The sequence below is a fragment of the Poecilia reticulata genome, chromosome 22 (assembly GCF_904066995.2).
Source record: "Poecilia reticulata chromosome 22, P_reticulata-male-v2, whole genome shotgun sequence".
NCBI classification, from domain to species: domain Eukaryota; kingdom Metazoa; phylum Chordata; class Actinopteri; order Cyprinodontiformes; family Poeciliidae; genus Poecilia; species Poecilia reticulata.
Genome location: NC_088851.1, coordinates 23,529,004 through 23,601,092, shown reverse-complemented (window position 1 = coordinate 23,601,092; position 72,089 = coordinate 23,529,004). Strand labels below are relative to the sequence as shown.

The following is a 72,089-nucleotide window of genomic DNA, read 5'->3' as shown; positions in this document are numbered from 1 at the left end:
CTGTATGAAATCTAATTTCTTCCTTTTCCTTTTGTTTTTATCTCTTGCTGGTTTCTTTTATTAACCCAGATGTGATCTTTCACAGCTCATACTTGAATTACTAGAGCTTCACCACCCTTCCCTCTCCCTGGGCTGTGCCAGAGCTTTGAATTTCACATTTTAGTCACATTTAGACATAATTTACAGTCTGACAGTCAATATTACTGAGACCTATATTTTTGACGCCTGATTGAGAAACAAGCTGTTCTTTTGAGCATAGGTGCAGAGCGCTTGTGAGCATAGTTACCTTGATTAGATTCGATTGCAGGACAGCTGCAGTGTAAACAACACTGATTGCGCATTGTCTGCAGGAACTCTTACTTAGTGTCCAAGATTAGGGTCTGTCTCTGTCCGAGAACTGTAAACAAGGATAATCAAGAAATGGAATAAATAAACCAAACAGCTGCAAAGTTTTTCTGAGATGATTACAGACCCTGACTTTAATAGAGTGTCAGGCCACCTTTGATTACAGCACACGCTTCAGTAGTTCAAGAAAACAACATTTATATTTCTAAATGGATGCTTTGTAGATGTTTGAGTTTGAACTGATCCAAAATCTGAACCTCTTTATAAGGTTTTATGCAGGTCAACCATATAATGAGTTTATGCTCTGCGGTGTCCACTCTTTCTCTAAGAATGACGTTAAATGCATTTTCAACTGTACTTTTTCTAGCTGAAAGCAATTAGTTGTAGCTTAAATTAGCTTTACATTTATTTAAACCACACCATTCCAACTCTGGTGGTGACAGCTAAACTGAGCAAAGTCTCTCTTTGGGTGCGTTCACACTGCAGCCTGAAGTGACCCAATTCCAATTTTTTTGCCGGGGCCGTTCTCACTGCCAGTAAATGCAACCTGTATGCGTTCTGCAGTGTAAACGGGCAAACGACCTGAAAGTGTCCCGCATGCACAGTAGAGGGCGCTATAGCGTCAGCGTTCTCAGTGTTCTGCTAACAGCCAGAAGAAGAAGAAGAGCTCAGTGTTTGCGGAAGTAAACATGGAGGCTAACGGTGGAGCTTAGCTTACATATTTGAAGTTGTTGTCCGGCCGGAGCAGCATATTAACAACTTAATTATCATTATAGTCCGTCATGGTTGTTGTTTTTCTTCCCACTTGCGCGTATCAGGACACAGAATAGTGAGATTTGTTGAGAATCAGTGACTTTCAGTTCGGATGAATGCGAATCGGATGCGTATCGGACATGGGTCACATTCGAAAAAGAATCAGACCTGTGCTGCCCACACTGCCATGAAAAGATCGGATACAGGTCGCATTACGTCAAAAAAATCACAATTGGGTCACTTCAGGCTGCAGTGTGAACACACCCTTTGTGAACTCTTGCACATTTCTTCATACTTCCATAAAGTAACCAACCACAGGTTGCTCAGGTTTACCATGAGTGTCAGTCTTCACAGATTGACCTGCAGCCATCAACAATGAGTATCTTTTACCACCACACACTCATATGTCCACTTCCCTCATTCCCAGCTTGGAGCCATATCCAATATCTGGCCTGACTGGGTTGTCCTGAATCATCCCCTCAGGTATGTAAGCTCTTCATTAAAGCCGTGGCAATCAGAGAGGCAGAAAGTACAGCTCGTCGTAAAGAGAATGGATCACTTCCCCATCTTCCGCAGTAAGCTGTTTGCAAGAGTAGACACCCTCCTCCATTTTCATTAGCGACCTGACTACTATATATTCTCCATATAATTGAGGTTGAAACCTTCTGCTCTGTAATGGGTCTTTCCATAACAATCTTTTAAAAGTGAAAGCCTGCCATCCTCGGGTGATGTGAGATATGAGTTTGGGTTGTGTGTGTGCGTGTGTGTGTGTGTGTGTTGTTATCAGGAAAATCACTTGTAGTCATTTTCTTTTTAAGCCACTTTTCAAAGGCAGCTTGATGTAAACAAAGTTTTTTCCACAGAGTCTGAGACACAATGTGTGAAAAATAAAAGACAGAAATGAATAATCACATCTCAGTACCTCCAACTCAAGTCCTGGACTTTTAATGGAGGTTTGATCTTTTTCGTGTGCAGCTGATGAATTTTGATTAGTGCAATTTGACAAATTGAGCCTTTTCTTGTGAAATCTGTTTTCATGCAGACAAGTTGAAACATTTTCCAGACTCTGCTTAATTTGCTGCTTTTATGTTGCTTTTAATGTTTCACCCTTTAAAGATATTTTATGCCTGCTGTTGTTTTATGATAAGACGTTTGTGCAAGAAGGAGATTACAGTGTTTACGATTATTTTATGAACAACAAGCCACTTTATAAACCTAAATGAAAGCAATAATAACCAGGTTTCAGCATGTGGGCAGGTGTTGATGCATTAATGCACAGTCTCACAAAAGTATTCATCCTGTTTTGTTGCATTTCAGCCACAACTTTCACTGAATTTTATTTAGTATGAGAGACTAATAGCTACAAGCTGGGATGGAAAATGGATGGATGGAGGGATGATAGACTGACAAAAAGTCATGCATATTTATTAAGTGAAAGGAAATATGGATGCATTTATGTTTTGTTTATTACAAATACATAAAAAATCTGAAAATGTGGCTTCGAATTGCAATTAACCTCCATTTCTTTGCTTCCCCTTAAAGCAAATTTAATGCAACCACTTGCATTCAGAGGTCACCGATGCAGCAGAGCACTCTTCAGTCCATTATCCTGAAGGGGACTTATTGTGCTTACCTGAACAGGTTAGGATAGGTCTATGGGCAAAACAAAACAAGTTCATTCATTTTTCTGTGCGTAATTTCCATCTGGTCAGTTCTGCATATCTTCAGAATGAGCTGGTTTAGATTCTCTCGTCACTTTAAATCCAAATAAGCTGCTGCTTGACCTTGCAAGTCATTTTTCCCAAAAAATATTTTATACATAATGACGTAGGGGAACTGAAAAGAAATGCACACCACACTTTTCAGAGTTTTTTCTGTGAAACATTTTCATAAACCAATGCCCAGTTATGAATTACTTTGTGTTGCGCTATCGCATAAAATACATCGAAGTTTTCAGTTGCAGTTTCACACAGAGTGAAAAGGTTTAAACCATAGTAAAGTCATATTTTATTTCACGTTTAATTATATATATTTTAAAAAAGCAGCAAGTTTAATCTGCAGGTCTTAAATGCATGCGTCACGTTTTCCCATCGACTTCAGTCAGATCTCGTAACATCTGAGGAAAACTCTGATGAAAGGGAGCTCCAGTTATAAAGAGAAGTCAAGACGGTCAATGTTAAAATGAGCTCAAAGTTAAGAAAATCAAGATATGTCTGTACTGAAAAAAATACATAAAAATTGCACCTTGCTGCCTATTAGCCTATCAGCTCGCACCTTCAAACCCACTTCCAGCCAGGAGAGGAGTGGGGCTACCCGTTAGTCTGGGTGATTTGTGGTCATGTATAAATTGGAAGCTGCAGTCTGAGTCAAAGCAGAGCCATAAATAGAGGAAGGAGACGACGACAGCGCCGAGACAGATTCCAACAGAACTGATGGAAAGCAGTCTGATGCAGATGAGGAACACTTTCTTGATAACTGTGGTGAAAACACATCTTTCTGCTGCCTCCTGGAGCCAAAGAGGAAAAGGCCAACGCAATGCATCTGCAGAAAGACGGAGATGCTCGAGATTTTCACAGAAGATGGTTTACTTCATTTGCTGCTTCATGAGGTGTTGGATTTATAAATAAGTCATTAGAAAAACTCAAAAAGGTGTTTCTAAAAAGAGTCCTCAGCTGTTTTTTCAATGGTCAATTTATTTAAATTGTGACCCTCTTTTATGGTCATGACAACACAGAGACACACACACACACACAATCGTATCTAAGGACAATTTAGAGTAACAAATTAACCAATCAGACTAAGAGTACTGATTTTGGACCAGGTGTGAAGAAGCTTGAGTATAGATGGGTTCAAGCTATACTCAAGCTTGAGCCCAGCTTGAGCCCCCATATAAATGATACGGTGATACGGTGATAAACGTCACTGTATCATTTATCATCATGATTAATCATTATCATGATGAATTTATGGTAAATAAAAAAACAAAACTCAATAAATATTTTAGTCCATGTTGACCACCATCCACAGTAGCGGTTCTCAACGTGGGCGGTACCGCCCCCCAGGGGGCGTTCAGAGGACGGCAGGGGGCGCTGGCGGACATTTTTACAAAAGGGGGGCGCTGGGATGCCTTTGGGGGGCGTTTGGTCGAAGGTAAACTTTACACCTTAAATGCACAACAATACCAGCTTAGACTTTGAGCAACTTGCTAAAACTGTATTGTGTAACATTAAATCATGCTTGGCTGCAACGTTATCGATGGCAGCTCTTCTTCTACTCAGTGTTTGTTAGCTTCTGTTAGCTTCTTGGTGCAGCTCCGTTCTCCTGCTACTGGTAGCTAAAATCACGATATCCTCACTGTGTATCCCTCTGAAAAATGAACCCATTTAAATAAAGAAATAAAGAAATCCCTCCATGGGTGATACCACGATAGAGAGCGTTCATTTTATAGCGTTAACACGGTGCTGTAAGTGGTCCGGTATGAAACGGGGGTGATAGAACAACACAGCACTTTTAAATTTCAATAATCAGAATGCAGAAATTGTTTCCGTTGTTTTAAAAGGTTTATGTCAGTCTGCCTTTTCCCCATCAATACGCTTCCCGACCGCCCTGCACCTTAAGGGGGTAAAAAAAAGACGCGCACATTGCGCAAAACTCTGAAACAGGAGAAGCGGGACATAAAACGGAGCGACGAACTAGATGTGAATTATGGCACAAAAACAGAGAATCCAACGCTGAACAGTGAAAAATCAACACGATGTGAAACACATGACGATTAGGCGGCGCAGCAGGTGATGAGTGAAGATTACTGATGGTCAATAAACGATAAAATCAATCTAGCAACAGGAAAGAAACTAAAGTGGACATAGCAATAAACCAAGAGAGGATAATACTAATCAAATGAAACTAAATGGAAATAAATGAAGAACAAAATGTAAGAATAAACTAAGAAACTAAATACAGAGGAATAAACTGGTATGGCAAGACCTTTCGAGCAATAATTAATACAGAATACAAGAATAAACAGACACTATTTCCAGATAAAAGGTAAAATAATATTGTTGAAAAGTCATGGGTTTGTTGAGACCATATCTAGTACTGATAATAAATATCTTACAGACCATAACAGTAAAGAACTGATCACTTATTTATGTTTTTAATTAGATTTGATATATTTATTTCTTCAGTATTATTTTTCATGTCAGTGTTAATGTCATGAGGCTGATGACTCCATGACACTTTCAATTTGACTCATTAGGATTTTATTAAGAACCAGATTTGTTCTTTGCCATTTCTGTCCAGTAAAACTATTAATCTATAATCAATAGACAGGTCTATATAAAGATATAATCCATGTTTCTGTCTCATATTTGTATGGCATTAAAAGGACCTGGAACTTTTGTTTTTCCACTGAAAGCTCTGGTTTGCACAATAAATGCCATGTGGGTGAAAATTTATGGATGATACTCTGATGTCCCATTTTCCTGAAGGCAGCACAGAGCTGCACCACCAGAAACCGACAGAAACACTGAAGAGAAGAAGAGCTATGATTAATGTAGTTACAGTTCTATCCATGTTTTAATGTTGCAGAGCTCAGTCGTTTTGCAAATAGATCAAAGTTTAAACTGGTATGTTGAACATCTTTTATCTGCTCATTTTGTGGAATATTTAACAACTAGAAAATGGCAAAGAATAAGAATATTTTTCCACTCTGATTGGCTGCTGTTAGGCTTACCGATTTTAACTTGAATGTTCATTAAATTTTTCATAGATGCCTGTGAAAATAATTTCTATTCACATGGCTTTTTTGTTCTCTGGGAAATTATTTTTATGATAAATACAGAAACAAGCATAAAAATCAAAACATCTACAATAGTGATAGTTAATATTAATGATAAAATCAGTCAGTCAGTGCAAAGTAGCCTACAAATTCTTTGGTGGGGGGCGGTGAGGCACCTGGATAAAGGCTGGGGGGGCGCTGGCCCAAAAAAGGTTGAGAAACACTGATCCACAGCCTGAGTACCAGTGTGCACACAAGCATGATTGACAGCACTAAGACCCGCCTCCTGGCTCCGATTGGTTGAGAGAAGAGCTCAAGTTTTTCACAGATTACCTGTTTCATACTATATTGTCACGACATAGCAACATTTTCAACAAATATGTAAAGCTACATACTGCAGTTGTAAGAATAGGAACACGTAGGTTATGCAGCTTGTTCGGTGGCCTAGTCAAAGTGTGGACCTAACTACAGCAAATTCTGCCCCAGCAGTGTAAAACAGTCATGCCTTTTCTTTTGGTATTGCTGCTGGCACACAGATCTTTACTTTTCTTTGCAGCTGTTGTTTTGTGTTTTTATGTGAATGCTGTAGCAGCTTTAATATCCCTTCTGGAATCAATAATGTTTTATTCTAATTGAATCATGTTGTTTACCGCAATTACTTTGGGGGCAATATATCTGAGAAAAGATCTGCCCCGAATTGTTATTTATGAGTTTTTGGTCAACTGCATCATTCATAGTCCCTGCAGCCGAAACGCAGATGGTCAGGATGTGAATCCTTAGAAAGCTGCTGGGAAACTCCAGAGATTTTAGTCAGCTCCACTTAGATCTGCATATTTGATATGTCTCAGGTTGTTGAGTCGGGGTTTGAAAGAAATACTGTTTGACAGAGCTAAAAATGAAAAGAAAATGTAATGAAATTTTGTTTAACCCTCCTATTATGTTTGTTTCTTAGGTGCAGCAATAATGTTCGTGGGTCAATTTGACCCGGGGAGTGTTTAGTCATGCCATAGTGTCAGAAACCAAAAAGTTCCTCCAAAACTTTTTTGCATCTGATTATTAACTCCAATACTAATCATTTCAATCAATATTTGTGCAATGATGTTTTTTTATTTCTCACAAATAAAGGATTAATGATGACAATTTACTCATTTGGACATAAAAAATGTGATTTTCAATTTTTTATGCCCACTGAAAAACCTAAACACAAAATTACACTAACTATCCTTGAAAGTGATTTTTTGTAAAAATTGTTATATTACATTTAGATGATTTTTTTTTGAAGGGGTGATCTTTATAATTGAACTTGAGACACTATTCTGCTCTGTGTCAAATTGACCAGCTGATTAAGCGTGAGCAGCAACAAGTTGGGAGTATTTCAAAGCCATCTTAACTTTCATTGCTGCAGATGAAAATCTCAAGTGTTTTTCTAAGCAAATGAATGAATGAATTCATAAAAGTTCAGTTGGGTGTTGCTCCTTCTGGTGTTTTACCTGGGTCTGTTCACACAGAGGCTAAAAATGTAAAATGGATGTCACCCAGGAAAAAGTTGAACATGTGAAATGCTGACTCAGTCCCAGGTTCGTCAGGTCATTCTCACTTCTGTGCAACATACTGTCTGTGCCTGCCTTAATTTAATGCGCACATGTGAATACATTACTCTCCCATGTGTGCATCTAAAATGTATGAATTCATAGCGTGCATAATACTGTGTGTGTAAGGTCCCTGGGTTGAGTGTGCATGTACTGTGATGTGATAATGCATCAACATCTGACATCTGTGTCAGCTTGGTGTGTGTGTGTGTGTGTGTGTGTGTGTGTGTGTGTGTGTGTGTGTGTGTGTGTGTGTGTGGGTGTGTGTGCGTGTGTGTGTGTGTGTGTGTGTGTGTACAAGAGGAGCTGCACAACCCAGCCCACCAGAGGACCATTAGAGTGAGAGTGTTTGAGAGAATAATAAATTTGAGCTGGGCGGAGAGAAGAGAGGCTGCGACCACCAATCGATCCCTCTGCTGTTTCTCAAATGAAGAGGGAGGGATGAGCATGAGAGACGGAGAGAAAGGCAGACGGAGTCGGAGATTCTGGGGTTGCTGAAGCAGGCGGTGGAAAGTTTCGGTTATGAAAGAACTGACAGTGGAGAACAAGGATGGTGTGATTTGCAGAGTGAGACAGGAGGAGACAGGAAGACGGTGCAGCAGGGTAGAGGGGAAGTGAGTGGAGTGAAAGACGGCCAAACGATCAGTCCAATTAAGAGACGTCCCTGTGGAGGCAACTGTCCCTGTTCTCTGCTGCCAACACAGCTTCAGCTTCCAAGGACATCGTTTTCGACATGCGTCTCAAATCACACAAACCTCATTGCAAATTTGTTCCATTTTTTTTATTTTACATTAGTGCACATGAAATCATCACCGCTAAGGTAACACCTTACGAGGCTCGCCCAGGAAACAGCCGCTTTTTCATGTACACCTATGATCGCACATTCCTCATGAGGCGCGCAGCCTTGGGGGCTTGGGGACAAAGTGGTGCCAAAGATGGCTGGCGCCACCAGCTACTGGTCCCAGGGTGCTGATGTGTGCCAGAGGCTAATACACTCATCTCTGCTCTGCCCACCCACCAGCTGCAGCTGAGGGGAGGCATAAACACTTGCCTGCAGTAAACTACACACACATGCACACACACGCACGCACACACACACACACACAGACACACACACACGCACACAGGGAATGCACTGATGTTACATACCCATGCTTATTTACCTCAGCTTTTGGTGATGCTAAACCACTCTAACATTTTTTAAAATTTGTTTTCTCAATAAAACCAGATATTTACACACACTGTTCTAAAACTGTCTAAAAAAAGACACAACCTTTTTTCTCTTGCTATCTTATGTTAGAGTAAACTGAAATTTTCCAACTTTGGATCTTTCATGATGAGTCAAACTTTTTCCTGTTTACAATTTGATTTAATAAATCCAGAAGTTTGCAGACATGTCCTGATAGATTAAACATCCTTCAACAAGCTTCTCACAACCGTTTGCTCCAATTTTGGCTCAATCCTGGAGGAACGGCACCAGATTTTCTCCTAAACACATTTTTAAGTTATGAAGCTTGTTAAATAATTTGGTGTCTATTTAAAAGACCCATTTGCATCCAAACTTTAAAGTCAATTTTACATAACACTGTCCCTTTAAAATCATTCCAGATGTTTTGAGATGTTGCTTTATTAGATCCACAAAATATCCTGACAATGCCATCTTGGCCCTGAATTTGTTTGCAAACCGCAATCAGACTTTTTCTGCTGATTTTAGGATGGTTTCTTCCTCTCTTGTCCTTTCTGAACTGAACTGTGGATAATGACGCTGTCTTACCCCTGCCACCAACTTTAAAAGGTTTTTGCTTTGCTTCTAGAGTTGACTCTCACACTTTGCACCAAAACATATTCATCTATAACACAGAAGTCGTTCCTGGATGGCCAGATGGTCAGACATTTCTCATGATGTCGCACATGGAAGCAACGTTTTTGAGGTGATGGATGAACATTTGTGAGTTCAGGGTAAATTATCTAAAATGTTTTCTCTCTCATTTTTCTGGTACTTTGCAAACACTAACATTAGCATTCATCCAAGCTGATCTAAAACAGGAGAATTTAGCTTGATTTAATGTCAGACATTAGAAAATAAAAAGTTCTGCGTCTGTTTATGCCATATTTGTTCTTTCGACTTTAAATGGCAAGCAAATCTAGCATGTTACTGAAGTGAAAAAAGGCATTACCTGGGCGGAATAAATTAGGCTTCGGAGCTGCTGGAAAACAGCAGAATTACAAACAAAGGAAGAGGAAATGAGGTTGCCAATTCTGAACACAATCACAAAGAAGCCATGAACAAAATGAGTCGACAAACTCAGAAACAGAATCACTGAAGGAGCATAATTGGTTGGAGAAACGTCTGTGAATAGTTTTTTTATTATTATTATTCAGCCGCAAAAACAATTCTGCCAGCATTTGCAGTTTTTTTTTCATATGTGACATGAAAGTCAGCCTTTTCTACTGCAAGAATATATATATATTTTTAAATAACTTTCTCCAAAGGCTCATAACTTTTGAGTAAAACCATTTTTTAAAAACTTAGCCAGAATTAATCCTACACATTTTACAACTGTTGATTTTTAGTTATTTTATTTTCTAATCAATTATTTGCAAAGAAAATCTAAAATCGAGGCAAATTATTTGTCATCGCAGCTGCTTCTAATCTTCGTCTCTTCAAACAAATTTGTCAGTAAAACATTCACTTACTCTAAATGTAAAACTAACTTAAAATACAAGTTAGAGATTTTAGTAAATCATTTTTACTTCAGAGTTTTTCAAGTCCAGCAATTAGTGGCAAACAAATTCACTCCATGATCAGACCTTGTTCTGCTCAGAGAAATAACGAAAACCCAAGAGGTTTAGTTTAAATATCTAAAGTTAAACTTTATATATTTTCTTACCAGCGAGGCTGAACTGGCTCCTTTGTTTGGTATTTTTCTTTTTGTTGCTAGAAAAAGAAAAACTATTTTTAAATAAGGTATTACAGGATGACTTATGTTTACATATTTAAATGTAAATTAACTTAGTTTATTTCTATATAGCATCAATTCATAACAATTGTCATTTAAAGGTGCTAATGTTTCACAGTATCTATTCACCTGTTGTCTTTATTTCCTTATGTGGAGGGAAAACTACTCAGCATGAGGCAATAGTGGAAAATGACAAACCTCCAGAAAAACAACAATAAAACAAAACCAAAAACAAATAGAGCAGGACGTTCTGAACAATTAGTGATAAGCCAAGTGATAATGAAACTCTTCTGTTTGTTAAATTACAGTCATGTGACGCTTCATGAATGGCTCTATCAGCATTGTTGCTCAAAACACTTCCAAGATATTTGTTTACATTTATTTTCAGGTGTTGCTATCTTTTCTGGAAAACAGCAAGGGGGGAAAACAGGAGGCTTCACTGGGAGGATGACCACTGGAGTGGGAACAGGTAAGCAAGACAGACTGAATGTGGAAAAGCTGAGGGGAAGTTTAAACTGAGGGAGCGGAGAGGCCAAAACAGGAACACAAAGATTAGATCAACAAGAATTAGGCTGCTGAACATGACCTGAAACAAAAGTAACAAGAAATACAAAGGAATAATAAAAGCAAAAATAATTAAGAAACTGGTGCTACAGGAAAAACAAGAATTAAACGGAACCGTGCACAAGAACAACCAGATTCAGAAAATAAAAGAGGAACTACAACTCAATCATAAAATCTGATGTCACAAAACCAAAAAGTACAGAATAAAACCACAAAATCACCACAAAGTCCCTCAACTCATGACAAACAATCCCACTGGAAATCAGACAGCTGTTAACTCTCCTACATTTGTCATAGGAAGGCATCTCTTCTGTTTTCTTAAATTTGAATAATGAGAGAGAAGCAAAACTGAACGTAAGTGTCAGGTGCGCTGAGGGATGAAGTCAGTGTTTTACCTCAGTTAGGGAAACAATAACACATATTCATTTAACTGCTTCCTTTAACAGTGTTAACATTAATGTTTGGTGAACTGGTCACTGAATGACTAAACATCTGCATATTTTTTGTTTGCATCGGTATCAGTATCATCGATACCACTTGAACAAAATTTTGTTACATTTTCTTTTCATTTTTCTCTCTGTATTTCTTTCAAACTCAACAACCTGAGACACATCAAATATGCAGATCTAAGTGGAGCTGACTAACATATCTGGAGTTTCCCAGCAGCTTTCTAAGGATTCACATCCTGACCATCTGCGTTTCGGCTGCAGAGACTATGGCACTGCTATTAGTGAAATATGATATATCATCAAACACCTGACCTTTAGACATTCTTGTGGTTTTTCCTTTGAATTATTCTGTTAAAGCCTTAGAACAGAAACAGTATAAAAACTAAACCTATTTCTGTGCATTGTTTTCTAAATAAAGTGCAAAAAATATTGTTTGAGAGCAAAACAAGAGGGAATCTGAAACTAAATCCTTTTACTGTAGCGTTTGAGGTAAACTACAAATGTTAGAAGACGATTAAACAGAGCTATAATGTTACACCAGGCATACTATCACCTGCAGATCATATAAATCAGATGAATATTCAGTGACCTTCACAATGACACTTCAACAGTTCCTCCAAAGCAAGCAGGTTTCAGAAGTGTCTGAGCATCTCTTAAAGCAGCTTTGTAAATGACAAGGCCTCTGGCTCTGGAGGCATCGGACTGCATCAGACTGAGCCACTATAACACTACAGTGGAATTAGAGGGATGCAACATGTTGACATAAGGGAAAAATCTGACATCCTCCAATAATTTGCTTTCTCATTCCACAGAAAAGCGAGAGGAAGAAGCAAATAGACGAGCATAATAGAGGTCAAGGCAGATGTTCCCCTACGACAGTTTTTACCCCCAGACGGCACATCCGCCTCTCAGACAAACACATTAATGCACACGCTTGCATTGCAAACACGCGAGAGAACACACACACACACACACACACACACACACACACACACACACACACGCATGCAGGCAGAAGTGAGGCGGACACACACGCTGAGTAAGAGCAACCGATCGGAGCCGGAGAAAAACACAGCGAGGAATAAGACGGGCACACAAAGCGCTGAATGAGCCTGAAAAGACACGAGTGGGGATTAAGGGAAATGGAGAATGAAAGTGAAAGACTTAGAAAGTGAGAGGCTGAAAAGAGAAGCAGTCGGGTTTTTAGCATGTGACAAAGGCAGAGAGACCCTGCTATAAATTTTCAGGGCTGCTTTAGATGTAATCTGGGCTTGAATGCAAACACACCACCCGACTCCGAGCAGGGGTGTTGTGAGTGTGTGTGTGTGAGAGCGGGAGGGCGACTGAAGGATTGGTTACCAGGGAGACTCTGACATATCAGGCCCCACTCCCTGCTGCCCTCACTTTAGCCTCGAAAACGCTCAGTGGTGGCTCCGCTAATTTACAATCGCTCTCTCGTGTTCTCCCCCACCTCTCTCTCCTTCCGTCTCCTGTCGTAATCTACGTTCAAGAATCTTTTGTTGCCGTTCACACAGCAGGCAAACGCAGCACAAACCTGCTTTATTTGTCCATATTCGACCTATGTCCAACTCTGGAGCTAATTCAGATTCGCATCAGACTGTTTTCTGCATTCTAAATGATCATGTCACATTTTATTGGACTTTTATATCAGGCATGAGACACGAGTCATAATTCTGCACCAGAAGAAGCCAGATGTGGTAAATCAGAACATAAACAATGGCTAAGAATTATGATTATGACCTTATGAGAGAAGTTTGTGTCACTGAAGCTCATCACATTACATCAGACCACAGCTGGTTCTGACTACACACCGCGACAGGCTAAAAAAGGATATTAGCTACGCAATATTTTTATTAGCTTCCTTCGTCTTGTTTTGATCTTCTGCTGCCACTGCAAAGAAGTAGTTTGGTGCAAATATCTTAGTGCACTTGAAATAAGACAAACTATCTCACAGGTAACTTTTCAGCAAGATATAGATCTTATTTGATTAATAAGTGTTAGATTCACATGCAGATTATTTCACTTATAACATTTTTCCCATATTATGAGTAAAATAATCTGCCAGTGGAACTAGTACTTCTTCACCAGTATTGAGGAATTATTTTCTTGAAACAGGCTCTTACATCTTGCTGAAAGGTTACCTGTAAGTTAGTTTTATTTAGTTTTAACTTAGACTAAGAATATTAAGATCTTATGTTTTACGTCGAATCCCATTACCGAATAAACTTTTAAACAGATCGATAAAGGTTATTACTGCTGTAACCAGTGTGACATCAACGTTCTTCTTCTGTGCATGTGGGTTTCTTTGGAGACATAAACTGTTCACAAGGAAGTTTGATTGGGTTTAATTAGTAATATGAAGAAAAAATAATCAGATTTCAGCAAAAAAAATCTGAATTGAGCATCAGGACCTGCTGTGTGAATGTCGACGAACTACTCCAAATATTATATTTTTGCTAAATTCCCTAACTTTCCCTTAACTCTCTCATCAGCAGTTATGGTGGGGACTTGTTGTTCACATCTGGTGACAACCAAACAGGGCCCAGTTGTAATTAGTGGGGAATTCTAATGAGCTTATCAGGTCAAAAGCAGCTTAGTCCTCCAGGACCCTAGCAGGGTGGAAATTAGCCCGGCTGCAGCTCAGACAAAACATACACATGCCGCTTGCACATTACACAAGGACGCATTGTGCATACTGATACCAGCTCCATTCATTAGCAAACACTCACAGAAAACTTCAGCCTCACACTCTCCTCTCATAAAGGGATTAGCTCGCTTTACATCCCTCAGTTAACAAAAAAAGTTAATTATTAATCTGAGTCATAAAGAAGGATTCAGAAAAGGCAGCGGTTTGGATGTGAAAGGCTGTCATTGAGGCTGAAAAAGTCATTTCACAACTAAACAGACGGAGGCACCAAGAAAAAACTAGAACTAAGAAGGGAGCTTTGAAAAGCATTAAAACCCTGTTAGACGTTTCACTTTTTGCCATGTAAAAACCACAAACTTCATTGTATTTTATTGGGATTTTATGTGACAGACCAACACAAAGTAGCTTTCACATCTCTGAGACCCTTTAGTTTTCGTCAGAGTTCACTTGTCTAGCATTTGATTGCAAGTTGATTCGACTATAAAAACATGGCCGACCACCAAAACCAACTGGCCAGGCAAAGAGAGAGCTGAAAAGAAACCACAAGAAGAACGTGAAGAACAAACATGAAGCAAACATGAAGAAAGTAATTTCACCAGATGAGACGAAAACTGAACTTTTTAGCCCATCTGGAGACAAATTAAGCCTGACATCACAGTAAATAAGCACCATCCCTACCTTAAACATTATTGTGACATCATGCTGAGCTTTTCTTATGGTAAACTGGTTAGAGATGAAAAGGCAGATGGAGCTAAGTTCAGGGTTATCCTGAAAAAGAAAGCTGCTCAGCAGAGGTTCACGTTTCAGCAGAAGAATGACTCTAAACACAGCCAGAGCTTCAAGGGAGAGGTCCAAGTGTTGGCCCTGAAAATGCCCAGTCAAAACCCAGATCTAAATTAAAGCTAAAGGAAACTTGAAAGTTGGCGTTTTCAGAAATCTTACTTCTGTTGAACTGTTTTCCAAAAAAGAAAGAACAAAAATCTCTTAGAATGCACAAAGCTGAAGGAAACTCCAAAAAATAAAAATAAATTAAAAGGTATTGCTTCAGCTGGTTGAATGGAAATGCTTATCACTATCAATTTGCAAACCATTTTAATTTCTGCTCTACTTTATTATTTTTTACCACTTTGTGTTAGTTTATCTCATAAAATTTCAATATACTAATGTACGTTGCCAGCTTGGCGGAAATGTTCAAGAGGTATGGACGCTTTGGGAAAGCGCTGTAGTTTGGCTGTTTCCGAGTTACTAAAACCCTCTTATTTCCCTCTCACCTCCTCATACTTTGCATTTTTCTGCACTTATCATAAGTAGTTATCTCCACACTTCGTTCTGGGACATTTGTTGTGTATTACGCAAAGACCAGAAAGACGAGAAACGGTGTGTTCCTTTAAGAAGCACAGCAGCAGCAGCTGTACAAATAGGATTTTATTAAAGAATAATAACCACACTTGTCATTTTGAATAAAGAATGTAGTGCCCCGTTAGCAGAAATGAAATGGTTAAGTGTGTATGCAGTGTATATCATCGAGTGTCAGGACGTAATGGTGGCAGAACTGGAGACAGTGAAGGATTATGGGAAACAGAAAGGGGGTGGGTGGGATAAATCCATTTCCTGCGTTTGGTGCAGTAGTGCAGGCTTCCATCTGTTTTATTCCAGACTGGTTAACATCCAATCACTTACTCCGATACTTCTATGTGAGTGTGCGCGCACGTGTGTGTGTGTGTGTGTGTGTGTGCGTGTGTGTGTGTGTGTGTGTGTGTGTGTCCCAGGCTGGAGAAAAATGGAATGCAGAAACTCCTACACTCAAAATGTTAAGATCTTGAAAGCAGAGCGGTGATGCAATGTGTTTGAGGCAGTAACTAATACTGCTTCCTGGCCTTTGTTCCACCTGAAATGTAGCACGACTCGCTGAAACAAGGAGGCGGATAACCAGACCTGCAACGCAGGAAACGATCAAAATGAAATCACGCAACCATGGGATGTATTAAAGAGTGTGGGGGTGAAAACATTAACCTACCTCTGTGGAAGCAATATTCACACCAAGTCCGGGTTTTTCTTTTTGAGCAGCGGCACAGATACGCTTTCTGAGTGTCTCACTTTGAAGGACATTACTGTCACTGCAGAGCATAACAGACATCCTTATGTTTAACGTTTTACCCACAATGACTGCTTTTATCCAAGCCTCATAAAAATGTCCTTGCCAAGCAACAAATCTAGTCTAATTAACCTACTGCTGCTGCAGATGGCTCCCCGAAGTCTCAAAGTATGACAAATACACGACCTTATCCATTGTTTACGCTCAAAACGTTTATCTGCCTGGCAATAGATCTTATAGTTTTGATCTTATTTTATACATTCAGTCAGGAAGCATTAAAAAAATATGTTTGAATACTTTTAGTTTAGCATTTTTAGTTAAATGTTGAAAGTTTTATTTGATCTTAATGCAGAACATAAACAGACATCTTGACCTAATGTGATCCTAGAGAATGTGAGATTCAGATTTTATTCATAAGGTAGCTACATTACAAGTCAAATAACTTTATTCTACAAAACCGATCCTAAAAATGTACTTGTATCTCATTTTGTTTAAGTCAGAAGAGATGTATTTTGAGCAGGAGGTTTTGTTTCGTTTTCCTTTTATTGGATGATTATAATATTAATCCACTACACAAATTCAATAGATTTCTATGAATAAAGGGAAATCATTGGCCTAGCCGGCTACAAGGTGAGCAATAATGCCAAAATACCAAATATAGCTGAGCGCCAGAGACAAACAAAACATAAATAATAAGAAAAAACGAACAGCAGCCCCTCAAGGTGAGTGACACAGATGGACCCCCAGTCATGGACCTTGAGAAGTAATGAACCATCCCTCCATATTATCTCCACACGCATCCAGAAAAGCACAAAGGACATGTAGATAATCCCCCCTTTCGCCTCCTATTCTCTCTTCTGGAAACTAATGCTGCACACAACTCATCCCTCACAACACACACTGTAAACCAGACCTGCCAGGCTGCTAGACAGAGGCATATATCTGCTCTTGTTTCCAGGTAATAAAGAACTTCTGATATAGCCAGAGAGGAGCTGAGAGAAAGAGAGGGTGTGAGTGTGAAAGGTGGGGAGTGGGGGGTGGGATGGGATGAACTACTGTGGCAAAGAAACCCATTTATTAAGAGACTGAAAAGACATCCTGAGTACTAAAGGGAAAATAGGATTCATGGTGCCGTTGCCCAACAATAAAATGATCATGATGAGTGAATTACAAACAGGAAGTCGAAGAGACGCAAGATACAGGATGAAAAATACTCGCTGTGCTGGAAGAATTAATTAAGCATGCTTTTATCGCACCTACACCAAATCAGAAGTTTAGTTGTGTTCATCAGATCTGAAGCTGGATGAATAAGAATCAAACATTTCAATGTGTTTCTTTCTAATTGTGCTGTTTGGATGAAATTCACAAATGATAACAGACAAATAAATCAAAGCAGAAAATGACTAAAGTTACGTGTAGTAAAGTGGGAGGAATAAGTATTCAACATGTTTATTGAAATTAAATTAACAGATACACTGCAAAAATACAAAATCCTACCAAGTATTTTGGTCTAGTTTCCAGTTCAAACATCTTCATTCATTTGAAATAAGACAAAACTAATGTACAAGTAACTTTTCAGCAAGATATGGCAGCTTTTTAAAAATATATTGATGAAAAATGATCAGATCTACTGAGAGAGATTACGTCAGTTATAATAAGATACTTTTCCCATGTTATAAGTGAAATAATATGCCAGCAAAACTTACTTGGTAAGATTTTGTGTTTTTGCAGCGCTGGTATATTTCTCCATTCGTTCTGGCTTCAGTTTTATAAAATCCACCTGTAAAAAACGCAGAAAATCAACCTTTTTCCTCCTAACTTTACTTTTGGTCTTGCTTATACCCAAGCTGAGATGCTGGGCAATTAAAACCATTTAATAATCCATAAATTAGGACTAAACCAGCTGATTAATTGCTACTAATAAGGATTACTCTCTCAATACCGACAGATTCCAGCTGGAGTGAACGTCTCTTGAGTAGACCCATTAGAAATATACTAAGTGAAAAAAACATTACTGATGTCTGTATACTTTAGGGGAAAAAGGCATCTATTATATATATCAATAAGTGGATGTGTGAATAAAGACGAGCTGTAACGCTAAACCGGCCGGCTGGTGATTTTGGATGCTGTCCAGAACTGTTCATGTTGTGGGTTTGTGCAGAAGGATATCGGTTTACTGCTGCTCCTCCCTCGGGAGGTCTGGGTTTCTGCAGCCGTCTTTGATAACACCTCCACTAATATCACTGCTGATGTGTGTTTTGAAAGAATCGCAGTTGTCATTCTTCTTCTCGTCCACAAAAACACCTTATTTATTGAATGTTGTTGTAAAATGCTTTGTCATTTATTCTGCAAAGAAACGTCTGTAGATTTTAACAAGCAATAAATTCATAAAACGATTTAATCTGAAGGGTTGCACAGTGGCGCAGCAACTGCACAGTGGCGCAGTTGCTGCAAGAGCTGTTGCCTTGCAGCAAGAAGGTTCTGGGTTCGATTCCCGGCCCCGGTCTTTCTGCATGGAGTTTGCATGTTCTCCCTGTGCATGGTGGGTTTTCTCCGGGTACTCCGGTTTCCTCCCACAGTCCAAAAACATGACTGTCAGGTTAATTGGCCTCTCCACATTGCCCCTAGGTGTGAGTGTGTGTGTGCATGGTTGTGTGTCCTGTGTGTCTCTGTGTTGCCCTGCGACAGACTGGCAACTTGTCTGGGGTGTACCCCGCCTCTCGCCCGAAACGTTAGCTGGAGATAGGCACCAGCAGCCCTCCCGACCTCATTAAGGGATAAGGGTGAAAGAAAATGGATGGATGGATGGATGGATTTAATCTGAAGACTGAATGTCAAATGGGTGCTTTCTCATGATGATCAGATGATTTACCCAACTTTACATTGTATGGTTGTTTGGTTTGGAGTCATTCTTTTTAATAATGTTGGAGTTTTTGGTTGTCCAGATTTAATAAAGTTCTCTGTGTTTGCTTGTATTTCACGCCTGTTTGTGATACTTTTGGGGCTCTTCTATGAAACGAGTTTATCAAGTTACCTTTAGGTTATTGTTGAGCAAATTCCTCCTTCACAAGACCTAATTGAATTCACAGGAACTCACATTGGTTTATTCAGAGTTCAAAACGTAAATGCTCCAGGTTAAATTTACATAACCCAACAGGAATTAATCTGTGTTTTGCAGGACAAAGCCTCCTAAGAATCTGTTTTCTATGCTGACATAAATTGTATGTTCAACTATCAATACATCGGTGACGTGCGGTGAGGTTTGTTGCTGGTGAGGCACTGACTTACGACTATATAGACACCATGCATGTTATTGCACGTATGGAAATTTTGCGCAGACATACAACGCTGAGGGGCAAAAAGACTCTTACATTAATCCATAGCCGCGTTAACTCAGTGAAATTTAGAAATGTAGGTATTAATTTCGTGCTATGATCCACAGCAAAGGGAAAGAGAAGAGCGAGAAAGCACTTTCTCTCTCTGTGCACTCATCAAACTACACGCAGACTCGTTGCCATAGCAACTGACAACAATGCCACTTCATGTTTTAGGATTTAACACCAAAAAAAAAAAAAACATTCAAGAATTTTGCACACAGAACAGAACATTTAGTCTGTTGTTGCAGTATCTTTTAGGCTTAATGTTTTATTAATAAATAATTGCTGTGGTAGATTAGCTACCGCTTCTACTTTACTGAATTATTTAGACATACAAACTGTAGCGCACAAAATGCACATTTCATTAAAAAAAATAATAAACAAAAACATCGTATTGCTGTCTTACCTTTACGTATCAATGAAATCCATGCACCGCTAATTCTGCACAAAAATATCCGTTCATCCAAAGCCAAGTCTATCCTCGGCATGTCTTTTCTACTCCGTTTGAGAATCATCAAACTGTCTCGAAGCAAAACTTTCAGCTCCGGTGTTGGTCTTCCTTTAGTTATTATCTCCTGCTTCAATTGAAAATCCACTTTAGAAAACTGTTTAAGTGTAGAAATGTAGTCTTTCATGTTGGCGTCGAAAGAGAAGAGAAAACACATATATCACTGTACTTTACTTATTTACTGTATGCTAGCTCCATGGCTAGCTCACTGTGTCTTACTCTGCAGCTGTGGTCACAATATCTGGGCTAATGAGCGCCCCCAGCGGCGAGTCTGTTCTCTGCCGTTTCTGATCGCTCCTCCGCACACTAAACACGATACACACACAGTTAATGACAAAAAAACACTGTACATTAAATACATAAGCTAAATTATGGAAAATCAGTCCATATATTAAATGTTTTTTAGCCATTTTATTGCCGGTGTACAGACAGGAGGAACATGCTCTCATAGAAAGGCAGCCAGTCAGCGAGAAGTTGCTCAATCCCAGGTGAGGCTCAGCTCACTGCTGGCTTCGCTTCTGAGCATTTGAAAGGGAAATTGCGAAAATCCAGCTATTTTTAAGAAAAAAATCATCAGAATTAGTTAAGCTAAGTAAAAAAATAGGTACTTCATAGTACAAACCGCAGGGTGAAAATAGCAATATAAATGATTTTATTATTATTTTTCCATGACCGCACGTCACTGCAATACATTCATAAAAAAATCTAACTACACCCCCCTTTATACAGTAATAGAGTTTATCAGACCATTGTGAGAAACTTTTTTCTTTCCAGTGTTCCTTCAGTTCATTAAGTTTTGCAGACATTAGTTTCTGCACAGCTCTGTTGAGGCCCTGTGTTGTTGTCCACTTCCTGCTTTTTGTGCATACTCTGGTTTGCTTGCATTCACAAATGCATTAAAAGTGTACCACAGTTAATTTCAACCGAACTGAGACCCAGATTTTTAACCAGGAGTTTGCATTTTTGGTTTGATTGCTCACTCACACCTCCACAAACGAACTGGACTTTTCATGTAAACCTACTAGAGTTTGATTAAAGTGGACTAAACAGAGCTATTTTCTCCTTGAAACCTGATACATAGTAAATCATCACGTAACAGATGTTAAGAATAAAAATAATTTTAAGTGGATACTGTGTTTCTATGCCTGGCTGTTGTTTCCACGTCATACTTAGAATATAAGAGAGATCCCAGTCTTTAATGCTGCAAGTCTCATAAAGAGATGGAGAGAGAGAAAAAGAGAGAGATGACATGAGAGGAAGACAAAGCCAAGAGAAATCAACAGTGATATTCTTGGACTGGATGTGAGGCAGTAAGTATGAGAGGCTGGGGGGAGGAGGGAAATGTCACAGCCAATTTCTAATGAAGGGCCTTCCGGGAACTATAGTTAGATAAATTATTTAAAGGCTTTCATTTAAAAATGTCCAAAAAACTGTGCTGCGATGATTTGCGCGCCGGCTGGGGAAAGGTCAGTTGTGTGTTGGGAGTGCTTCATTAACCTCCCACCACCTCCCTACCTCAATTATTTCAGTCAAAGAGCACCTGGAGGGGAGGAGGAGGCGGAGAGATAGGGGGGCTGCTGCTGCTGTCGAACAGATACAGCTCCACTGATGGTGTGGCTGCTGATCAGACGTCAAGAGCTAAGGGGCTTCAACTGCGCTTGGCTTATCTCAAAACCTGGTGGCGGTCCATTCGGTGGGATCTTCGGGTGACTTCAGTCTTGTAAAATCCCCAGAGATGTGCAAAGTAAAGGCCGTGTGCACCAAAGGAAAAAAAAACATTTGAAAAGCTGGTGCCCTGGCCTCAGGAATGTTAAATGTTGTGATCATTTAAAATACTTTCTTCAACCGCAGACACTTAGAAAGCTGCAGAAAGTTTGCAAACTTTATAACAAAGTTTCTTTAATATGCAGGTGCAGCAGCTTGGTGAAAGTTTGAGCTTTTTGTATAGCAGTGACACTGATCTTTTAGTAAAATATATTGTGGAAAATCCTTTCAGTGCTTTACATAACAGACAAAATAGACAAAATTTTATTTTCTTGTTGTGGCATTAACATCAGACATCAGACACATTTATATCTCTGAGACCCAGGATTTCTTGGTATTTAAAAATGCACATTACGTTGAATAGTTTCCATAACAAATTTCATTTCTATCAAGTTCGTATGTTTAGTTTCAGGACTAATAAGGTAACAAGTGATGTCATGTTGGGTACAATTTAGCAAATCTATAAGACAAATCTGTTCAGCTACCTCTTACCTTTAATCATAGGAAGGAACATCATAACTGACACAAACTGGTGTAATGATGAAAATGCTTATTTCCAACAGTGAATCAGTTAAATGTTACAGAAAAAGAAAACTCACAATCCTGGATAAAATGTATAACATAAAACATAACAATGCTAACTCTGAATGAACAGAACGGTGCACAAAGCTTTAGATAGATAGTTTCATTGTTGATTTGAATATAACTAAATGTAGAAACCATTTGGATAAAAATAATGTACAGAAAAAAATGAAAAACCAGCAACTTCGCATGTTAACATGTTTGTAACATATACTTCAGTCTCATAGTCTCATAGCATCATTTAGTTTAACCATGCATTCCCTAAAATGAGCGAAACACAAATCATATTTTCTAAAATTTTCACAGAATATCTAGAATATATCTCCCTTATTCTTTTCTACTCTTTGTTCTACAGGTCTTTCCCATCCTGTTGGGGCAATAATACACTAATAAAGCAGTTCCTCTGACGGCAGATTTGAGGTAGGGAGGCGTCTGTCAACTCACCTGAGGTTGTAAAAAATATATAAAATAGAACTTCACACCGAGGAAATGCAATATTGCTAATGTTCCCTGAACTTTGACTAAATTCAAACGCTCACCTGACTACACTTGATGTTGCTCTTTGGAGTACTGACAGGTGCTCACAGACAGTCAAACACATCTGCAGCACATCCGAATCCAATTGAAGACAGTGTTTTTGTACATCATTCAAATGACGGGAGAATTTGCATTCGTCTTATTCAGCCCTGTTAAGCTGGCAAGAGTCAGTTAAGTGCCTTAATATGCACTGCTGCATCAAAGAGGTGACTAATCAGGCTGTCGGAGAGACGTGTCACAGAGTGTCAATCCTTCAGGGCTGCTGCTTGTCTCTGAGGAAGACCACTCCATCAGTTCTGACCTCAAATAACCCGCTCCGTATACACTCACTCCCCAACCCACACCATGCTGACGAGCCGCAGCTCCATGAACACTGTGTGCTCTCCTATATTTAGAGGGTCTTCGCACCCGATCATCTGGTAGACTCGGTTTGATTGTGGACCAAAATTGCAACGTCTGTTAAGTTTTCAGATGGTGCAGTTATCTTTCACACTGAACTGGGTCAAACAATCCAAACCCTTTCAGAAACCTGTTCCCCTCCTCACCTGTGGGGGCGCTGCGACAAGAATTTCCGAAGGAAACAACACAACAATCTCCTAAGAAGTTCTAGCACAGTATGTGGCACATCCATAGCATGCTTTTAATAATACATTTCTGATAATTGTTGAGTTTGTAAGTAATACATTTCATTAAAATGAGATAAGGGGTAAGATAAAATACTTGTTCACTTCTTCCTACTCTTTTTCAGACAGAAAAATAGTAGTAGGCTAATTATTTGTGTTCTTGGTTATGTTTTCGCATGTTTTCTCTTGTCCCACTGACACTGATTATTTTCTTGTCTTTAAAAACTTGCTTGAAATAAATAAATAAAAGTAGCATGAGGCTTTTGCTGTTGTAGGATTTCTCTTTTGTCTTTCTTAAAGGCCCACAAGCAGTTTCTCCCACTAGTGTGAGACTCACACTTTTGCTTTGGTTGTATTTACCCAGAATGCCTTGTGCTTTAATCCGCTTCCTGCTTTTGGAGCAGACTCCGATCCCATTGCATCCACATATGCATTCAAACCTCACCATAATTCACTTTAATGAAACTGAGACCTACTTCCTGAGGCTTCACTTTTTTGGGCCGCATCAGATTTCGGTTGAGCATTCACACCTCTCCAAACGACCTTCTAAGCAAACGAACTAAACTTCAATTAAAGTGAACTAAACAGGGCTTGATGTGAATGCTCCCTCCAAAACTTCTGTTTTCATATTAACCGAGCGATCCACATCTCTCTGGGAATAAGTGTGAAAGATGACATGATGGTTCACTGATGGGCCTCTGTTGATAAAAGATGATTAAAGAGGTAAAAAATGGAAACTCATCTTGATGTATTTGGGTCAATTTCACATCCATGGCCGTTGCTGGCCAGGCCTATTTCCAGAAGCATAAGCTTTAATTAATGGGTGATAACGGACTCATTAAATTGGGTGCAATCTATGAAGTGAAGAGCTTCCTTTCTTTCAGGGCTCAAAAGAATAAAGCTTCATTGTTAAGGCTATGGGAAAGAATGGATCTGACATCAGGATAAGCAAATAAATGCTCTTTGAAAGGAAACAATCAAACATGCATGGTGCTGTTTCTATAAAATACTTACACCTCTCACAATGAACAAAGCCTAAATGTAACAAAACTCTTTTGCACAGGTTGCAAAATAAAGCAAACCTCTGCACGTTGTTGCAGCTCCCTGTTTCTGCCTGAAAAGCTCAAATTAAAATCCAGATCTTCCACATCATGTAGAGAAAATGCAATCTGGCAGGAACTCCTCTGAGAAGAAGGGCAGAGACTTATTTGCATTGAAATGAACCTTGAACTGCATGTGCATGCAGTCATGTGTGTGGCAGTTGTAATATGTGTTTCATAAAGGCTTTTCAGCCTTTCTTTCACTGTGCTCAGGTCACCAGTGATGGGGTGACTCCGCCTTCTTGCCTTCTCGCCTTCTCGCCAGTGAAATCAGGTTTACTTTGGTTGTCATTCAGGGTTCGACTCTAGTGACGCCTGTTTGAAACTACAGCAGCACTGGCCTTCCTTTTAAATTGTCCAAAATTAGCTATTTGATTAACAAAACTTGTTTTACAATTTGATTTGACCGTATAAATAAATTCAAAATGAAGCAATATTGTGTTTGTTGATTGTTTTTATTTTCATACATGTTATTTCCATTGTAATTTTAAAAGTTTGTTTCCAGCATTACCAGGAATCTATCAAAAGGATGTTACTGATGTAAAACTCAAGGCCCACAGGCCAATTCCAGCCCACCATATTTATTTATGTGGTCCTTTGTGTGCTTTAATATTTGTTCAAGATCTCCGTTTTTTGGATATACAGCTCTGGAAACAAAAAATTAAGAGCTCACTGCACTGAACCCTATTGAAACCCTGATTGTTATTCCACCAAATATTGATTTCTGAACTCGTCCTGGGTTAAAACATTAGTTTTGTTGTTTCTAAATGAATATGAACTTGTTTTCTTTCATTATTTGAGGTCATAAAGCACTTCATCTTTTTTGCCAATTTGAACATTTTTCATTTTCTGCAAATAAGTACTTTGTCAGTAGTTCACAGAGTAAAACATTTTACTCAAATATACCAATAAACATTAAAATCAGATAAGCTGATCATTTTAAATGGGCTCTTATTTTTTTACAGAGCTGCATTTCGATATTTAACAAGAAATATTTATATTTCTGGTTTATCATTCTACACTGTACTGTTTTTTTAATTCTGCTATTTTTAAATTTTCACTCTTATTTTCTTCTGTCCACTTTTTGCTATGACCATTTATTATTTATTAATCCAACTTTATCTTATTTCAAGATAAAATATTATTTAATCTCACCTTATTTTATCTTATCTTACCAATCAAATCAAGTTTGTTTTTATTTGTATATTGCGAAATGACATCAGTTTGAAAAGATTTTCGATACTATTTAAGGTTTTCTTTCATAGCAGACATTTGTTAATATTCTAACAGTTTGTTGGTGGGTAATTTTATCAATATATTCTTCCACAAGGTGTCCTTTGAGGTCATTTATTAACTTGATATGATCCAAAATTAAAAAGAGCTCGACAACCCTATCCTACATGTTCAATAATCTCCTGCAGACATTTAATCGGAATTAAATATACAGATAATTCCCATGTGTATGTTTAATTTAAAGTTATACAAATCATTTATATTTTAATTTTTGTTTGATTATATTTTTTGCAGAGTGAAAAAGTCTGTCATTCGCATAAGTTGTGCTGCTGATCTGGAAAATCTTAAAAGCTGAAAACAAAATGCTTCCACATTTTACAGGATAATCAGACCTCCATCTGTGTGGGTGTGTCTTTATTAGTACAAATACATTTATGGATGTAAAAGCCACTGGAGTGGTGGGCAAGAGTAGAAAAGTTCAACCTTTTTCAGTTTGTTAAAACAATTAAATTGGCTGTAGAAATGAGTGAAAGCTCCGATTTTTTCCATTTCCTCATGTCAGGCTGTGACAAAGAAAACAGCAGAGAAAGACTAATAGAACCAAACAGGTTTTTTTTATTTCATTTTTATAGGTGGATAATCAATCACATGAAATATCAAGTGAAATATTTTGCAGTAATCATCCATGCTGACATGTTTAGCAGGTTTTAATAACATATCAAATAATACATGTAGATAAAAGTGTGTTTGGTGAAATAAAAATAAAGGTGGATATATAGGTTTTAATATCTTCTGAAATCGGATCATATAATCAGATATTTATACATTTAATGCTGTAACAAAAAGCAGCAAATAAAAAAGCAGCACGTTAAACAGTTGCTTATGTAGTGAAATCATAAAATAGGTGCAAAAAGACATAAAGATATAAAGAAAATGTAATAAATCATCACAAAATGAGTCTCCAATCTTGAGTCACATGAAATAAAAAGCTGTATTGTGTAAAGTGCTTTGAACTTGAATAATTGCCCTCGTAGGGATAAACAGGACGGTGCATCTCTGATCGTCCTCAGCGGCTCGTATTCCTCTTTGGTCTTTGTTGCATCTCATCCAGATGCAGAGTTAAAAGCACTCTGTACAAACAGCACAGTTCAATATCTCGAACCCAGAAAAACAAATCATTTGTGTGTTAGAGTCAGGCCTCTGATCAGCATATAAATACAAGCCTTTTATAATGGCTTTATTCTGTCTGATGTTCTAGCACCACAGCCTCTGTGTCATATTTCTGAGTCTAAGGCTGCGGTCCTAATGGTGGAGTCGCCCCGTCCAGCCTAATTTTCAGATTGAAAGCCCATTTTGTTACCACTCCATTATTCTGTCTGATTGCCTTCTTGTTAGCTGCTTTCTGGGGGAGGGTTTGATTTTGCCCTGAAGAAACTCTGCTGTAAGTCGTCTGGCTGTTTTGACGTGGTGAATCATTGCTTTGTGGACGGGTTCCCTGTTCGACGTCTGCCAAAAGTATTCATACACAGCGAACATTTTCCCGTTTTGACATGTGACGCACACAAACTTCAATGTGTTTCACTGAAATTTAATGTGGCAGGCAAACTTTTCATTTTTAGAAACAAGTTTGGAAACCGGGCTGCACAGTGGAGCAGTTGGTAGAGCTGTTGCCTTGCAGCAAGAAGGTTCTGGGTTCGATTCCCGGCCCCGGTCTTTCTGCATGGAGTTTGCATGTTCTCCCTGTGCATGGTGGGTTTTCTCCGGGTACTCCGGTTTCCTCCCACAGTCCAAAAACATGACTGTCAGGTTAATTGGTCTCTCTAAATTGTCCCTAGGTGTGAGTGTGTGTGTGCATGGTTGTTTGTCCTGTGTGTCTCTGTGTTGCCCTGCGACAGACTGGCGACCTGTCCAGGGTGAAACCCGCCTCTTGCCCGGATCATTAGCTGGAGAGGCACCAGCAGCTCCTGACCCACTAAGGGACAAGGGTGTACAAAAAATGGATGAATGAAGTTTGGAAACCACATTATTTTTCTCTACTTCTCAATGATGCGCTACATTGTTGTCTTATCTAACTAAACTAAACTAAAATTCATTGAGGTCTGTGGCTGTAATGCAGCTTAGTTTAATTCTAGTTTGTTTTAAAGAGAAGGTCACACAATTTGCCTACTTGGAGACATATAAAAAACTTGAAACATGTCCTACCCAAAGAGAAACTCATGTTTTACGACTCTAAAGTTGCAAAAATAAAGACTTTAGGCTCAACTTATACTTGTGCCCTAAAAATGTTTAGATTTCACCTGGACTTGTGGTTTGAATCTCAAGTCTTAGTACCGATAGTCGGTATGTAAGCTTCAGACTGCAGCTGCTATGGATGTTTTTTATTGTAAAAGTGAGGAGCTTGATTATTAGCCACTATTAGTCTTCAAATAAAGTTAATTAAATGACTTTGCATCACTTCAGAGCAAACTGAGCTTAATTTACTTCCATTATTCTCTTGCTGATAAGCTATACTTCCTGCTTGAAGTACCAAAATAAAAGCTCTTCCTGTTCCTTTCATTGAGAAGTTCAGCACTCATTCACTGACTTAATCCACATTGCCCTGTTCAATGTTTTGTAGTTAATAGCTTATATTTGAGCATCTTTATTTTATTTGGAATTCAGAACTAAAACTTTCAATGTTGATTTAGAAAATAATATTAAAAACTATCCAGTTCAGTTTATTTCAGTTGATAAGGAATTGATACTTGAGATTTGAGCATCTCTGTTAAATCAGAAATAAATCACGAAACAAACTGATTCATTTTCAACATTTGCAGATAAAGAGGTAGTTATGCTCAAACTCTTGTAAGTTAGTCTTACAGAGCTGAAATGTCATCTACAGAGAAATAAATTAACTTGCATTCAGATGTATGTGACATAAAAGCTTGTGTCTAATTTTTTAATTTATGAAAAGAGTGTAAAAAGTGAGTTCTTACAGTGTTTTCCTTTTCACTGTTTCGATGCATCACTTTTTCTTTTACGTTTAAATTTAAATGCTGGGTTTCAGAGACTGTACGTTCATTACTGTGTAATCTATAGTTTGGATCTGGATGTCAGCTACTTTTGGCTTTTATTGACGTAAGTGTCAGGTACCGAGGCCACGCGATACAGCTGTGGGTTGGAATTGTGCTTCGTCCCTCCATCATCTGACTGGGACGTTAATATGTTTTATCCTGCTGCAGGAGAGGCATATCTAATGTCTTTTGAACTTTCTCAAATTATGTCTTGCTACAACCACAAATATTGATTCATTTTACAGTCATTTTATGTGATTTACTCCAACATACTTTTCACTTTTGTCTGTAATATTATTTTCAGGTAATGGTGCTCTGGCTTAAGAACAATTTCTTGGTACTTTTCTAGATACTCAGTGATGAAAAAGCTTTTTTTTAACCAAAAACACCAGATGCTCAGTTGTATAAAAGTAATACTTCTTGTCAGAGCATAAGTTTTACGATCTATTGTAATTTTACATCTATTTAGTTTTTTTGTGCCGTTTGGACGTCAAACATGTTGTTGAATATAAAATTAAGCAGAATAAAACCAGTTTTAATATTGTTTTTTAAATTTTGTTCTAATGAGGATACTATAAGTTTGTGGCTTTTTTTTTTCTTGTTTTTAAAATTTTAAAGTATGCTATATTTATATTTATTGTGTGTTTATGTTGAGTTTCCTTGAATCTGATTACATTTTTTGAAAGTTCTCCTAAACTGCAACGACAGTCTGTTAGGTTTTAGACTTTAATCTGTGATCTGAATTGCTAAACCAATCTGGGATGTTGGTGCAGCCTGGATCTCTCTAAGCAGAGCAAGTTGAGCCTCCCTTTGCAAAACCTTATCTGAGGATCAAAGCGCGTCGCCTCGGAGAACTCTTCATCGCTAATCAATAATCGAGCTGGCTTATGATGGCTTTCACTCATTACAACTCTTTAATAAAAGCCCACCCTGTGTTGACTGGTGCCTTGAGTGGAATAAACACACAGAACCATATGGTGACCCAAATGTCTGTTTACTCACACAGGAGCAAGTCAAAGTCACAAAGAGGGAACAGCAGTCTTTACTAGCAGGCAGCTCCATCTAAATCAACCAAAACTGCTGCAGCAACATCACTTTAATGTTTCCCCAAACTGCCTGATATGTCCTGTTCCTTTGGAGCTGTTAAGCATCTCCAACCTAATCAAAATGCACATCAGATTTTTAAAACATCCAGAAAAATTTGGGGGAAAAAATGCTGTAATCAATGCACAGCAGCTGGTAGTTATCAGCTGCAAACCCCACATTTATTTTCAAGCTTGATTATCTTTCCCAGAGTCAAGAGTTTTGAACTCCAAATTGTGTGGTCTCACACAACCTTCAGCAACATATGGTTTGCTCTTTTATTCACTCCGTTAGCTGCAGGTGCACAACCTCGTAGCAGTTTCCGAGTCACGACGATGCAGCTGTTTCGTCTCTCTGCACATATGGAGTCAGGTGACAAAAGGGTTTTTTGTTTCCCTCTGAATTTTCCACAAGAGGGGAGGCTTGCTGTAGGAATACAGGGTGAATCTGTAATATGTAGCGCATGAGGGAAGAGGCAGGGATGTCATGGGTCAGTTTTCCCTGAGAAGACCACCGGCTTGGCTGCATACGTCAGTGGAGCACAGCGAGACATAAATAGAGAGGAGGGCAGGTGACACTTCTTCAGCTGTCACCGTCTCCAGTATTCAAAAGCCCCATATGCTCCCATCCACCTTAAATTACACTATAGCATCTGCTTCAGCTTGGCACACACCAGCACTAATGGAAATACAGAAAATAACATTTGGATTGTTTCTGAGTGAGACTAGAGCAAGGTTTATATTTAGACCATGTAGTGAAAAGAAGACGTTAAATCTCACCTTTAAGTAGCTTTAAAATGTTCTTAACGAACCTCTTGGATTTGTCAAAACAGACCATTTTTTCCAGAAACATCTTTATATGAACCTGGAATGTCATGTTTAGTAGAAGTCTTGTCTGAATGCTGGTGGTCATTTTATATCTTAAAAAAACCCTGCAGGGTTTTGCGATTGATTTTGTGATCTTTTGCAATCAAAATAACAGATTTTGTGGTGCTACGTTTAGAAATATTTGGAAGGAATTTCGCAAAATTTGCACTTATTGATGTCAGTAAATGTGACTTTGTTTCTCACCAAATCGAGTCCAGGAATCTGTGGAGGGAAATAAAGATTAGGAGTTATGGCCAGGAGGCCATCTAAAATGTTGATTTGCAAAAAAGAAATATGGAGGTCAACAGAACAGAATCTTAAAAATGCCGACAAAGACTTTTCCACTGATTACTAGGAAGGGCATAAATAATGTTTAACATGCAATACTTAAATATACGTACACATACACATGGTGCCTAATTTTTTAAAAAAGGAAGTTATTTTAAATATTACCTTTTGAATGATACCTGTCTCGCTTTCTGTCGAGGAAGACAGGCAGTTAATCTTTAAAATGTCAGAATGTTTAAACCAAAAACTAGAAAAAAAAGTAATTACCATGATATTTATTTGAAGCAGCATCAGTTTATAGATTGGTAAATAACAGATTTTGATTTAAAACTATCCATCCATCCATTTTCTATACACCCTTGTCCCTTAGTGGGGTCGGGAGGATTTAAAACTGTATATATTTATGTACATATATAGAACTAAATAAGAATAAAAGCATTGGCAGACAATGCTGTAACATGGTAGATGCTGGTAAGTAATATAGAGAGGGATATGAAGAGTTATATGTGCTGCCATCATATCAAGCCTCCCATCTCACCCTGAATGACAGCCATATTGATCAGCACTGAATCTGACACAGAGGAAACTCTGACCCAGAGTTTCTCATATTGCAACCTTAGTCTGATATTATGTATGATACACACACACACACACACACACACACACACACACACACACACACACACACACACACACACACACACACACACACACACACACATATAGACTTATGTATTTAGAGCCATACTGGTGCGGTTTGTGCTGCACAGTTACTGATTAATCTATTCATTGTTCTAGAGCAGTGGTTCTTAACCTTTTTTGAGGTACCGAACCCACCAGTTTCATATGCGCATTCACTGAACCCTTCTGTAGTGATAAATAAAATATTTTTTTTGGGTCACCCTAAGATCACTAAGTCTTCTTAAAAGGTAGAGTCTCTGAGAACAGTTCTTCAAAATATAGTTAATGTTTTCAGCAAAGTTGATCTGACTGTCCAGGAACGACCCAAGGTATTTAAAATCTGCCACAGTTTCAACAGGTTGGCCATCGAGAGAAACTGGAACCACTTTAAGGTCTTGTTTAGATCATTTAATTAGCTCTACATTCTTAAGAGAAGGAAAAATTAATAATAAACAATAAAGACTTTGCGGTATTCTGATTTAGTAATGTAATTATATTAGTTGTGTTACCACCCCCACGCCACTAGAGGCAGCAGCAACCCCGAAAAGATGCGACTAAGGAGCAGATTTAGAAGAACACCGAAAGCTACAGAATTTGGTAAAAACTGAGCTTTGCTGAAGTAAATAAAGACACAAGTTTAAATCCATGCTGAGAGTGGAGCTCCTTCAATCAGGGCTCCTCCGCAGCTCTGATTGGCCAAGCAATGTAACGTGATCCTCTGATTGGCTAAGCAATGTAACGTGATCCTCTGATTGGCTAAGCTATGTAACGTGATCCTCTGCAGCAAGTGATGGCAAAGCGGGGCGTCATCACGACTTTACACAAGTGTGTCTTTACCTCCGCGGCAGAGGCTCCACCGAACCCCTGAGACCGAGTCACCGAACCCCTGGGGTTCGATCGAGCCCAGGTTAAGAACCACTGATCTAGCGATTAATCAGTCAGGTAAAAAAAAATTGGCACATTCTACAGATTTTCCATTGAAGCCATTTTTATGTGGCTTAGAACATTTTTACAGCCTTTTTTAACTTTACATGCAAAATGTAACTATTTTTGTATAGTTAAGGCTTAATTGCTGCTCTGAGTAGTATTTTTTTTCAGCGATTGGCCTTTTTTTTGTCTCTGCACCCCATCTAACGATTAATTGATCACTAAATTAGCTGACAGTTATTTTAGTAACTGATTTATCATGATTAAACCGTTGAATCATTACAGCCCAGAAAAATTAAGAAACCACTTAAAATGATCAGTTTCTCTGATTTTACTCTGTAAAGGTTTATGTTTGAGTAAAATGAACTTTGTTCTTTTATTCTAGGAACTACTGACAACATGTCTCTGAAATTTCAAGCAAAAATTTAGTATTTATTTGCAGAAATTGAGAAATGATCAAAATAATGAAAAATATGCTGTGCTTTCAGAGCTCAATGCAAAGAAAACAAGTTCATATTCATTTAGACACAACAATATTAATGTTTTAACGGGGGGAGGGTTCAGAAATCAATATTTGGTGGAATAATCAGGAGGTTTTCAATGAGGTTCAGTGCAATGGGCTCTTAATTTTTTCCAGAGCTGCATAGAAGTTTATATACATGCACACAAACAACATACAGAAGCAGTTTTAAAGCGTCATAATCCATCCAGTGACATTCCAGACAAGGTTTTTATAACAAAAAGCCTTCAGTGTAGTTGCTTCCCAGCAGAAAGCTTATATCTCAACATGTTTGACAAGACACTCATTCCCTTGTCCTATCTGCCTGTTTCCTCTGTGTGTATGGAGAACACTGAGAGGAACAGCAGGACCCACAGTGTATGAGGGCAAGAGATGAGTTGAGACAGTGAGTTAAAGCCACAGGGGTGCCAGGGATTCGCTTTTCCCTCCACACTGACTAAATATTTGATGGGAGGAGGTGGTAGAGAACAGAGGAGCTGAGGCTGGGAGGGTGGATCTCCTTTGGGAATGTGCAAAATGTCCCAAACATGCATGGGGCTGAGTGGGGGGTCAGGGTGCTACATGAGTTGCCCCGGTCCTGAAGGTGAATTATTCATCCAGATTAGGTCAACACCAGAACTGCATTATGTGCTTTGTGCAGTGGAAAACATAAAGGCTTTTAGCACTCAGACAATACAGAGAAAAAGCTGAAAGCCATGTTGTGTGGGAGATAAAAAAAGAAAAAGAAAGTATACATGAAACAAGCAGGAGGAGTGGAAACAGACGCAGCATGACAAGATATAACAGGAAAGGCCTGGCTCGTAATGAGAGGGGAGATAGAGTTAATTAGGTGGCCCCGTGTTGCAGGATGCGGTTTAGCAGTCACAACTCTGCTTTTAACAATAAAGTAACGAGGAGAACTCTGGATGCCTGATGTGGGTTAAACACCACAACAGACATTGACTTCTTTTAGATGTCACAGCTTTTATTTGTTTGTTTTCTGCATGCTTGAAATGTAAAACAAGAACATTTTTACGCAGACAGGCATAAAAATTCTTCAAAGGTCACACAGTCCTGCTTTCATATAGTAAAACGCTGAATTGAATTCTGCTGACACTGACACCGTTTAGCTTTTGTTTGTCATTAGATATGCTCTTTCAAATATGTTATATAAATTATTTCCAAAATTAGTCATAGCTGTCATTGCTTGGTTCCCCCACTGAGCTGACTTTATGCACCACAGTGAGGTTAGAGGGAAACCAAGATGCAGACTTTAAAATGTGATCCAGAGTAGATCTCAACATTCATACTCCACATTCCTGGACGTGGTGTGAAGTGGATGCTGACGTTAAAATCCCCTCCGCTGACTCTGAAGTGGACGGGAAATATTTGTGCATGTGTGTGTGTGTGTGCGTGTGCGTGTGTGTGTGTGTGTGTGTGTGTGATTATGTGTGTCTGCGTGCCAGAAAAGATGCAGAAGCTAAATAAGTCTGCAACGTGGGAACTTTCTGCACAGGCGATCTCCACATGCACAAACATACAAATCCTGATAATGGCAGCCAGTTTCTGTGCAAATGTATTTACAGATGAAGCTGCAATGTATTAATTATGCCAACATTGTGCTTTCACACTTTGCCGGGAGCCTGGTTAAATATTAATGTTTTCTTTCTTAAATGAAAATGAACCATCAGCAACGCTGCAGTAGAGTAAATGGTTGAGGTCCGTCGTGTGTAAATAGGAGAATAAATCTGCTCCGTTCATTTCTCTGCACACGGTAGAAACACATTTGCAGGCAGAAACGTTTTTTCCTCTGGCTTTATAGTCGAGTTCAGTGTAATCAAATGCTGTATTGTTCACATAAAATGGACTGGTCTCTTTAATAAAACATAATGGAGCTGAAAGATGTCGCTTGGGTCCAGTTAAGCTTTGCTTATGAAAATGAATATTTACAAATTTACATAATAACATATTGCACTCACAGGAATTTAAAACAGTTTTGTCAGGTGAGTCTTTTTCTGTTTTATTTTGTTAAAGAAGATCGCATGAAATTACCACCTCAACGTGAAGAGGGGTTAGGATGTTAATCAGCATAAATTTAAAACGTGCAAAAAAAAAATTACAACTAAAAACTTGAACTTTTGTTGGGAATAAAACCAGAAACTCTGTGATTATAAAACGTAATAATAATCGTTTGTAGGGAAATGATTCCAAGTGCAAAGAATTTAAACTACTAAGGTATTATTTTTTTCTTGACTTTTTCTTGACTTCCTCCAGGAAAAATTAGATTTGCAAAGACTGTTCAAAGTGAAAGTAAATCGTCACTCATCTCAAAAACAATAAACTTTTATAATTCAAGTAAAATGTGATGAGGAAAAAGTACAAAAGCTTTTCTAGCACAATTCACACCCAGGATAATCAACAAAATACAAGAAATTAAGTAAAAAAGAAAAAAGCTGTTGTAAACTGAGATGTTTAAAAACTATCTCTGCACAACTCAGATTTTCAGAAAAAGGGGGAAAATATGAATACAAGTGGCCTAAGAATGGAGCCCTGAGGTACCCCACGTTATCTTTGTTTACTCAGATTTAAAGTTGTCTTACGCTCCAGGTGAGACAACTTTAACCACCCAGCTATGAACTCATAAAAAGTGTTTCTCTTTCTACTCCTCCTCAGGAGGGACACATCAAAAATCCTGAATCAGGCTCAATTACCTCCATTAGAGATAGTGAGGACTGTACATGCTGACGTGCCTGTTTGAAAGGTGGAGATAAGGTTTCCTCTGTCAGGGAAACATGCTGAGAAGGGTCAGTGATAGGATGTGAGTCTCCAAAGACACAAACAACCGAGACAGACAGGAGACAGACTACAAAGATGACAGGTGTACAGGCTTTGTTACTGCCATGCCGAAGGATCTTGACAATCTTAAACAATTCCCAACCAGAGATCCAGGGATGTTTATGCATCCAGACACAGGTAATGAAAATCTATTTCATTTCTTTTGTTTACCCCGCGTGTCCTTGCCAGGGACGACAAGTTCAGGAGATTGTAGAAATGCCATTTGCAATTTATTTGGGGAAACAGTACCTTTTTCCCCCCATTTAAGCGGAGGGCCTGTGAGTGACGGTGTGTCTGTTTATGAAAGCAGACAGGCAGCCTGGCGCAGGGTGTGAATTCTGATCCAAAGCTTGCCGGACAAAAACTCTGCACACACCAGAGCTCTGTCTGTCGCCGGCTGCCTGCAGAGACGTCAAACACGATGATACGGAGCTCTCAGATCGCCAGGGACTCAAAATACACATGAAGGTGCGTTCAAGACGCGTAATCACACTGACAAACACACACGACTCCACACATACTCAATCGGAGAGGAACATCAGCAAAGTAACTCTCATAAGCCCATCAGGAGCAATCACCTGAGCGTTACAAAAACAGCTAATGCTGGCACTATTCGCCTAACTCTATTGTCTAATTTCGACTGCTCGATAATTGTGTTACACGTGTCAGGTCCCTGGAGCCGGGACGGTCCTGCGGATCATTTCGAAGTGCCCCAAATTCATTAATTAAAGTGTGTTAATCTCATTGAGATGGGAGGGGATGGGGAGAGAAAAGGGGCCCTTATAACTCATCCAATTAGGTAATTGAGTGCTTACTTGGATTAGAGGGAATGAAAGGAGGAGCCCTAGAGAGACTGAGAAATTATGGTTCCATTATGCAGTATATATGCTATATGTTCAGTTATTAACATAAGAAATTGCTAGTGGTGTGCATGGTAGGTGAGAACCTCAATCTGCAACCTGGACATGCAGCACAAAAAGACAGGAAACTGGTAACGTTTTGCTGATGAGATCACCACCAGAGATGTATTTACTTTTTAAAAACCGTATAATTATCATGTATAAAAACAAAATAGTGTGCTTTGCATACAAATAACCCAATGCATCAGAGTATTGAGCCAAAAATATCCAACTCGGCCCGGCCCGAACACAAACATTGTCCTGGAGCCCGAGTCCGAAGTAAGCTCGATTATCATTTTAATCAATTTTACTGCTTTCAATGTTAGACCCTTTTTGATTAAGTGGTGTAATTTCTTCCACATCCATTTTGTCGCTTGTTGTAACCGCAGGGTGAGTCAAGTGCAGATCATTTGGGATGTGTGACTGATAGGAGCAGAGCAGGGCAGAGGTGCGTGCACATTTATTGTGCAGTGCACTGCCCTTGTTACAGAAAAACTATTTTTAAAACCTGTATGGTTCTATATTTAGTCTTTATTTTATTGTTATATATTCTGTCTTAGAATATGCATGCTTCCACTTATCTTTAACTTCCTGCCGGTTCACTAAAACTTCCCACATTAAAGAATATTCTACTCTATTTTATTCAGAATGGCACACTAAGAGCACATACCTAAATCTGATTGGAAATCAACAGAGGGCTATGACCAGGGGATACAGGAGCAATCAGACAGATTTGCATTTTTGTAAAGAAAGAAAAGAAAAATTCAAGCTAAATCCAGATGTGCCACACCAGTATCTGCTGGCCAAAAAGATGAAACGTCAAACAGAGCTTCAACAAGACAATGAAGGATGTTAACACATGTGCAACTTCAACTTTAACTGTTTTGGACTGAAAAACTAAAGGTTGAAAAAGCTTTGCTCATCCTGGCATTTTAACTCTGGTTAGTAGATTTTGTGTTTCCAATGTACTTAACAACTGGCAGCACTGTGAGGCAAATATAACCACATGCCATAAAAACTACAACATTAAAGTACAATAAGTTAACCTAAAACAAAACACGGCCCAACAGCTGCAGTGAGACCAAGGACAATGTAAGTAAAGTTATAAAAGTTGAGCTGGCCAGTCTCTGGACGCTGCAGCAATCAAAGATGTGCTTGTTAAAGTGGCAGACTGCCTCAGTAAAGATGCCAAACTCTATTTCATTTAAAGCAAACTGCCAGCCTCAGGACTTTCTGCCACTTAAAGAGAGCATCCACTAATTCTCCTAAGTGCTTCACGTTGCAAAAGTCACTCTGTACAAATTAATGAACAAATCAACAAAAGCATTGCCAAGCTCTTATTGAGGCACTTTTCTCAAGCAATTAGCAATTAGTGAAAGTACATTATCAGACCTGATGGAACAATAATGGCAAAAGCAGCATCTTTCAGGTAGAAAAGACACAATAAATGCAAAAGTTTGAGAGGGTTTTTTCCCGCTGAGTAACCTGCCTGTCTGCCTACAGAGCAGCCCAGATTATGCATGAATCTGGCCGCTTATCAGCTGACCTTTAAATTGGAGCCGCAGAGTGTCTGCAAGCCCAGGGGCTGACGCTCGCACCTGATTGGCTGCTTCTCCACAGACCTGCTGACAATAGAAATTAACAGAGCCAGGAAGGCATGTCCGCAGGCGGAGGGAGTATACAGGAGTGGAGTCAGATAGAGAGAGTTGGAGGAAAGAGAGAAGGGCTGAGGGTGTGGGGGTTTGGTTGCATCAATATAACAACACATTTGCTCTTTTTCCTCCAACTTTCTGTCTTTTCTTAAGCTTCAGGGGAGAAGGGAGATGTCATTATGTGCTGTGAAGCATGCTAAAATCGGAGGGAGAAGGGATGGACAAATGCTTGGTATCACCTGGATTTCTTCTCACTCTGTCACTCCTTCTGTCTAGAGTTTGTTTCTGTGTTCCCAGTATTTTTAAACATCAGAGGTGGAATGATCTGGACTACGGAAAAGAATTAGGGCCACGAATAAAAGCAAAAATAAAAAATAAAAATCTAACATTATTTTACATTACAGTTAGAATTCTGAGACTAAAGTTAGAATTTTGACATTTTTCTCAGAGTTTAATTTTAACCTTAGAATTGTGACTTTTGAATTCAGAAAATTAAAGTCAGAATTCTGAGATTAAAGTCAGAATTCTGAGATTAAAATCAAGATTCAGATTTTTTTCTGAGAATTCTGACTTTTGATCTCAGAAGATTAAAGTCAGAATTTTGAGATTAAAGTTATAATTTTGACTTTTTTTTTCTAAGAATTTAACTTTAACCTTAGAATTGTGATTTTATCCTCCAAATTTTGATGTTTGATCTCAGAAGTTAAAAATCCAAATTCTGAGAAAAAAAAAAAAAAAGTGAATGATTTTCTCTTCAGTGGCCCTGATCCTCTCCTGTTTTGGACAAACTGGGATTGTTTGGTAGATAAACGTGTTATGTAAGTGAGGGGAAGACGGTGGAGGAGATGGAGGCTGAAGATGAGGTCTGTGTTCTGTCATCCACAGAGAAAAATGGGGCTGTGTGTGAGAGTGTGTGTGTGTGTGTGTGTGTGTGTGTGAAGGATGATGGATTACACGGGGCCGGGGGCTCTGTGTGTATGTGTGTCTCCCACCCACTTTGGGGCTGTGTACACAGGTAAAGCATGGCTGGGAATTAATATTTCCACAGACGGCTGCAAAATAAGGTAATTAAATAAGGCTAATATTTGTAAGTGTGGATCCCAGGGAGTTCTCTTCAGCACTGTACAAAGCTGGAGTGTCCTGATTTATAATCAGGCTGTCATTAACAGGAGCTCAGCTGGTTGAGTAAATAGTGTTTTTTCTGCTTATAAGTACATCTGAATCAGAAGGACCAAGAGATTTTTGTGTATTTATCACAAATAAAATTTATTTACTCCATATCTGGGATATTTACACTTTAATAAAATATTGTAGGAATATTATTTACTGATTTATTAAACGTTTGTTGCTCAGTAAGGAGTTAAAAATGTGCGTAATTTGCGCTCAGAGGAGAATTAAGGAATAACTGGATTGATTCGAACACCAGAACAGAAGAGTAAGGTGGTCCGGACTCAGTATTGGAACCAATCGGACCGCTCCATGTGTCCTTTCACAAACAGCCGTTTCCTGGTGACTCAGACTACAACGCTTTCTGAATGTTTAAATCAGGAACGAGCTTGGAAGCTTTTTTCCAGAACATCAGTAGATTTGGAGGAAAAACAACAAAAATATTTCATTAAATTAACATGAAGTATCATAGCATAAAAGGAAAACAAAAATGTATTTCATTCATTCTCAAAAAGTCAAATCTAGTGTGATCTTAGTATGGAGAGAGACTGATGGTAGAGGTTTTTATAAATATCTGTTTACTTCCGTTTGATTGCAGGCCTTGAGACAAAACATATATTCAACCTGAGCTGTGGGTGTGTGTACGGTGTGATATGTTCAACAAGCAGAGAGAGAGAGTGACCAGATGTAGCTCTGTGTCCGTCAGCAGCACAAAAATCCCACAGAGATGCTTCCACAATCCTTATGTCTGCGTGTGTGTGTGTGTGTGCGTGTGCGTGTGTGTGTGTGTGTGCGGGTGTGTGCGTGTGTGTGTGCATACTTCAACATACTCGGGTTAGACTTTATCACAACCTGCCACATTTCTTGCAGGAAGATAAAAGGGGCCAAATGAGCATGACTGTGGCTTTGTGTGAGACCAGTGTGCTGCATTTATCTGTGTGTGTGTGCGTGTGTGTGTGTGTGTGTGCGTGCGTGCGTGCGCGCGTGCGTGCGTGCGTGTGTGTGTGTGTGTGTGTGCGTGTGTGTGTGAGTGTGGGTGAGAGCGCAAGAGAGAGAGTGTGTTTGTCATTGATGGATCTGTGTTCAATGACCTACACTTTACAGATAAGGAGGGGAAATTATCAGGGTAACAACAAGAATGCTCCAGTGCAGGTTAAATAAATATTCAGCCATGCAAAAGCTGGAGATGTGGAGAAAAACATTCCCACATGAAGTCTGGCGTTGTCGAAGGTGTGACCTGAAGGACATCCCCGGCCATTTCAACTGGTTTATATGGTGATACAGATGAACACTATTAAAGTTTCCGTGGATCAGACTTTCACTGACAAAGAATGACAAATAATTGGAATTAGAGGGAGTATTGGTGTTTATTTTCCACATCATGAGCAGGATCCACTGACTTTTACAGAAAATCGACGTTTGAAGGCTATTAAGCTTGACTAAATACAATGAATGCTTTGGAAGAAATAGTTACTCAAATCTTGTCCTTGTTATGCAGTAAAGAGAAAAAAACATCTTGACCAAAACAGTCAAACTTCTAAATAACATGAAACCATGTATGTTTCTTTTCACTAATGTTATATTTTGGATCTACAATAATTGGTCTACAAAAATCAGACAACTTTCTCTGTTTTATTAAAACACTGAATGTTAAATTTATTGTTGAGCAGCTGAAAGGTGGGGAGAAAAAAAATCACAATTAGATTTTTTGTAATCTAGACAAAAGGGTTTAATGCATGCAGGTGGATTCAGAGATGTTGCTACAGACAAAAACTAAAAGCAGCTTCTAGATTGTAGTTCTGTAGTTTAGTTTGTAAATAACCTATTTTGTTATTCAGGAGGAAAAAAAACTGGAAAGAGAAAGAGCTCCAGATGATTCCCACTGCTCAACATGGCGGCCACCATCCTGCATGCACCACAGAGGCCATCCTCATTTCTCAAAAAAAAAAAAAGAATTATAGCACAAGGAGCTAAGAAACATTTTCCTGGATAATAAGAGGCTGATGCAAACATAAACTCACCCAGCATATTGTTTCTCAAGCATAAAACTAAATGAAACAGAGTAGAAATATTTAATTGCTTAACTCTACTACACTAAAAAGAGTTGGGAGTTAGAAAGGACAGATTTTCAGTATAGTTTTTAACCTGCTGGTGTAGAAAAAAAAACATCTCAGACTCCAATAGTCTCCTCTTGGAATGAGGTATGGATGTGTTTGCTCCTTGGAGCTCAGATGAGGAATTTGCCGCATGACGGAGCACATCTCTCCCTCTTAAGGAGCGTTGTTGTATTTCATTAGGGATGAGATTCATCACTGTAGGTAAACAAAAGAGCCGTGGAAATCAGAGTTGGAGGATTTCCTGCTCTGTCCTCGGCTCTGTCTCCTGCACACATTTAAAAACAAACAGATCGCTTGACAGAAATCAGGCAAAGGACAAACCAAGCAAAACAACCACACACGTCCATTCTCATCTGGATTTTATACAGCAGAACATCATAAAGCAACAGAGAGACTGGCAGAAGTTATGCATATGTGTTAACAAATGAAAACCTGAAAATGTGTGAACTTTTATATTCACAGATGGTGAAGTTTTAAATGTATGGATTTATTCGGTGGGCCATTTATTATTGCATTATTTTCAGTCTTAAAATGAAATAAAATGTTCTTTCCACTGATCTATCATGCAAAATCTGGATGCATATGACAACAAAATGCTGCAGCAGAGTGCCGTGTGATCGGTTTGTGATGGTTCATTATTCTGAACCTTAAAATGACACATTACTTCCAGGCAGCCCAGGGAGTTAAACAGCCATGATTTTTTTCCCCTCCTCTTTGAAAAATGGAGCCAGTCCTTCAGAGGCCTGAACATGCGGGTCGTGACTCCGTTGTTCTGGTCAGAGGTCCACGGCGTTGTTTGAGTGAAAGGACGCCCCGGCGGTCCATGTGGGACCCGTTTCAGCTCCAACCTTGAAGAAATGGCTCAGATAAGGACAGCAGAGAGACCAATTTAGCAGGTCACAACCCTGTCTCAGAGCGGGAAAGACACAGCGGGAGCGTGTGAGCGCTGCCGGGGGGTTCTGTCCCATGATGAGATGCTGGAGATATCCAACTGTAGCCCTGACCCTGGAGCCCAGGCTGTCAGCCTATTGATTCACGGCTCCAACAGTTGGGGAGACAGGGACACGTTGGGCTTGTCCAGCCTCCACACTGCTGTGTTCATCTACATGCTGCAGACATTTTGTAAAGAAAGACGTGCTGACCAGCAATATAAAGGCTGAGACAAACAGCTGAGGCTTTCATATATGACGACGTCAACAGCTGCATGTGAGAAACAACACATCTATTCATGAAAGATGTGAAAAACACACGCACACACACACACACACCGGACACTGGCCCCATTGTAACCGGGCCGATAAGAGGGACGACATGTAGGCTGTACGAGTCACAGCGTGGGAGAGTCAGAGGGAGATGTTACCACACGCTACCAGACAGTCCTGTGTGTCTTCTGCTGTATTTAACACAATGACGGTGCCTGTCTGCTGCAGGCAGCGTGCTGGCTCCGGCTGAGACAGCCGACGGAGCGTGGGATGGACCTGGAGGTGCATGTAAGAAATATTGAATAATAGGTGGACTTCAATGAAAGCTTTGACGTTGACATAAACAAAACATAAAAGAGGCAGCAGAACAAGAAAAGAAAGAGAAATGGAATAAAAGTGTTACACACGACAATGCAGAAAAAGTCAGCATCAGAGAGAACTGAGGCTATGTTCACACAGCAGGCGAATGCAAAACAAATCCAACTTTTTTATGTCAGACTGAACGGCCCAATTCAAATATTTAAAAAAATGGATTTGTGTCACTTCCATATGCGGTACTAATTTGGAAACGTATCAGATCGTTTTCAAATTGTCTTAAAGGCCATGTGAGACATGCATAATCAGTACCAGAAGAAGGCAGACACGGTAAATCAGGATGTAAAATTATAATTTTGAAATTATGAAAGAAGTCTGTCAGTAGCTGCTTTTCCACTGATCAAAAAATTGTGCAAATTGGAATTACAAAAATAAATTTGCTTAATGGAAGCACAGCATTTTCAAGTTTTTGCTCTGGGATGAGGTGACTTCTGGGCTGCATCAAAATTAGTGTAATTTGTTGCAACAGGAACACGAGTCATGAAATCAACAACCGGATGCTACTGCTGGTGGAAAAGACAAAGAAGACGACAGGAAGTGGAAGGAGGATGATGGCCCAGTGTATTTTTTAACGACTTATTGCGTGAAGTCACTTATTCACCTGTGATTTTAAATACATTTCCTATTTAACAACTGCTGCAATTGTGAAATTGTGTATTTTCGATATTTGCAGAATATTAGCAAGTTTTGTACATGTTTTTAATGGAAACGCATCTGGTGAAGGACATCACATCACAATCCCACCACTCTTCGCTCCGACTACACATCCAAACAAACTTCCCTACAATATTTCCAGTCGGTACACAAAAAGCAGTTGCTATTAGTTGTGGTTTCTTTTTATAAGCTTCCTACATCTTGTGACAATTGCTGAATAAACTTTTAAGTTGATCCATCCATTTTTACTTCTGTAAGCAACACAATGCTGTGTCGACGTTCTTCTTCTGTCACTTTGGGGAAACCATTTACCAGTCAAAAAGATTTCAGCAAAATAAATGGGATTAAGCATAAAGCCCTGCTGTGTGAACGTAACCAAAGAACTCATTCATTCTTTACATTTGAAGTTGCATCTTCTTATAACAACAAGGATAATATCGACAGCGTCTGTGCAGATGCAGCTCACATCAAACTTCATAAACTTTCCTGCCTGACCCGGTGTGAAACTGCTGACCAGAAGATACCCTCCTTGTTTAGCAGATTGAGTTTTGTGCTTTGGCAGCTGTAGGAACCCGTTTGTGGGCCGCACCGGGCTCTCTGGGAGAGGTCAATGTCGGGGATGTCTGCCAGGTGAGAAAGGTTGGCTCAGGTTTAATCAATGGCCGCCAAAGGTGGGGTGGGGGTGCATGCAGGCGGGTAGACAGGCTGGCACTGAATCCTACCAGCAGGAGATAAAACTATTCCTGCTGGGGTTCGCCGGCCAAATCCTGAGCTTCCGCTGCGGTGGAGAAACTTGCGCTTCAAGACGGTTTAGGGGATTGATTTGACAGCTAATTTACAGGGAAGATTTGCATAAGACTATGTTCTAATGAAGCAGGCTTTTCCTCGCTCCCCTTTGTCTTTCTCCACTCTCTCTTTTAGCTCGATCCTTCCTTTTTTTAGACCACAGCAAATAGTAACAGATAATGTAAGCAAATTAAAGGGACAAGAGATTCAAATTGGATATTGATCAGGAGACGAAAGCCTTGTGTTTTCTCCTGTTAAAGCTCGTGTTTAAATGATTGATTCACAATGTAGCTTTCCACATCCCACTGACGTGGAGTTTCTCTGGGAATGGTAGTGCCTCTTTACCATCAATAGCCCCACAACATGTCACGCCATGCTAAGTGCTTTGACACAGCCACACAAAGAGCCCCAACTATCTGATGCCAATCTCCCAAGGTCCGGGTGTCACCCAGGTGTAGGCTTTCAGAGAGAGCAAGGACAAAGTCTCCACTTCAACAGCTCCACACAAAGCAGCCCGACTGACAGCAGAAAGGGCAAAATTCAACTTCTGTGTCATGTGAATGGTAAAGGAGGGAGGAGAAAATATGAGAGAGCAGTTATTGAACTCACAGAGAAGAAAAGAAAGCTTCTCTTTCATCTGGAAACCTCAAACTGTAAGAAAAAGTTAACTTTACAACTGCAAAGAACGTGGAATTACACAGTTTTACTGCAAACTCCATAATGCACATAAATAAATAGTAGTCACCACCTTTCTTCCTCTTTTTATTTCTAAAAGGGGCAATGCAGAATAACTGATATTTTTCTAGCTTTCACCAGCTACACAGTAAGATAACAACGCTCCAATGAACAGATTTGTTTTTCTTTTTGCTGATTTATTAAAGAATGGGCTCTGACCTTTGCCTTCTTTGACCACTGTAAGACTGAACTATATAAAGCATGGCATTAGCTAACTAGCATCGCAAACTAACCTGTTTCTTGTTTACCACAAGCTAAAATAAAAATGTTTTCATAGAGTGTGCATATCTTATGATCACAAAAAACAAACATACAACTAAAAGTTTTGCATTATTCCATACTAAAATCTTACCTAAAGTAACAACATATTCAGGTTGATATCAGAACACTTTGGCATTACATTCGGCCATCTTGGATTTGTCCCAGTAACCAAAACAATGTGACAAAACAACCACCAGAGGGAGTTCTGGGGAGTTTTACAAAAACGTACTTAACTTACGAAAGCCATAAAAAGTATGGTTATAGTTGTTAAATGTACCTAATTTATTATTGATTAAGAACTGAAAAGATTCTCTGTTATTCATCACATATACAACTCAAGCTTATCTGTGTGCTTTCTACCAGGTACACAGACATAAATGTGTGGGAAACAAACCGGTCGGAGAATAGAGCCTGAAAGGACCCAGCATGACGCTAACAGTCTGGTTGATGGCTCTCTGACTCAACTTGGTTGTGATGGATTTCCAAGATGTTGATGTAAAATATGTATCTCGTAATAAACCTGTCTAGAGCCGTTCCTTTAAAAGTGATGTAAAATTGTCTGGAGTTTATTTTAAGTGTTTCACCAGAGACTTTCCATGTTTTTTTCCCCACTGAATAATGTAGGATTTTATGGGCCTTCATCTTTTTCATCATTCTGCCATCGGTAATGGAAAATAAAAGGTGAAAGTCAGAAAGATTATGAATTAAAAAGCTTTCAAGCTGAATGGCAGGTTGTTTGAAAGGGAAGGTGAGCATGAAGCACACATATAAATCCATATGTGAAGAATTCAAATCTCCACGCGCTTTTTTTTTTTACAGTTTGGATTTGATTTAGAAAAGGTTGCCTGCAATCAGTGATTTCCAAGCACTCGGGAGACAGGAGTAAGTGAGAGCCAATCACTGAGCTTTTTGACCTACAGGCTGCACTTAACTTCCTCTTTCTGATAGCGAGAACAAAAGGGAGTAATGGTGGGAAAGACGGAGGCTTCAAAAGATCAAGAGAGACAAAGCTGGTGCTTTATATAGGGAAAGAAGAATAGAACTGAAAAATACAGAAATAAAACATCGTAAACGATGTAAAGAGATGTGACAGGGGGAGCAAGAAGGGTTAGAGAATCATTTGTGATTAACAGACAGCCTGCAAAAACAGAGTTGCCAACTGTCTTTGTAAATCTTACACTGACTCCCCAATACAAGCCGTTACTGTGAACCTCTTGACAATAAAAGCTAAAGATGCAAAATATACCTGCATTAACATCAGTCGATGTTAGTTAATTTCACAGTAATCCTCACAGCACAAACGTGGAAGACAATGACATGTTTGCTTTTCTCCTGTACTCATGGTGACAGACTGAAGGTGTCGTAGTCTCTGTTCTCATAAAAAGCTACAACAAGTCACTGGTAGCAATTTGCTTAAGCACTTGTGAGTTGACAGAAATTCACAAAAGAACTCAATCATCAGCTGCTGCCCTAGTTCCCCTTCAAGGATACCTACAGGCACACAATTTACTGTTTTCATAAACTGCTGCTGTTGCAGCTAAAGAGATTATTTTTGTTATAGAGAATAAAAGCGCTGTTTTAATGACTGGTTCTTAATTTGTTCAGCCTGGCAGAGCTTTATAGTGAGTTTCAGTCATCTGTTCAGCTGAAAAATCTCCCTTTGTTGTTAGCTAGCAGGTCTGCGCCGTTCCCCGCAGAGCTGATGGAGACCAGAAGCACAAAATAAAAGAGTTAATATCCAGAAACAAAACTGCCATATGAAGGCTCATAAAGGATGAGAAAAAGGAAACACAGAGCAATTTTTGCAGACGCTATGTTTCTGCTTCACCTTCAATGGTAGTAAAGTCAACATTTCTTTCTACTGATTTCTACTCTCACTGTGAAATCAGTTCAGGTGTAAGACGTGGGACTCAGAAAAAGCCAATATTGATTCCTTAATCAATGACATCTGTTCATTTATCCAGCCACAGGTTGACTAGTAAGGTTTTCTTCTTTATGTAGGAAAGATTGTTTCAAAATCTGGAAAATGGAGAGAGAACACTATTTCAAATTCACACGCACAATACATTTTTCAAACATGTCGCACCATGGGCATGAATGGAGATGTGTGCATTCCTCCCACAGTTTCAAATCCAAAAAGCTAAACACATAAATCAAGCAAGATCAACCTCATGAACAATGCAATTTATATGGAAATAATGCAACAGAGTAATAGAGAGTTCAATGAAAAAGTATTTGTCTCCTTGCAGATATTTCCGGTTTTTGCTTTTTTTTCCTACTTTATTTGTTTTAAGAAACGATATGACTCCAAGTAAAAATGTAAATTTATTTAGGAGTGAAAAGAGAAAGTACAGCCTGAGAGGAAAAAGCAATTTAAAATAACCATGTCACGTGTTTGCAGGACTTCTAAACATGTATGGAGTGTGTTTGTTTAATGGTTTAATAAAACAAACTAAACATATTGCTCAATTAAAAAATAAATACATTTGATGTGTATAAATTTAAACAGATGTAAAATGATGCATAATCTGATGAATCACATAAATATTGTAGTTCTATTGTGTAAAATGAGAAACATGAAGCTAATGAACCTGAATAAACACAAAACTGTAGCGCAGCCAAACAAAATTACTTCATAATGCGTGTATGACTCTTCCAGAGGTCAAAAAAATAACCCAGAACATCTACAGCAAAGCAGGCCTCACTTTTCTCAGGTAAGGTCAGATTTCATGATTGAACATGACTGAATAATTAGCTGATGATTCCACCAAGACTCAATGAGGAAATTGAACAAAATCGTCAAGATCCAAACCCTGGCTGACCAAAACCAAAACCAAAAATATCTTCATGATGCTCAAGATGTTTGGAAGGTGTGAGTTTTGCTACGGGCTGCACAGTGGTGCAGTTGGTAGAGCTGTTGCCTTGCAGCAAGAAGGTTCTGGGTTCGATTCCCGGCCCCGGTCTTTCTGCATTGAGTTTGCATGTTCTATCTGTGCATGCGTGGGTTTTCTCCGGGTACTCTGGTTTCCTCCCACAGTCCAAAAACATGACTGTCAGGTTAATTGGCCTCTCCAAATTGCCCCTAGGTGTGTGTGCATGGTTGTGTGTCTCTGTGTTGCCTGGCAACCTGTCCAGGGTGACCCCGCCTCTCACCTGGAACATTAGCTGGAGAGGCACCAGCAACCCTCCCGACCCCACTGAGGGACAAGGATGCAAGAAAATGGATGGATGGATGAGTTTTGTTACATTTGGTGAAAAACTAACCCAAAAAGTCAAAAAATTAACAACAAAAAGTCAATGTTTTCTAGTGGTTTAGTCAAAGTCGGCTTGAGATGCTTAGATTTAGAATAAAAAATTAAAAGCTGATCATATTTTATCAGCTGATATTGGTTTAGAATTTATTTGTTTCAGTCATTTTGAACATTTACATACAAGTAAAAAATACTCACATAATGCTGAAAAAAAAGAAGAATGCAGAAGACAAAATTATTACAGAAATGGATGTAAAATATTTAAATTTCAGCCAATAGAAAGAAAACAAAGTGTAGGTGGAACCAGGAGCTTATTACACCTTGTCAAAATCAAACTGCATATATTTCTAAAACATATCTCTAATCAGTTAAAGCTGAGTCTCTAGACAAACTCAAAAGAAAATAAATAATCCTAGCTAAACTTTGATGCTTGGCAAATTATTTTTAAACATTTCTTTTTACTTAAAGAGAGAAAACCACGAATTTGAGTCCTCATAAAAAGAATCTGTCTTACTGAAGTACAAAACCTTCTCTTTCACTTCAAACCATGCACTTGTATCAACACCTTGGCAGGAGTTTATTGTAAGATGCCTTTCTGAGCTCTACTAAAACGTAACATTTTAAAGTATGTAACGTCAGAAATATTTAATCAGTTGGATGATCGAAAACATTTTAGTGCGACAGAAAAGAAGAAGAAACCTGTAAGAGGAAAACCCTTCTTCACAGCTCTGCACCAGCAGCAAAAACTCAGAAAGGAGAAGAGAAATTGTTTTTATTAATGGCATTTAAAGAAGTGAGACGTAAAAGATCTTTGACCATAAAGAAGGAGTTAATAAAAAGACTCTCAGCCGTGTGCAAGTCTGTTGATGACATCTCTCCATCTCCGTGTCCCGAGACAGACCAGCGCTGAGGTTTCTGCCATCACTCAGATAAGGTGGAATTTAGAACGACAGGAATTTCAAACCTACATAACAAACAATGAAATTCTAATTACCAGCCAGCGCAAACAATTTTCCCTGCTGTGACATTTGGACTGTGGGACTGTTCAATTATTCATTGGCACTCTCGCCTTGCTGGAAAAGAAAAAAAAAAAAAAAGAGAGAAGGAAAAAATTAAAAGAGCGAATGAGGCAGCTGAGGGCCTGATATATTTATTCTGGTTTAAAACCCGTGTTGGGACAAATCTGAATAAAGCAATCATCTATTCACGCCAGGACCTGTTTCAAATTCAGCAAGAACATGAAACAGCGGTGACCCTGTTTCCCTCGAAATGTCAGAGGGTGGTTGACTTCTCGGAAAGTTTAGCAATGAATTGGTCTCGCTCGGTGTATAAATATACTTTTCAGATCAGAGGAAGAAGATGTTCCTTGGCACCAGCGTAACTGAGGATTTTCTTGTAATGAAAGTCTCGTTTTAGTTCAAAGCTGAACAAATGTTAGTCCAATCAGCTGAGGCTCAATGTGGGCATGACTTTGAATGCTTATCCCTATTTAAGGAAGGCACACACAGCCAAACAACACAATTACTTCAGCAACATTGCACCTTTTCTCTTGAGTTGTATTGACAATGTTTGACTGAGGGACCTTTTTGTTCATATGCCTGGAAAACGGCCATTTAAAACATAGAAAGTGTACAAAATTATGGAAATCTGCAATCATTTTTGTCAGCTGTGAGGAGGCTGGGTGAAGGGAACACGGTGTACAGCAAGGAAGAGTTCAGTGTTGGAGTCAATAAGGGCCAGGCCTCGGAGTACAACACCATCCTTATTGTGTATTCGCATTGGATGACCTGCAGTCATCATCAAAATTCACCAGGGCCTATAACTTAGCTGAGTCGCTCTGCAGATAAGAGACTGCCAGCCAAACTGAAGATGTATTAACGTCAGAGGAGAGAAATATATATCTTGCCATTTTCAAACTGCAGACAGCTTTTTACTTTCTTCCTCTTCCTGCTATCCCCCTCCTTTTTTTTCTTCGACACAGAGAAGTAATTAATCTGCAACAGCGACACGGACTAGTGGCTTTGCCTCGTGGATGGCGAAAAAAGGCCTGATTTTTCATAAACTAAAAAGTTAATAAGGAGCAGAACATTTAAAATTCCATTATCAGGGTGAAGTGTGTGTGTGTGTGTGTGTGTGTGTGTGTGTGCGTGTGTGTGTGTGTGTGCGTGTGTGTGTGTGTGTGTGTGTGTGTGTGTGTGTGTGCGTGTTCCTAACCGCCACCTTTGCTCCGGACTCCCAGGATGCAAATGACCAAAACTGTTGAAGGGCTTAAAATAAAGTGCTTTCCAAGACAGCGAGCCTCGGCCACAGTTTGCTTAACAAGGGCAGCTGAGTGGTTTCTGATGGAGGGCAAAACAGATAACTACAGGAAAGTGATGCAGAAATGGTCACATCTAGAAGAACTCAGGCAAATTCACTGAATCATTCCTTCTCTGGTGATCTGGCATTAGGCATGGGTTGTAAAAAACATGATACGGCTTATAGTGCCTTCCCAAAAACTAATAAAAATAAAATGTTTTCTGCTTGACTTTCAATTCAATTAAAGAAAAACTTCATCCCAAAATGAAATTAGATGTTGTTATAACTCATACAATCTACAAAGAGTCATTGTAGATGTGATGTTATGGACAGGAAGGATCTCCAGTAGCAGTCAGTCTTGCAGTGAATCTAAAGAAACCTCTGACTGAAGACTGTTTCTGTGATTGTTATGACACAGTTCCATTTCCGCAATAACATTCCACGACATTATTGTATTACGTTATTTGGTGTAAAGCACTTTGAACTGCCTTGTTGATGAAATGTGCATTTGATATTTTCAATTCATCCCGTCAGACGTCTCAACTGCTGGATTAGAAATAGAAACAGTCATAATCGTATGATCTGTTCAACATATATCCATGTTGATCCAGTCATGAGTCCTCTGGGATCTGGGGTAAAGCAGGCTATACTGGTTGTAAAAACATAAAATCTTACCAAGGATTTTTTTTGTCTACTTTCTAGTACAAATATCTAAGTGCACTTGAAACAGGACTAAATTAACTTACAAATAACTTTCCATCAAGATATATCAGCTCAGGTAAAGTCAACTATTCTTGAATATTAATAAAAAGTATTTCAAGTGTGCTAAGATATTTAGAAAAAAGACAAAAATCCTTAGGATTGATCAGGCAGGAAGGTAGGAAGCCAGCTACAGTCATCTAAGATTCACATATTTCATATTTTAGGTCTCGAAAACTCAAAAATCTCTCAAATATTAAGCATTAGTCATTCACAGTGAGTCTTAATTAATTCACAAAGCAGATGAGTGAATTTAAGCCCTGCAGCAGTGAAACACCAGGCTGTGCCAGAGAAAACTGTGGTCTCTCTGGCAGCTTCTCTGGTATCTCATTAAATGATACGGAAATCCCAAGAATGACAAGCTGCATTTTTTTGCGGTTTTGACATTTCTAAAACTTAATGCTTGTTTTTAAATTCGGATCATAAAACTAAATGTAGAATACAATGCAACTGAAAATACAGCGTGTGAAGGTCAATACCTAAAAGTGTGTGCCCTGAGTCAGGGTCAGTCTACCATCACGTATCTGTGCCTGCAGCAGCCCTGCCTCGTGTTGGCCGTTACACTCCTCTGCCTTCAGACATTTGATACCCACATAAACAAGAAACACACACTTTCGCTTCACACACACGTACAGCCGGCAGCCAACTGCCCATGACATGAACACTACCGCGGGCTCACTGGGCGCCACTTAAAGGCTCCCACTTTGAAACTGACACTCCACTTGGTAGTGGCGCCAAACAAAAGACAGTTTGTGTGCAATTGTGTGCATGTGATGTGTGTGTGAGTGTGTGTGTGTGTGTGTGTGTGAATGCCTGTGGATGTCCCAAAATTTCTCAACAAAAGCTGCACTAAGATTCTGCCAGCTCTTCTCAGCCTTGATCTTCCTTTTATTTGTCCCACAGGAAACTTTTCCCAACCACGTCGCTGGAAGTCCCGATGTCTATTTTTGGAGTTTGTCCACTTCGCACCACGACGCGACCTTTCCCCACTTCCTTTCATCCGCCAAATGCGAGCGCGAATGTGTGCAAGCGCGTCTGGGTGGAAAGGTAAGGAGGTGTGCTCTGATGACACAGTTAAATCTAGCATGTCACCACATTCATGGCAGATTACCAGGCATGCTTTTAGAGCCAACTTCTTCTGGCAGATGCAAAAACAAGGACGCGTCGCCCTGTAGGTGAATGTAATAATAGACACTGTATGGCTGCGAAACCAAATTAGGACATCACACTGGGACTGGGAGGATAATGTTAGAATCTGATGCAGTAGAAATATAACTGAGAGGAATAGCTTTTTGTTGTTTTATGACAACAGATTCATTGGATGAAGGTTTGAGGAAACTGAAGACAAACTCAGATATTAGATGTTTCACATCAACTAATAAAATGTAATAAAATACTTAAAGTTTAGTGGAAATTAACAGTTTTCTTGCTATTATCAAGTTATTTAAACAGCTTTTAATCTTTTCATTTTCATATCATTTGGTGTTCCACAAGGTTTAATATCAAGACCTATTAATTTACTGTGTTAAAAGGTTAAAGTTTGATAGTTTCGTTGATGATACTCATGGAAGGACGTGACAGATAAGTTTGTAAAATAAAATTATCTAAATCTATCAGTGGTGTTGAATTACAATATTTTTTCTGTAAAATACTTTCATAAAACACAGTGAAACTTGAGGAAATGCTTAAAATATATAAATAGGATTATTAAAAATACAGAAAAGAGCAACTAGACTAATAAATAAAATATGCTGAACCAATTACTGATTCAGTGCTGTACTTTCTAGACACTATAAGAATTAGACTATTCTTAATTGTGCTAATATTTTGTTAATGAAATAAAACAGTGGCACAACGATGATGTCCAAAAACCTTTAAAGTGTAAAATAATCAAAGAATAAAGTGGCGTTAATTATTTGAGACATCAACAGAAAAATAAGCCTTTGGGCTTCAGTCTGTTCATGACTGTGGGAAAAATATTGTGCGGAAATATTTTGAACAACTAAAATGCTTTGGATTTTAGTTTTTTGTTCTGGTTATTTTATTAATCCATTCCCACAGTCCGAGTGTCCGGCCGTCTCTTCAGGCTGCTGATGCTCTTTATCAGCAGCCAGAAATAAACAAGAGGCCGATGGCCTAATCTGATTTGTGAATGATGAAAAACCGACTTGAAAATAATAAACTCAGATAGTGCTTACAACACCAAAGTTTGCTAAAACATATTGACATGGAGAGTAACAGGAAGGTGGCAAAAAGTGCAAATGTGAAATCAATTTTCAGACATTGTAGTTGATTATTGTGTGATTGATGGCAGCGTAACTTTTATCACTGAAAAACTTTAATCAGAAGCTTGATTTGAATAACTAATAAGAAGCACAGACAGTTTTGGACACATAGTATGAGCTGCTGTTTAACAAATTGTTTCATGTTTTTTGGGGGATTTTTTGTAATAAATTATCACAATAAAATTACAGACTTGATTGAGAAGAACATCAAGACAATTTTGGTCTCTGCAGCTTTCTGTGGAGTCTTTGCAGCCACATCTATGACAGCATTTAGGCACCAAACATCTTTGAAACTTTAGTAAAGATATTAAAGAAGATCATTGTCCCACTGCATGATGCTAAAATGCAAAAACACAAAAGCTTACCAAGCATTTCTTTCTAGTGCAAATGTCTCAGAACACTTGACATAAGGCAAAACTGACTTGCATGTAACTTTTCAGCAACATAAAGACACTTGTTTGAAGTTAGTAATTCTTGAATATTGATGTAAAAAGTACCAGTTCTACTGGGATTCATGTTCATTTATACCATGAGAATAATCTCTAGTTGAAAGAAAAAATATCTTCCAACAAAACCAATATTTTTTAGTCCATATGAAAGAATTATTGACTTAAAACAAGATCCTGTATCTTGCTGAGAAGCTACTTGCAAGTTCATTTTGTCTTATTTCAAGTGTGCAAAGATATTTGCACTAGAAACTAAACAAAAAATATTCAATAAGATGTTGTGTCTTTGTAGAGTACTGCCACTACATTTGACATTTACAGTAGTTTTGAAAGCCGTAGCTTTTAAGTTCTCTGTGATCAGTTGCATATAAACAACACTCTTATTCATTCTTTGCCCCCTCTTTGAGGCCGATGCCCCTTTGTAGCCATTTATAACTCGTACAGTAAAGACCCACACATTTAACCACACACACACACACACACACACACACACACACACACACACACACAATGGTGGGAGACAGCTGTTCGGGAGATCATGACACAGCGGCATGTGGCATCTTGTGGGGCGGCATGTTAACACCTGTTTACACCGTTTACAGGCGGGACAGAAAGGCGGACACAGCACAATGAGGCAGAGGATGAAGACTTTCGTCCGGCTACAGGCAAAAGGCACATTTTGATGTCGCTTGGCTGGGGTTGAAGACACTGTGTGGCGCATTACGGTGCAGTCTTTCATGTGTAAGAAGCCATCAGTGGAAAGCCACTCAGGCGCACTGGGGAAGCATGCAGTGCTAATCCAAAGAAAGCTGTGTGTCCTTGGGCACATAGTCTATGCATGAGAGTTGAAGGAATGAAATGAAAATGAACATTGTACGTTCAGTGTTTATAGTGTAGCGGCCACTGCAGTGGACAGCTATCTAAAAGCCATTTGTTTGTGTTTCTTTTGGATTTTTATGTCATAAATGCACACTGACCACTGGAGTGGACACTAGTGCCTCATTTTCACTCTTGCAAGTGCAAGAACATTTTTGTTAAATCCAATATGGTGGATGAAAAATCGTGCAGACCAACTCAGGAATATCCAAGTCCCGTCTTCTACTGTGGAGGACATGTAAACCCTAAAGACTAGCACTACTGATGTATTTTCCAAATAATAACTTTGTATTTGGAGAAAATTAAAACTGATCACCAAGATAAAACCCAGAATTTCTTTCCCCACCTTTATTTGTGCCTTAAGAAAATCAAAAACAATTTCCTTTATGTCCAGAAAAAAATCTGGACATAAAGGATCATAATTCATGCATGAAAGGGCCAGTTTAGTAAAACTTATCCCCGTGTTCTACACTATTTACTTCATACAGAGGGTCCAAACCCTCGGCTATTGAGAGACGATTGGTTGCTGGAGGAGTCGGGTCTGAGGTTTTAAATGTTACCAGATCTCTAACACTTAGCCATGATGTTTCTCTACTGTTGATCCATTTGCTACGTGCAGCTAAGAGCCATTTCACATGTCCAAATCTAAATAGAAACCAAAATAGTGTCTCCTTTTTTCATTGCATTCAATATAAATCTCACGCTCAGCCTCTAGAAGCACTTGTGGATTGGAGGACAACTTGTTATGAAGAAGAGAGGCTCTCTTGTTCACACATACACCCACATGTTCACATATAAATCTATATGTAGAGTACATACTCCAGCACACACAAGCAGGTCACGCTGCTCCGTGCTCAAATGTCACAGAGGCAGTAACGGTCGCTGCTTTCAAGTCCCTCTCTTTGGACCCCCACCTCATGTCAAAAACGAAACTTCAAAGCAGGGCCTGACGACCCCCTCGCCACCAACGCCATCCCTCCCGCTGCCAATCCTCCATGACACATGTCTTACCCCTCCCGGGTAAACACAGCAGAGGAGAAACTAAAGATGGACAGGGGAAAGAAAGAGGTAGAGATGGAAAGACGGCGAGAGACACGGAGAGCTCACACTGTCGGTACACAGAAAGACAAGGCTGATTGCTTTGAGGCAATCTGTCGGCCACCCTTGACATTTCCCCAGCGCTTGGTCAAGATCATCGCTGTGACTCATGGGTTCAGTCCCCATCCAGGCCAATTGAAACATAAAGGTTTCTGAAAATATACACTTCAAAATAGTAGAAGGCTTTAAATTCAACTATTATGCATGTTGATTTTGAAAAACATTAGAATATGAGCACTTTTGTCAAATCTTCATTGTGGAAAGATCATGTACGTTTTTCTTAAATCGATGAAAACTCAACACCATGTACAGCCGGTTAGCTCAGCTGGTCGGTTGTTGTTAGCAGCTGAAAGTAACTAAAACGTTTCTACTGCAAATATCTTAGGACACTTGAATTAAGACAAACTAACCTAAAGTAACTTTTTAGCAAGTTATAGAATATTCTTTAAGGCTACTAATGCCTTTGTATTGAAAAAAAGCACAAATCCCACAGGCAGACTTTTTTTCCAATTACAGAAGATGTTTTGTTATAAGTGAAATAATCTGCCAGTGGAACTAGTACTTTTTTAAAAAAATAAAAATATGTTTTTACATATTTATTATAATTGTCACTATGGTGCACAATGTGAAAGAAAAAAAAGCTGAGCTCCTCTGCCTTCTCTCACTGCTCCCAGAACTGACTGCAGAAATGCACAGCTTGGTCAAAAACAACCGATCAGAGCTAGGAGAAGCAATCAAGCTTGTGTACTTGCTGCTCACACTCTCCCTCAGCCTTTCATGAATGCTAAGGCTAGTTAGCATGGTTTCTCCTTCATTAGCACATTTAGCAACGCTTTCACATGCTTGATTGACAGCGTTGAGACGCTCCCCCTGGCTCTGATTGGTTGTTCTTCACTGGGAGCTTTCCATATCTTTACATAGCAACAATAGCACTAGGAGTATTCAATAGATTATCTGTCACTAGATGGTGAGAATTTTAAATATATATTAAAAAACCAGATTTTTCATAAAAGCTACATACTGTAGCTTTAAAAGGAAACTCTTTTGAGCTTTACAGTGTCTTTTTAATGTTGTGAAGTCTTATAGAAAACAATGACTTGGTGTTATTAATGTCATCTTGACACTAATATTTAACATCACTTACAAAAAGCAACCAAGGGGCTGAGTGAAGCTTCCACACGCTCACTCTCACATAAATTCCCACTGAATCCTAATCAGCAGCTGTGCTGAGCGGTAAGACTTGCTTCCGTTATTGATTGTCCGCCCAAGTTTGTTTGTCTGTGGGTGCCGGTGGGAACCCCCCCTGGAGTCCAGGGAGTCAATGAGACCGTAGCGCTGAAAGACTATCAGCCCAGCAGCAGCAATTAGCCCTGGGACTCAGAGCAGCATGTCTCTGATGGTCAGTACAAGCGCCGCAGACACACAGAAACACAAGCACACAAGACAAAGCGAGTGTGAGGAAAGCCTCTGCTCATTAAAAAGCAGAATCGGAGGCCCCCCGACAGGTACAGGAGAAAAGGAGAAACAAAAGCAGCAGGCTGCCACTTTAAATACATAATACCTGGATTTGATTTTGTGTGGGTTGCAGGAACACATGTACAGATGGATGAATGTGTGTTTGTGCAAGCACAAACAAGAGGCTTTGAATTTAGCCCACAGGGCCAGGTTGCCAGAAAGGTGTGAGTCATTTACTGTTACAAATGGTGAGGGCAAAAATCACAAGAAGGTTGCGTGGAAGGTGGAGATCCAGGATGAGAGCAACAGGAAGAGAGAGAGAGACATAAGAGGGAGTTTGTATTTGTTTAGGCTTTTTTAGGCTTCTCCTTTGGTAAATGCTATGGGTACGATAAAATGTGATTTGAAGCAACAAAGTGACCTTTTCAGTCGTGTGAAACTAAAACTGGCTGTTTGCTTGTGGGTGGATAACATCACTGCAGCATCACAGGAAAAATGGAGAACATGTTTGAAGACATACTGTAGTTTTACACACCTCTGCTAACTAGCAGGGTTTTGTTAAATAAATAAAAAGATATCCAGAAATTGTTTCAGAACCTTTCTGCCTTTAACATGACAATAATGTACTAAAGAATCAAATCTATTACCGACTGAGGGCTGACGGGAAAGTGCACACACTTAAACTAATATAACAACTCATTTTCAGCATTTAGTTTTCTTGGCTTTTAGGGAAACTAAAAGTTATGTTTTTTTATGAGATTTTCTCCATTTTTTCTCATTTGGATCTTTTAGCTAAAGCAAATGTTTTTGGAATTTTTTATTTAATTTTTTTCCAATTTGAGAAGAACAGGAGCAACAGTGTTACTAAAACTGAACATATCTGCATCACTGATGAAGAGTTAAGACTCAGAGGCCGACAGTAACACTGAAGGAGCTTTGGGAGCTTTTCAGTAGTACTGACTGCTCTGCATGTGGTTGACAGACAGACTCCTTTTCCTCCAAAGAACATCCCCAAATGTGTTTTTGGTCTGATGAAATCAAACCTTCAGTGCTGGGCTGCAATTAAATGCAGGTCTGGCACAGAAACACTGGGCTTCACCCAAAAGGACATCGTGCTTACGGTTAAACGTGGTGATGGCGGTTTCATGCTGTCAACCTTTTCGTGAAGTTGAATGAAATGACTAAGATTTGTTCGTATCAGTTAGCTGTGTTCTCAGATTTTTAAGCATGTGGTTGGTGTTTTTGAAACTCCAGAGCTAAATCTGCCAGAACAAAGACTCTACAAAGAGTAGTGTGTACAGATGCAGCTGATTAGCAAGTTTTTAATTTGAATTTTAAAGGTTAAACATCTCATTAAAAAGTGGTTAAAAAAAGTTCAAATCCTTTGTTATCATCCAATGTTTTACATCACAGAAAAGTGTGATTTAATCAGGGGTGTGCATTTCTATCAGGTATGTAATTCTCCAAACACTTTTTACACCCTGATCTCACAAAATGGATCACAATGTGAGTTACAAGTGTATGTAGTAAACTGCTGGGATAGTAGAAGAGATACATTTGTAAAGTTTGTAAATTGGTGCTATAACTAATGACAAATAAAATGGACCAAAAACTAAATGGTCCAAGTGGACAGTAGTCTGTATTGGCAGATATTCAAATAAATAATTGCAACACTGACTACAGAAGATACTCCATGAATATGTTTAAGTAGCGTCCCCACTAAATTTAACGTCTGTGCAGTCGAATGGAGACGTGATTTGTTGTTTTGTGAAAATGTTAAGCTTCACACAGATTTCAGTTTTCTTTTCCAACAGGTTCCTGCTGCAGAGACTTCAAATTTCACAAAGTGCCATAAGCACACTGTGCACAAGACATCCTGATAATTCCTTTGTACTAATCCCGCCTTGCTTCCAACTGTGCTACAGGTGTACAGCACACCTGTAGGGATAAAATGTCCAAAAATCTGTCACCATGCTGCGTTTGCTCACTGCGATACCATTCAGAGACAAAAAAACAGGTACAAATAAAAAAAGAAGAGGATATTTTGACTTTCTTGGAGGTCATAACAAGATGAGCAAGACCGAAATAGGCAAATGATAAGTGAAGGGAAGAGGAGTGAGTCAGTCTTGCTATCTCCCCTGACAGCTGTTTCAATCTAACAAGCATGCAAGTATGCTCAATTCAAAGCACTGGTAGCAGAGAGCACAGTGTCAATTGAAATGATACCTAACACATGCAGGATGAAACAATTTTGCGGCTTCAAAGATAGTTCAAAAACGGGACAGAGGGAGTTATGAATTTTATGCGAACAGACACACATTGAAATATCCGACCGCACAGACACGCAGAGATGAAAAGAAGTTTATTTAGATACACGGCCGGGCCAGCAGTCTGAAATGTTGTGCTGAGGATTAAATGCAGTAGGGTGTTATTAGAGGGACTCACATTAGAAAGAATAATTGAAAGAGTGACCCTGTAGACAGTGTTTCTATTGAAGTTTGGCTTCCATTAATGCAATGAAAAAAATCCAATGCATGTTATTAATCACACATGGTGAGGAATTTTAGGATATGGAGAAAGCTAATTAAAATGAAGCTTTCAACTTGAATAGCAGAGGTCTACATGGCATGTGACAATTTAGCAACAGATGCTAATAAAGTCAAGATTATCTGCTTCGGTTCAAACTCTTTTTTAAAATATTTATTCATGCGAGTTTCTGCTTTAGCCACACTAACTCCCTCAGAATCATTTCCAAGTTTCTCCAGAGTTTCCTTGTTTACATAAGAAACAAAAACTTAATCTGTTTTTACATTCCCACTGAGAACCCATCATAATTACGTTCCTTTAAACAAGAAACAGACCAATTAAATTTCCACACACTTTAAAAAAGTCCAAACAAGTTTGTTTTTTTGTTGTTTTGTTTAAGAAGGAACAGCAGAAGTGGTTTGGTTTGTCTGACCAACCAGCTGCACGTTAAACAACTCAGGCAGTTCTTAATAGGCTCTTGGAATACACAGTGAATAAAAAGTATTCATACCCCTTGAACTCTTGTATTTTCTAAAGTTACAAACACAAACCTTGATATATATTTTATATGGATTTCTCTAGGTTTGTGGATTCCCCAATGCTAACCTTGTACAGGTTAGCATCAGGTTATAGAAAACATCTTTGTCACATTTCTTGCACAAAATCAAGATAAGATTTTAGTTGCTCAGTTCTACCTTTACAGGCTCCTTTTAGAATGAGCTGATTTAAGGCCTCTTGTCACTTTAAATTTAAATAAGTTGCTGCTGGCCACGCCCCTCAAATCAATGTTTACAATCGCATGTGAAAATGGCTTCAAACAAATTTTTAGTTACACAACCGTACATCTTTGAAAAGCAGAAGTAGAACCTTCTGCATAACCAACAAGAATTCAGCAAGTGGCTTCTGGATGGTAAGTCAACAACAAAACACTTGTTTTTTCCAGCAGCCATTGTACAGCATACGCAACGGTAAAACCAGCTGACCAGATGTGCTGTAGTTCCGCTTGGGTTGCTAGGTGACAGACTGGGCTTTACTGTAACGTTACATTCCGAAGGCTCATTTTCCAGACACCAAAAGACATTAACTTATTATCAAAAATGTCTGGGAATTGTTTTGTTTTTTTTAAGAAACCCAAATGGAAGTTCAAAAACATGCAACACGTGAATTTTGCATCATAGGTCCCCTTTACATTTATTTTTATTCAACTCAAATGTATATTTTCTGATCGACTTTTCTCCAAAGACAAAATAACTATGATAACGTATCAGTTTTATATATAAAAAAAAATACAGAATAATTTATTTTCATCTTTTTTGGCCTTACAGCAATCAAACCCTTCTTAAATGAGCTTTCAAATTTCCACATGTCGTCTGTGATTGAGTTTGACATTCCTGTTGTAACAGCTGTGAAACTAACTTTTTAAAACTTGCTATGCCTTGTTAGGCATAGCTACTGATTGAAAACAGAGTAAACAGGCTGATGAAAAAGTGGAGAGGTGGAACAGCTCTGTGTTTGAAGTAGCTTAAGTGGATGTAGAGGAGACAGTCAGGAGCCTGTTCCAGTTTTAAAAGGTGAGGCAGCTAAATAAAGCTCAGATTAGGACTCTGCTCACTATCAATGTTTGCGCCCTGTGATACTGTGATGGAAGTAGGCCAGAACCGGAGGAGGGAAGCCAGAGTCAATGACAGGAGCTGAGACTAGACACATCATGGAAAGAGCTCCTATTTTCTGGGCGTGCCGCGGTTTTCAGATGACCGGCGAATGAGCAGCGGTCACAAAGTCCGACTTAGCCAGCTAGCCGTGTGATCGTGTGTCTTGTCTAATCAGGAGCCACGGCATCTGCTCTTAGCTTCCAGTGATTACAGCTCAGCAGCCGAGCCTGACAATACGCAGGCGAAGTGTAATCAAGTCAGGGAGAGTGAGGCGCAATCAGCATTTCTCCTCCAATCAGCCCCAAAATCGCTGTCTCTAATCTGCAGCCAGCCATTGATGGGTTTGATTGATAGGATGGATTTGTTATCTGGCTGTGGGGGTCTGCAGGGAGCAGAACAACAAGCAGGAGCAAGAGACACAGTCAGCTTATCAGCTATCGCTACATTTGTTACCGCTCCCCCTTGTTGAGCAAGCAGAGCTTTTCCTCACGGGCTACAGCTGCTGCTCCGCTCTCATTTATCATACAGAAGAATTAAATGTGGACACTTCAAAGTACTTCCACACACAAGGCTCCCCGGGGGCTTATGTTTTCTCCCTGTTTAAAAGGAAGAGGTCCTATCCATCACCGGTTGTTTGTGACGGAAACAGAAACCACAGCGAGTATTTCGTTTTGAGTGCGCGTGTTGGCAAGAGCCTGTGTGATATCCATGAAATAATGACTCGCATATGTGTGAACGTGTCTGAGATTTGTACGCGTCTCCTGCGCAGGGAGGATTAGTAGACAGAATAATGCTTCTTCAGCAAACAGAAGCCGTGACCGCAGCATCTTCTGCCTCCAGTTTTGATAAATCTAGCTCCTCTGCGTCAAAACACAAAGAAGAATCCTCACGAGCGTTCGCACAAATATGCTCATTTTAAACGAGCGCGTGATGAACGAGCTCCATTGATTTCCTGCATGAAGCCAAAACAATGGAGACCAAGACAAATGCCTGGCCTGTTTCAGATAACAAGGCAGCTTTAACAAGACGTGCCGCGTTCTTTGAGAGCCCTGAAGAAACGGCGGCGACAGAAATCAGGAATTTAGAGGCGAGATATAATTTGGACCAGAATAGCAAATAATTAAACGGCTGTTCATGAGGATGTGACAATATCTAAGTCGATTCCTTGTCACATTTAGTAGCTTTAAACTGACTTGAAAGTATCTGAGGAAAACACCTGCTTCACCCATTAATTCCCCCTAAAACTGGAAACCTTGTGTTTTTGATAAACACTCCAAACAACACCCAGTTGTCAGTGCACTGGTGTAAATCACACCTTAAAGCTTAAAGTGAAAGGTTGATTTACAAAGACTCACACACAATCCAAGGTCGTAAAACAAAGACTTGAATTTGGGGATAATGGGAAATATAGTATATTTATATAATTATATAATTTTCAGGAACCACTGCCAGATTACTGATTACCGCCATATCCTGTTAGCTCTGATCTTAGCATGCCAGATGGTCCACTTCTGAATTGATAAAAACAATAAAATTGAAAGTTTTGGAGTGGCCTAGTCAAAGTTCAAACTTTTATTTGAATTAGATCCAGAGACATGATTTTAAATGGACCCTCTAAGGAGGCTGACTTAAAACTTCTGCATATAAAAAGAGGCTGGATTTCTGTCTGGTGATGTAAACTACTCATTAACGCTCGATGGCAGATGCTGCAGCCAAGTGTGGCCCAACCAGTAATAAGGTTTTATGGGGTGAGGACCTTTTTACACATAGGGCCAGGTTTGTTTTGATACCTTTTAAACCCTAATAAAATAGAAACAAACAGACTCTGCATGAAGAAAATACAGTTCATAACATATTTTTACATAGGGATTGTGACAAAGAGATTAAAGTAACCTGAAAGTTTGGTTTAACTGCAAAATCAATAAAACTCTGTATCTTCATTGCACCATGAAGTATCATTTGTAACTTCTGTGTGACACAATGCAAGTCAAAGTCAGACATCCAGGTTGTGCTCAAACACCTTCATCAGGCAGGCAGGCAGGCAGGCGACCCGAGTTTCAGTCGCAAACACGAGTCTGTGACAGCTCCATGACTAACTAAAAACTAAACGCCAGAGGCAGCATTTCAAGACTTCTAAATCAACAAGTAATGCTCACCTTGAGCTATAAAGCAACAGAGAGACTCAGCAGCAGCAGCAGAAGTAGATGGAGTGGGTCTGAGGCCCAGATACGGCTGCAGCAGAGGCTGAGAGGGTCTCTGTCCAGCTGCTAATGGGATGTTCTTGTTGTTGCCAGAGGATAACTCTCATCCTGTGTTCTGGACTACAGATCAAAGAGGGCCCGGCTCTGCAGAGCTAGCAAGTCTGCATCCGTGGAGCAGAGTGAAGTAAAGAAAGAAAAAGAAAGAGTTGGAGTTTAAAAGTGCCTTTGTTACACACTTCAAATAGAAAAAAATATATAGAAAATCAAAAGACGAAAACTAAAACAATACCTTACAAAGACATACATGTTCTTCATCAACTTAAAAAACTCAAATTCCATAAACTTGAGCAACTACCAGTCTGAAATAAAAACACGAGCATCATCCTTTTGTTGTTTTCTTGATATCCTCATTGCTAGTTTTGCAGTCCCAAAAATGATGTAAAGGTGAATGTGAATAGACTTTTTTCCTTACATGGTATCATGAACCAACAACAAAAAATACAGTTAGAAAACTAAACACCAAATCCACCAAAAAGAAAAGAAAGATAGATTTGATTTTAACGCATTTTTCAATGAATATAAAATCAGGGTTTTACACCTAATAAACAGTAACTGCGTTTCCATTGACTTTATGACTGTGCAGCTTGGAATTACGAAAATAAATGTGCTTAATTTCGGAAAAACACTTTTTAAAAAAAGAAACGTTTGTGCTGCATGAGATGGTTTGTTGGTTGCATCAAAATGAGTTTATTTTGCGAAACTGCCATGGAAACATTTATTCACATCACATGTGATCAACAACCAGATGTTGCTGGTGGAAAAGATGCAGGAAGTTGTTGGAGGATGAGGTTTTTGTGATTCATCGCAGGAAAAAAACTTATTCACTTGTGATTTTAATTACGTTTATTATTTAATGGAAAATTCACAATTGCGAATTGTTTTTATTTTTCAACATCAACACAATATCAAAAACGTTTTGTGCACATTTGTAATGGAAACTCAGGTTTTCATATAAACTCTTAACCACAGAAAACACAACATTGTTAAAACATCACAGAGAAAAAGTCAAATTATTCACTTCAGCTTTTTTCCTCTATAGTTAATCCAATCCAATCCAACTTTATTTATAAAGCACTTTAAAACAACCACAGTTGATACAAAGTTCTGTTCATTAAAACACAACATACCAATAATAATAATAATAATAAAAAACTCTTACAGTTTAAAAACAAACAAACAAACAAACAAACAAACATACAATTTAAAACTAGATCCTGCTGGAGTTGAAAGCCAAGTAAAATAGATGAGTTTTAAGACGAACTTTAAAAGTGGACAGTGAAGGGGCCTCTCTGACCTGCAAAGGCAAGTCGTTCCATAACTTTGGGCCAAAGACAGAGAAGCTCTGTCCCCTCTGCGCTTCCTCCTGGATCTTGGTACCTCCAAGAGCAGCTGATCTGCTGACCTGAGAGACCGATGAGGTACGTAGGGGTGAAGAAGCTCAGAGAGGTAAGCCGGGGCAAGATTATGTAGTGATTTAAAAACAAACGTAAGAATTTTAAAATGAATCCTAAAATATACAGGCAGCCAGTGAAGTGAGGCCAGGACAGGGGTCACATGCTCCCTCTTTCACGTTCCTGTTAAAAGTCATGCAGCTGCATCTGAACCAGCTGCAGACGTGAGAGCAGCGACTGACTGACTCCCAGATAAAGTGAGTTACAGTAATCCAACAGAGTCAAAATAAAAGCCTGGATCACTGTTTCAAAATGCTTTCACTGACGCCAATCGCCTTAAATGATAAAAACTGGACTTAACGCAAAACCAGTTAAGTCCAGTGATGTAAACTACTCATTAAGTAGTTTACATCTGATTTAACGATCAGAGTGAACGTTGTGTCAAGATTTTCCTTTGCAACATTTTTAATGTTTCTATTAATAATGGAAAAATGTTCTTGTTCTATCAAAAAACTGAACAATGTTGGTTAATTAGCTCATTTTTTGAATAGCCTTCTTTAAATATCAAAGCCACTTGAGACCAATAAACTTCTTACAACGGACAGAGGAAGACCAAAAAGGAAGAAAGAAAGAAAAATGAAAGATAGCTGTTCTATTTTGCTAAAAATGTTATTTCTATGTGGCAGATAACTTGTAAATAGGTGTAATAGTGTAATTTAAAGCCAGCAGGCCCAATAGTCATGACCTGCATACTGCTGATTCTCACTAATTGAATCATTAATTGAAAATGGTGTTTTGAAAATAAAAGCAGTTTGGAGTTTAATCAGTGAGGCCATTCGTTCTGTGAAACAACAGGGGTCTAACAGGTGGCCTTTATTAAACCAGCAACTCTTCTTCATGCTGGTTAAAGTTCCTTCCACTCTAAAAGAATATGAATAAAATGGGTTCGTTTGGACATTGTTATCGGCTAATAGGCTGACTGGAGATGAAGTAATGCAGAAAATAATGTGCTGCTTAGCTGAAGTGACCTAAAATGCTATAAAATGGAGTGAAAGCATAAAGACATGGAGGAAAATAGAAAGCTGCTGAAAATGCAAAGACTCGGCCAAATTACCTGCCCTAAAGGGAAATTATGCAACAATTTGTGGATGATGAAAATCAAGATAGTTCCTTTGGATTCTGGGGGCTTCAGATGTTTTGTATAATTGTATAATAAACTATGAGGCATGATAGCTCAGACATTACTCAGACATACCAAGAATTAAGAATGAGTTTCAAGACACTAAACTAAGTCGTGGTGGTTTATATACCCCAACGTACCAATACTCAAGAAACACACTGGCTGCATGTAAATAAAAGCTATTATAAGAAGGTTTTAGCCAACAGAGTAAGTAGCATTCTTTTCTTTTCTGGTTTGGTTAACATGACAAGTAAAAGAGTTGCAAGAAAAGATGAAAACCATCAACTAAATGAGATGCAAGTGAAATTACTTTTAAATCTTATCCTTTTGAAAATAACAGAAAAGGGATCTATTACATTAACGATGAGTGTAATGGGTCTATTAAAAAAATCCTACAACACAGAGAGGAGACAAAGCTTCACATATGTAGGATGGAAATGGTTAGAATAAAAGAGGAAGTGGAGCTCTTCTGTGTCGGATCGTACCAGACAGCAGAGCCGTCAGAGCAAGTGAAGAGTAAAACCCGACACTGTTCAGGGTCAGCTGCGACGTAAAGTCAAAGCTTTTTGTCAGGTGATGTGGAATCAACCTTCTGAACAATGAGTGGCAGCTGGTCCAGAGATGCAAACGTGTTTAGGTGTCATGAATATCATGAGTCTGTCTCCCTTCCTGCTTCAGGAAGGAAGCCTTTCCTCAGCGCACGTGACAACATCTCTGGTCCCAAAGTTCAACATTTTCCCTGGAAAACCTTTGACAAAAGGGCTGAAACTAAAAGAGAGGATTGTTTCGGAGAGTTGACTAATGTGCTCTGCATGCAGGGCCCTGTGAGTGGGATGAAAGGCTGCTTTTGAAATGTCAGAGAAAATGTAGTGATGCATTCCTCTGATCACACACAGAAATCCTGCAGTGAGCTCCTGACAATCAGATGAATGCAAACAATGTGTAAAACCCCTAAAATGAAACAACCTGCACACACACATGCGCACACACACACACACACACACACACACACACACACACACACACACACACACACACACACACACACACACACACACACACACACACACACACATAGGAATGAAAGAGAGTCATGAATCTAACAGTCATGTTTTTGGCGGAGGGAGCCATCGCCTGTGTCTGGACATCCAAACCCCATGAAGAAAGATCCCAGGCCAGGATTCAAACCCAGGACCTTCTGTCTGCAACAGCACTCCTCTGAACATCTATGGATAAAAACAAGGAAAAAAAAGCATTTCCTTAATTCTGAATTGCGTCACGGTTGACTGGATAGCAAATGGTTTTTGGTGAATATGATTTATGCCATTGCCAAACAGGTGTGTGCTGTGCATAGCACAATTTTTATTCAAACAGAACATAAAGATGCAGTTTGATGCAGTCAGCAATCCTAGTCAGTAAGACAGAACGTGTCACTTATAAATCTATTTATTACATCAGAGCTGCAAAAAGTCTTTCTTTGGACTATTTCGTCGCCAGTCTTGTAGGTTTGAGGGTTAAAGATAAAGGCATACATTCAAACAGCTTATTTGATAATTATGTTATTATTAGAAGACTAAGCTGATGAATAAATATTATTATATAAGGTCTAACAAGAAAAATGCAGAATTACAGAATTATTATAGATTATATAATATTTAACAAGAATTTCCCTCGTGTTAGAAGTGAAATAATCTGCCAGTGGAAACATATTTTAGGCTTTTTGACTTTAAACAAGCTGTTATTTATTGCTGAAAAGTTACTATTCAGTTAGTTTTGAGTTATTTCAAATGTACAAAAATATTTTCACTAGAAACTAGACCAAAAATATGTGTTATTTTTGCAGTGCACAGCCTGTGGTAAGTTGTAAACATAAAGAAATCTCTTTCCTGCAGGTAAAAAACATTCTTTACATTTCAGTATACTTGTCTGATGTAAGAAACCACCCAGTGCCCACATGTGTTGAACGAGGGATTACGATTGTTTCACTTTCCTTCCACTCCCTGGATGTACGCACACACACACACACACCCCCACACACACACACACACACACACACGCACACCTACCTACAAATGCATTTCTTGTTTGGCGTTGGAACAGAATGGAGAATGAGGGGAGCAGAAACAGAGCAGTGAAGCAGATGTAATTACAAAAGGCAATACAAGCTGTGTGTCCCCAAGTCTCTGACCCACATGGAGGAAGTAAGTCAGAGCTTATCAGGGTTCCACAGAATGAGGAAATATTCCAGCAGAGGTACCAAGTGCCCCCTGCCTGCCTCAGATGTGCCTCGTCTGGAAGATGACGGTGGTGTTGGAGAGGGTAGCAAATGAAGTAACACTGCCACTGTCACTTCTATCACGACGGGAAGATTGGACCTCTGTAGGGACTTAGATTAAGTAGTACTTTAAACGTAGTTCGTCCTGACTGTTAAATGTGCTGCTGAAAAACATAACATGACAGAAATTGTTGTGCCGTCCATTTATGTGATCCAAAAGAACAAGTGAAGCAGTTAAAGTCGTCGCACGTTTGTTTGTCGTCTCCGCATTTGCTGTTCTGCTGTGTTGCTCTTGTTACCATGAATGATATGCGGAAATGTGGCAGTTTTTTTTTTTTCTAAATGGAGAAACCAGAGGGGAAACTTGACAGATGTCATGTGAGGAAGTGAACAGTTAGAAGATGAAGACGAGTTTGCTTCTGACAGGATGAACAAATGGTTGACGCTACCTGCCTGGACTGAGTGGCGCCTGCTGCTGCTTGAAGCATCCACACATAATCTGCACAGACATGCAGGATTCTGAATATATATGCAGTGCAGCACAAAGGTTTTGGGACTGTATGAAAATTGCTGTGAACCACAAATTCTTTCAAATTATGTGTTAATTTAAATCCTTTAGCTAACAACATCCCTAGAATGAATAAACTCGATTTGTTTGCTCCAAACATCTTGGAGAATTAAACACATCTCACTTTAATTCCTTTTGTCTGTTCATGTAATGTAATTTAAATCTTCTCACACTGATAGATTTTGATCTTTAAAGGGAGACGTAGCTTTTCACAGCTGTGTAAAAGATCCACTGCAGATTTTTTCTTAACTCTGTTATTTAACAAAGCAGAAAAATAATACCTTGTCTCTCCTTATATTTGGAACATTTTGTTGTCGATTTTCTGTATTGTTTACCAAAGATTAATAAGTATAAGTATTGCATGTTCTGCTTTAGGCAGCTGAGAAGTAAAAAAAATTGTTCTTATTTGCAATTTATTTGGTAAATTTACCTGTTTTACGTTTTCTTTTCCAGTAACTGTATTTTTCAATATGAAATTGCTTGTTGACATTGCAACTTCAAAAAATGCCACTTAATCTGTGCATTCATATTCAGAAAGATGGTTAAATTTTAAGTATCACTTCATATTTTTGCTTGATCAATTATCACAATGTATAAACACTGCAAACATTTGATCCATTATTTATACCTGAGAATCTAAACTACAATTTAATAAAGCAACAATGGGAAACACAACCACCCAGTGCATTTTACCTCCTGGATGCAGTTCACATTAACTTGGCTGATATGCTGGAGGTAATCACCTGCACGGCTCTGGAGAAATCATAAGAATAGGAAAGCAGGGGAAAGTCTGTTAAACAGAAAGAATGAGGGTACACGGAAAAGCCTTTGAATGAAATATGGCTCATATTATTTCTTTCTGCTTTCCAGACAGGGCCGTCTGTCACGGCCACGATGGGGCCAAAGAAAGTGGGCTAAGTGGCCAGGCCATTTCTTGTGCCTTTCCAAGTGGCTGAATAGATATTAGGATTTTACAGGCTATTACACATGATAATTGCACAGCATATTGAATTTTAGGCAATTTTCTCACACCGTCGCCTTTTTTCTTGCTCTGTCTTTTCTATAAACATTTTAAAGTATGCAAAGTATCCCTCATGTGCATCACAATTTAAATGTTGTTCATAATACACAAACAGCATCTACAATGTCCTTTAAGATCCAATAACAGGAGCTGGCTAATGGCGTGGTGTTGCACAGCTTTAATACTTCAGATATTCATCTAAGCCAATTAAATGAGAGGCAATTCTGGGATAACCCTTGTTAAAATGTCATAGTGAACTTTGAGAGCAATATTAGGACCAGTATTGTACACAAAGGCCAAATACCATTTTGTTTTAGAGCCAGAAAACCTCAAAGTATGATACACAAATAAATTATGTTTCAATTGTGTGTAGAAAAGTTATTTTAAAACACATTTTTCTGACACAAAATTAGTCTTTGTTGTCACTCCTTTGGAAGGTTGTTTAGTAACAACACAGCAAAAGGACATTATGAATGTTCTTACTATCCTTGCTAAACAGAAATGTTGATTGGTTCATGAAAACAAAAAGGTGAAAAGGACAGATTTCCTGTTGATGTTAAAAACTCTTTATTCTTATTAGAGTTTGAAACGTTGCCCATGTTCTTTAGAGTAATAATGCTGGTCATTTACCTGAAAACTGCCTGAAGTTTTGTTCTTTGAATTTCAACATAGAATGCTTTTAAATCTTTGGGCAGTGTTCCTGTTTGTCGGGTCTCCAATCTATTGTGCTTAAACATTTCTCC

The 72,089-nt window shown here is 39.0% G+C and overlaps 2 long non-coding RNA genes across 2 annotated transcripts in view; one reads left to right on the top strand and one right to left on the bottom strand.

Annotated features, from left to right (window-relative positions):
• The window catches only part of LOC145549928 (uncharacterized), a 21,966-nt gene extending 1,163 nt beyond the window's left edge, over positions 1 to 20,803 (bottom strand). The window contains exons 1-2 of the long non-coding RNA XR_014085727.1: positions 19,984 to 20,803; positions 1 to 397 (exon numbers count right to left, since the gene is read on the bottom strand). The exon at positions 1 to 397 is cut by the window's left edge and continues 229 nt beyond it. This is a non-coding gene — a long non-coding RNA (uncharacterized LOC145549928). The remainder of the gene's footprint in view (positions 398 to 19,983) is intronic.
• Positions 20,804 to 53,047: 32,244 nt separating this feature from the next.
• LOC145550053 (uncharacterized) lies at positions 53,048 to 56,027 on the top strand. The gene is made up of 2 exons (XR_014085902.1): positions 53,048 to 53,359; positions 55,646 to 56,027. It is a non-coding gene; the product is annotated as an uncharacterized LOC145550053 (long non-coding RNA).
• Positions 56,028 to 72,089: the final 16,062 nt, after the last annotated feature.